At 33.4% G+C, this 51,236-nt stretch overlaps 2 protein-coding genes across 3 annotated transcripts in view; both read right to left on the bottom strand.

Annotated features, from left to right (window-relative positions):
* Positions 1–9,872: 9,872 nt before the first annotated feature.
* Positions 9,873–46,657, bottom strand: LOC127934211 (Golgi apparatus protein 1). Its single transcript, XM_052531443.1, has 26 exons — positions 46,331–46,657; positions 33,231–33,260; positions 31,436–31,522; positions 30,415–30,630; positions 28,656–28,859; positions 28,333–28,404; positions 27,897–28,083; positions 26,416–26,630; positions 25,902–26,023; positions 24,629–24,730; positions 23,416–23,569; positions 23,009–23,146; positions 22,820–22,906; positions 22,213–22,275; positions 22,013–22,126; positions 19,799–19,887; positions 19,486–19,603; positions 19,187–19,279; positions 17,522–17,659; positions 16,680–16,803; positions 16,367–16,509; positions 15,631–15,732; positions 15,297–15,404; positions 14,584–14,704; positions 14,142–14,248; positions 9,873–13,294 (listed from the first exon to the last, which is right to left on the bottom strand). Exons 1-26 carry the CDS (start codon positions 46,655–46,657, stop codon positions 13,127–13,129), a joined length of 3,429 nt encoding a protein of 1,142 aa, XP_052387403.1. The 3' UTR covers positions 9,873–13,126.
* Positions 46,658–48,551: 1,894 nt separating this feature from the next.
* Positions 48,552–51,236, bottom strand: part of LOC127934212 (GATOR complex protein WDR59-like) — a 13,804-nt gene continuing 11,119 nt past the window's right edge. For both annotated transcript variants that reach the window (XM_052531444.1, XM_052531445.1), the window contains 3 exons: positions 51,036–51,159; positions 50,818–50,960; positions 48,552–49,276 (listed from right to left, as the gene is read on the bottom strand). In XM_052531444.1, the coding sequence (XP_052387404.1) occupies positions 49,041–49,276; positions 50,818–50,960; positions 51,036–51,159 (503 nt within the window). In that variant the 3' untranslated portion in view covers positions 48,552–49,040. The remainder of the gene's footprint in view (positions 49,277–50,817; positions 50,961–51,035; positions 51,160–51,236) is intronic.

The following is a 51,236-nucleotide window of genomic DNA, read 5'->3' as shown; positions in this document are numbered from 1 at the left end:
TTATAAATATGTCATCATTGTTGTTATTGTTATTATATGAACAACACAAATTCATCAAATGAAACATTAAAAAAGGAATTTGATGTCCAGCGTTGTACAATTTTGTGTAAAACACACTTAAAGGAGAAAAGCAGCATTGCATATATTCACAACATCTCAATAATAATTGCATCAATATTTTACCAGTAGCACATGGCATGTTTCATCTGTGCACGAGCAGGAAGAAAATTGTTTCCATTAAAACTTCTACATGAAAGGAGCGAGTGTTGAAGTGTTTTTTTCACTCAACTTGTATCTTTTGTCATGATAATTCTTTTGTGTTCTTTGTGAAAGTGTGTGTGTATGTGTGTGTGTCCGTGCACGCGCGTGCTTGAATGGCTGTCGAGCTGTTATGGTCAACGTTTCCGTATTGTCATAAAAACCGACCCTGCATTACATAAAGAACTGTTCTAAGTTTGTTGCTACTTGATATGCATGAAATACATTTTGTGTTCTTTTTTTTTTCTTTTGTTTTGTTTTTTTCTTCATGATGTTAGAAGCCAAATTGCAAATTTTCCTCAAACTATACACTGGAGAATCCAAGCGAGCACTTAGTTTTACTATGCCTTAAAATTATGTAGATAAAAAAAAATCGAAGCTAATTCATTTTATTTTTTTAAAGCAGTTTTGTTCATAATGAACAAAAATGAGCCAATATTCTATTTACCATCGGTCACACACATAGTCATATTCTAAGTTTATTATATCCTAATCAATTTTTCTAAAGGATGATGCGTGAATATAATATTCGAATTTTGGGAAATCTGTAGGCCTGTATAATATAAGCATGGTGTATTTGTGCAATTTAAAATCTAATCATGGTGCAATATTTCCCCCCATGCACTTACAAATAGGAAAGTTTTATTATTTACACACGTGCATCTTGGTAATTTTCAAGCCCTTGTAATGACGTTTCCTTGAACAGCCTTTATGAACAAAAGAACAGAATTCATCAGCCACAGCTGAACACAACTTCTGATTCATGCATTCATCCATCTTCAGGAACACACCGCTCACTGCTGCTTCAGAGAGATTTGAGCTTGTTTTTGGTTTATAATACTTGTTTTACTTAATTACAACAATATGCAATCTTAGAATTAGCATACATCCAGTAAAACAAACTTACTGCATCTTATTTAAATATGCATATATATATATATATATGGTAAGCAAGAAAAAAGATGAATCTGTAAACCAAAGACTTAAGTAAGAGTAAAAAAAATCAACATTAATTTTTGCCATATGCCCGCCGATCGTCAGAGTAATGATTAAGATGTCTTATCTTAAATCTGTTTTTCATGTAGTCACAAATCAACTTTAATCTTTCTAGGACTATAATTTCAAACTATAGCTACAAATGTGCCGTGTGAGCAGTATGAGGGGATGACAGAGACAGGTGCTTCTACAGCGCCACCTAATGGCTCCAAAAAAAATTTTTTTCTCTTTTTAAAAAAAACAATGCATTTAATGGTAATTCCAAAGCCAGCACAGTATAATCGAATCGATTTATAATACAGCACAGATTACAAATGAGTAAAAATGAATAAAGCAAACGAGAGTCTTTGGGTTGCAAAAATCTAAGTAAAAACAATTGTTACCTTCTTCGACATCAAGTCTGTAAAATCAACAGTGTGAGAATAAATGACACAACATGTTACCATACCATACTAAATAATATGAGTAGTTCAGTCAACATGATCAATCAATGTGATTTTCCTATTCTAACAGTATTTTATGTAGCTTAACTGTAATTAAATGATTTGCTTAAATCTTTTATATGGAACAGGTAAGTCAGAAATTCAGCTAAATTATTCATACACATTCAATGTGTACATTTCTATTCTTAAGCCAAAGGTGCCTTACATAGATGCGGGTGGCTGCATCCAGGCCAGGTCTTGTTAAGTGTGTAATTTCACGACTCATGCTGGATGTGTGTTTATTTGTAAAACAATACACCAGAAGCAGCTCTCGTTTCTGGAAGGCATTTTTCACGAATCTGGGCCATGGTGTGAGCCACTTTGCATAAATGCTATTTCTCAGCTGGAAAAGAGAAATTGGAATAATATATGTCTGCTGGGAAATCCTATTTATGTTCCTGATGTGATACCCGTGTTCAGGATCTTCAGAGGTTTTGAGAGCCCTAAATCCAGTCAGTAAAGTTTCAATAGCTGGTAAATCCCTCTGTGGATTTGAATCTTTTGGAAGGAAATTATTAGGAAAATCCAAATGGGAGTGTTTACCCCAGATTTGCTAGATTCTGTAATACTTAATGTTGCCTTGGGAACCAGTACACAATTTCCTTAAGAAATGACATGTCACACTATACACTTTCCCACCTGAAGCTGTGAAAATAGGAAAATAGAACTGAACATTTTGAAGTGAAATCACACTATATTTACTTCTGTAATGGATGGATCTAAATGCATAAAGCCTTGGATGTCGGCCGTGAATGTGTGCGCATGCATGCGTGTTTGTTTATGCACGCGTGTGTTTCTGGCCTGCTGCCAGACCTCTATATGTCTGTGTGCCCCACGGCAGTGCTGGGGGTCACTGTTTTCATTGTGATACAAATGTCACCATCGTAGATTAATCTAATGTGGGTTAATTACCCAAACACACACACACATGCACACACAGGGTTGATGTGTTATGTGAATTCTTGCCTTTTTAGCAGCATTATTTATGTGCAGTATTCTGCAAAGTTCTTCCAATAAAGTAGTAATGAATCACAGAAACAATGTATATTAATTAACATAATATCCTTGCTACTTTCTAAAGATTATCTTGCTTTTATGTTCTAAATGCATCGTTCAGTTTACATCTGATTTCCTTATCTAGTGCATACTTAGCTTTTTTTAAATGCGTTTAAACACAAGGAAATTAAATACAAGGATATTAAGTTGACACTGAATCACTACTCTCCAAAATGTATTTCTATATTTACATATTTATAATTACAAGAAATATTGGGGTTTAACTATAAATTAATGTCTATAAGCAATATCTGTGGCATGCTCTCAATCAGAAATAACTGAATCATCCAGAAGTTTGAATACAAATGCGTTAACAATTTATACATTATAATGGTAGCCGAAGTGTAAAACTGTTAATGCTTTTGTTTTGTTTTTACCGACTGTGACATAACTGCACATATATTTTAAAATTGATTCCGACAATGAGAGATGACGATCACCTCTGAAGATACAGCCAACATTTGAGTTCACAACAGAAATACTAACCAGCAACACAGATAAGTTCATTTAACTGTTCAGCATTATTATAATTTATAGTTATTAAAAATAAATACAATTGTGGATGTGACACAAACAAGATTTGAGACCAACACAGATTTTTGTACAAGAGTGCCATCACACAGACGCCGCTTCACCCCACTGACCCTTCAGCATCACTTCACTATCGCCTCTTTCTCTGGACACAAATGCCTCTCACTGAATTAAGACCCTACACTTCAGAGCAGTGCTGCAGTGAAAGGGTTAATAATCTTATGAGGAATTAATATCCATTGCACAATTTTAAACCAGCCGTTTCTCTTAAACTAGCTCTCTTCTTTTCACTAGTAGCATTAGTAGACAGTATTATTCCTTGTTTCCTTCTTTTTTTAATCTAGATGTCCCTCCACCTTCACCCCTCCCGCTCACCCTTAGATGGGACATCTAATAAGCGGTTTCTGTCTAATACTGCTGTTGCCACAGTAACACGTCAGGTGGCCAGTTGATATGGCAACCACAGTCCTCTTTTTGAGTTTTTGGAAAGAACGACTGGGGTTCAACAGAGAGCCTTTAAAATCTAAAAAGATGGACTGACAACATATCTTAAATCACACGTATACATGTGCAATACATGTACAAATGATTCATATGCATATAGTTCAGGCTATAGATATATGGCTATTGGTGTTTCTGACACCTTTTATATTCAGAATAAGACCTTTAAATTCTGGCAAATACAACTATATCTAACCTCTGTATTATAATATTCTCTGTCATTTGGATTTAATTTTTATTGCATTATTTATACCATTTGTTGTTTTTTATTGTATTATTTATACCATTTATTACTGATTGACCATTATTATTATTTTTCTTTGGCAAGGATATAAAAAAGTAGTATTTTCTATATTTAATTATATTTATTTAAATAATTGTTTCTAAGCTTCAAAAAGCACCCGACAACAATTTCACATTAAATTCAATGTGTTCCTTGCCATTTCTTTGTAATTGTTTAAAATTTACTGGCAAATGTATTATGATTGAAAATTCTAAAGGTTGTTTTGGTGTTTATTGATATGAATTGTATATTTAAGTCAAATGTTTCTTATAAAGAATTATAGATTTGCATTTATTATGCAAATTTATATCATAATTCAGAGAAAGAAAGAAAGAAAGAAAAAGAAAGAAAGAAAGAGGAACACATTTATGCTGAAAATTAAAATGAAATAAAAATCACATTTACTCTCTTCACAGCTCTACTCAAAATGTCAAATTTTGGAGATTGAAGCCTCTTGATGCTGTTCACAGAATTGTAAATCCTTATTTAACCCACCCAGTTTCTGCCCTCCATATGACAGCCAATGTGCTGCGGTGAAAGCCCCTGACTGCTGTCTGTCTGCTGACCCCGTGACCTTAACCTCAAACAGCAGCCTGACACACTGTCTCACAGCGTCTGCTCCTCAAACCTCTCCAAAATCATCACACAGGACACAACCCAGGACAACCACAAACCCTCAGCTCTGCAATGGCTTTTTTCCCCCTTTTTTTTTCTTTTTTTAGGTAAGTCCATATTGTAAATAAATGTCTATGAATATATTTATGTGTTCCCATGGAAAGCTACATTTATTTTCATTTTGATTGCTTCTTAATGTCCTTGTACATTACACTGTTTTATGCTACATCATTTATATGTATTTAGTATTTATGTTAAGATAGGCCTCATGTCTGGCTTTTCGTGTGAAATGAATAAGAATCATATATGTGTGTGTGTGTGTGTGTGTGTGTGTGTGATGTAAAAAAAATCTCTATTTTATACACAGTAAGTTCTTTAGATTCCTTTTTATTTTTCCACTTCTATAAAAATGTATATGAGATGCACGTGCTGTGAACCTGAACTTGACTGGATATCACCGGCCTATAAAAATCACTTGGCATTGATCGGACAGGATGAGGAAAGGTCATTGAATTACTGTGACATTTTAATATAATCTTCATATGTCTATATGAAGATTATATTATATACACATATTGCTCTGCGATTTCTTTTTCTTTTTTACCTTTATTTATGTCATAGACTATCATGCCATATTTGTAAGCACGTGTAATTGTCGGATTTTGTGCGTCACTGTCGTCATAGATAAAAAGACAACACATAATTGTTTCGATATTTGATCGAATTATATAACGTGAGTATAAGACATAAGATAAGCTTAAGAAAAATCTGAATTTTAAATGAACAGAAGACGCAGAAAACTAATGTTATAATGAATCTTCTTCTACTCGCACAATTTCATTTTATTTTTAATGTGCATGCAGTTCGACCTCCGTGCCACGTGCTGATATGTAATAATACAGCCTCTTATGAATTAAAATGCAGCATATAATTACGATTCATGGCTTATTACAATTTGATTTCAGCCTTTGATTCAAAAATTAAGATTTTAACATTCAAATTTTTAGGGCAGCCTATATTTAACGCGTGTTGTTCTCTGGGTTTAAATAGTAATAATATTAATTATTATTATTATTATGATCACTACTATACTAAAACTATTTTATAGCTTATAACAGCTGGTAAATGAGAATAAAGGTAGCCTAAGATAGCTACTCATTCGTTCTTAAAACACATTCTGTTTTACAAATATAGACACATTCAAATTTAGACAATTCAAAATAAACTAATAAGAAGTATTTTTTTTTATAATTATACGCTTATATTTTGTACGAGCTTATATTTCTTGAATCGCATTTTTTAGGCAATATCTTCATCATGTTCTCCACACTTCCACTTTGTGGAATCAAAATGTTAATCATTTGCTATTTATTAAATGGTTTCTTTTTTAGACGAATCAAAAAGTTCAAGACATCTGATTCACTGAGGATGGTTTTACAAACTCATAAATGTATCGTCTCAGTTTCGCGTCCATTGCACTCTCGGAATATGAATTCGTTAGAAATAAACGCAGAATTGAATTCGTTACAACGACAGAAAAGGGAAAAGAAAAATATGAGAAGGAATCAATTCAAAATCTGAACATCTCTAAAAAAATAAGCCTTATAAAATAATTTCAGTGCGTCACATGAACGATCTGAATGCGTGCCGTCGACCTCATCTCAATAACTTTCTAATGAAGTGTACAGTCTCTGAACTTTAATCAAGTCAAAGCATCTGGTCAGTGATGTCTTATTAAATCTGGAGCAGACAGTGTCAGAAGAGCTCGTGATGCTGCAGCTGCTCCAGAGTTCAGACAAAAGGTCAAGTGCGTGACCCCAGGACAAAAACCCAGAGCAGCCCTATCTCTCTCTCTCTCTCTCTCTCTCTCTCTCTCTCTCTCTAACACACACACACACACACACACACACACACACACACACATTTGTTACCTTTACTTTTTGCCAACACTTTAGCTATGCAATATTGCCCATGTTACACATACTATAATTAAACACAATATTAATGCTACCAAGCACATTAAGTTCTAGTTGTTGATAAATAGGTTATCTGAACAATAATGCAACATCTTCAAACACAAGCATGCTCTAACTAGCCTATTCTTTTTTGGATAAAAATTTTAGTTTAGATTGAGCCAAGATGGGAATAAATATGACCAAATCAGATTTCAGCTATTTAAATCCAAGAAAGTGAAATCTGAGAAAGCAAATAAGACAAGGACTGTTACAGACAGGGAAGATTTATAGGTCGACTGGAATTAACTGAAATTAACTGGAATTAATTTGTTACCTTTACTTTTTGCCAACACTTTAGCTATGCAATATTGCCCATGTTACACATACTATAATTAAACACAATATTAATGCTACCAAGCACATTAAGTTCTAGTTGTTGATAAATAGGTTATCTGAACAATAATGCAACATCTTCAAACACAAGCATGCTCTAACTAGCCTATTATTTAAAGAAAACAAATAAGTGTTCCAGGATTAAGGATTAGAGCAACCCATACAGAGGAATAAAAACAGTGTAAAAATAATGGAAAGGCATATTCATTTTAGGCAGATAAGTCTAAATGAATTGCTTATAGGCAAATAAACCAGTGTTTTTCTTTTTTGGATAAAAATTTTAGTTTAGATTGAGCCAAGATGGGAATAAATATGACCAAATCAGATTTCAGCTATTTAAATCCAAGAAAGTGAAATCTGAGAAAGCAAATAAGACAAGGACTGTTACAGACAGGGAAGATTTATAGGTCGACTGGAATTAACTGGGAATGCATCCGTGTTATTGTAGAATTCTGGGTTTATATGCATCCAAGATAAACTATATGTGGAGCTACAAGATCACTGACAGTGAGGAATTACGCGAGCTGCTGCTGCAAATGAAAATGCGGCGAAATACAAGCGAGTGCAATCTGTTCAGAGACCGCCATCTGCTGGAGAAACGAACAACTACATGACCGTGAAACAGCCGATGCAGTCACAAGACGTTTAACCTGTGTAATTGGGAAAAAAAACAAATTTGCAACAATCAAATAAAGTCCATAAAATAAATAATTAAAACAGAGTAACTGCCAGTAGATTATACAAATATGTCAATATATTTTGAATGGCTTTCAATCATGTCTGTTAGAAATGCAAATACAGTAGATATCAAACTGCATTAAACCAGTAACAAAGACACAAGCATAAAAAACCCCACCTCAAATTACACATGAAACACAATAAGGTTAACAATCAAATAACTGATCATTTTGTTGTAAAGAGAAAACAAACTCAGTCTGACATTACCAGACAACAAAATGCTAAACAAAATCAATAACCCCACCAGCAAATGGGCCCAAAACGTAATCATGTGAACTATTCATGCCCCAGTGCATGCTGGGAATAGTATACATGAGCAAAACTGTATCAATCTAAAACTGTATTCACATAACACACCAAAATTAAATAAACTATTGCATGCATGAACTATTTTAAAGGAATAGATCATCTACTCACACTCATGTTGTTCCAAAGCCGTGAAACGTTCTTTCCTCCATTGGGCACCAAAGATGAGGACTGGCAAACTCAAAAAAAAGTGCCATCATCAGGGTAATCATTTAACAGCTGCTGAACTATAACGAGCTGGTTGGAATTCACAAAGTCTTGTTTTTATTTTGATTGATTAGTTAAATTAATGTATATTAAAACCATTCATGTGATGCTGCTCTGTGTATCCTAAACCAGATTTAAATGTTAGGAAGTAAATTTGGCATGAGAACTGCAGGAAGACCAAAGGTAATAGATGCTTTTTTGAGGCACCACACATAAAATGCCCTTTTTTACCTGACTGTGTCACCGATGTGGAATTCCTCCGGTTCTTGTGGCATTTAATTCAAATAATGTTTTTGAATCTAAAAAAAAAAAAAAAAAAAAAAAAATCCTTTAAAAATTTCATAGCCTTTATAGATGCCTTGTTTGTTGAAAACTGGCAGGTTCTTGTAATAAAAATCCTTATTTTTGGTGTCCACCCTGCATTAAGTCTCTTGTATTACACCATAAAGGGTTAAATTGTCACTAAATATAAAAGCATTGTCTTATTTTTGGTTAGTATATTGCCTGGATATATTCATAACATCATCTCAGATATTGCACTGTATAGCATATTGACATATTTTTCTTACTAGCTCCACACTTCTTCACAGATAATATAAAGTTATTTAGAAATTCCATGTTTCATCCTCCTGGGGCCCAGGTTTAGACTTTTGTCCTCTAAAAGTCCCCGCCATGCCACAGTTTGACGGGATATCAAATGTTTGGAGGTTTGATCATAAACACATCTCCTCCTGAAGAGCCTGCAGGACAGACAGTATTCTGGGTGGATAGATAGATGTGTGACGGTTGACTAGTGGGTAATAAATTAGTTGACGTTTATGGCAGTCCAGTAGTTATTTATATCTAAGCCATTCTGGATTGCTGTCATTAATCTTTGCCCGTTGGTCCATCACAAACCATGGCCACATTTATAAAAGGATTTCAATCCATACGAACACCACTAGGTGGCAGTAAAAGCAACACTTGGATGATGATCGACTTCACACGAGATCCAGATCATGAGGTTTTGTTCCTGCAGCTCCAGTGCTGCATCCATTAAGACATGAGAAACCACATACTAAGACATTCTCATATTCATGCTATGTCATTTTGAGTAGTTGGACTATCATTATAAAGGTCCTCCTGGGTTACACAAGCCTCTTAATGCAGAGGAAGACTGGCTTTGACATGAAGCTTTTCACTTCACATGATGTGTATGGATTAGAGTGGTATGGATTACTTGTGGATTATTGTGATGTTTTTATCAGCTTTTTGGACTCTCATTCTGACGGCACCCATTCACTGCAGAGGATCCTTTGGTGAGCAAGTGATAGAATGTTAAACTTCTCAAAATCTGTTCCAATGAAAAACATAATCTTGGATGACCCAAGGCTGAGTACATTTTCAGCAAAAAATTCCCTTTAATTTGCTTTATAAAACACATTTGTTTTCAAAAAAGTTCCTGACATTGCTGGCAATTAAAAATACAGGGACAGACAAATGGAATCATGTTTTTTCGGAGTCACATACTGTATGTATAAATAATACAAAACAGGAGACAAAACACCACGGTAAGAAAATCTACAGCGTTTTATTAAACTGATAACTCATCTGTACAGAATTAGGGAAACCAACAAAAAGTCTGATTTGTCACATTAATCTTCCATGGCAAAATGAAGAAACTGATAAAATATCATCCATAACGTTTCATATGTTTAGTCAATTTGCATTTAATAGGAAACATGACAAAGCCGCTCACAGTTGGATGGGTCTTCCAGAGGAGCAGAGAAAAGCCATTTTTAACAAAGATGCATCATCTTTGGCACTGCACTGCGTTTGCTGTGGCTTTAAAAGATGCTTTCCAAATGGGGCTCCTCAAAACAAAACAAAGATGAAAAAAAAAAAAAAAAATCAGAATCCTAAATTTTCTGTAAACAATAATACAAAATATATATATATAAAAAAAATCAAATTAATTAATAAAAGTAATTGTCCAAGCAAAAAGGTTTTTTTTTTCTTAAAAGAGAAAGCAAGCATAATAGTTGTATTCCATGAACCTCCTCCGAAATGCTTAAGGGTCCCTTGATTTCCACACTAGTACAGAGTCCAGATCCAACAGAACACATCACTGTCAGCTTTATGAATTTTGACATCCAATGTGATAAAAACCCATTATAAACCAGTTATACGTAAAATAGTCAAGAAACAACCAAAGAAGTCCAGTCAATCAAAACGAATCATGATCAGTCTCAAAAAACATGAATTAGGAGAAATACAGTTGGAATAATATAACTTTTAACATTTACTTATCTACAGTACATAGTCAAACATATGATCAGTTGAATTTTACAGTCCAAATTTCTCGGACACTGTCTTTGATCTGCACATTAGATCCATTATTTACAGAATAACACTGAGATCATCAATGCTAGCAAAATATTCAAATGTACAAATCTGTTCCCACATGTTGGAGTCTGAGATATTTTTGAGTCTATTAAAGGGATAAGTGCACTCAAAAATGACCATTCTTTCATTTACTCACACTCATGTTGTACCAAACATGTCTGACTCTCTGTAAAAAGTGAAAGAAGAATTAACTAATTTATTTTTTGGCAGCTAATCCGTTTTGGTACCAACTGACTTCCATTGTATTGACAAAAATGCAATAAGTCAACAGGAACTGAAACTGTCTTCAAAATACTGTGTTCAGCAGAAAAAAATGAATGCATACAGGTTTGGAACATGAGGGTGAGTAAATGGCTTTTAATTTCTGGATGAACTATCCCTTTAATAAAAGGACAGTGGACAAATTGGTTTCATAGAGCTTTGCACACACTTTGAAAAACACAATATGCAAATGTGCATGGATTTACAAAACCGAATCCAGAGAAACCTTCTCTATAGTGGTACAGCTCCTGTCAAGAAAATATTAGAAAATTAAAAGGTAAATCCCACAAAACCCATTTAATTTGGAGTGAAATTTTGATTCTTCTTCTTCTTCTTCTTCTTCTTCAAAAAAAAAACGATTTATGCAATAGTATATTCCTGAAAATTAAGCACACTTCCCTACTGGTTTAACAGTAAAAATACTGTGATTAATTCTCATGAAAATAGACTTCGTTTTCATCATGCAAAAAAAAAGAAAGTTAGTTAAAATGAATGCATCTAAATTAATGCATAAATTAATGCATGGCCTTTGAAAAACCTTATGTCTTTACTAAATGTTATGCATATAAACATCACAGTTATAGTCATAGTAACACAGTAACAAATTAAAAAGACAAGTATGTCATTCCTTTTCATACTAGAGATGTCTGTGGGTACAGCTTTGAAAGAATACAGAGCCACCATCCAAGGGGACTAATAAATGTTTCTTTCACTGGGATGACAGAGAAAGAGAAAAGGCAACATTAGAACATCGTTATGAAATAAGTTCAAAAACAGATTTATCTCTATCCACACGCACAGAGGCACGCAAATATGAAACCAAGATCAGCACATTTGTTGTAAACAATAAATAAGGCTTAAGCCAAACATAACAAAATATCAAAAAAGTGCAATCATCCTGTGAACATTCAAAGTAGCTCTGAACAGGAAAAAATACATTGAGCAGGGTATATAGTCACGTTCATCCTTATAACATTGGTCTGCAGGAAACTTGGCCCTGGACAATCCAACCTTTCTTTCTCATTAAACCTTCTGACAGAGCTGCAGGTCTATTTGAATTTCATACTCTCAGTTTATTTATGATTTAATGCCTAATCCATTATAAATGTGCAAACCAGATGTTTTTGATTCTTCAGACTGATCACTCAGACGATCAGCAGGGGAATCTCACAAAACCAGTCCAAGAACATGTTTGTCATACCAAAATAAAAATTTACTTGGATTTTTGTCAATTAAATATTTTATGATTTTACAATATTATCTTATTTGGCTGTATTTGTCTTACTTCCTTTATTGATTTAAATAAATCAAAACAACATAAAACAGTAAAAAACTGTGTTAATAATGGGAATTATAAAATAACTCAAAAGAGAAATGTACAGACGTAATGGTAATTCTGGGAGGAAATTGTCATGAAAAATTAATCTCTCTCTCTCTCTCTCTCTCTCTCTATATATATATATATATTTAGGGCCTGGACATATTTTCATGAGATTCACTCAATGTGTTTACTATTATAAAGTTTGACTTTGCCCTTTAAAATGAAACCTTCTAGCAAAGGTAATAATAATAAATAATAATAAAGGGCTATTGAAATGTCAATTGTTGCAAGTTTACCACTTGATGTCTGTCTAATGTATCATAAATGTAATGTCTTTCAGGTGTCAGGATCATCATTTATGACTAGAAAAACCATCTTCCCTCCCCAGTGCTAAAACATTTAGGAGACACTCAGAAATGAATTCCACCCAAAAAAAAAAAAAACGAAGTGAAAAACAAAATATAAAAATGGCTTGTGAATTTTCATGTAAGCTGTTGATTAAAGCCCTGTCATTCTGAAAAAACTGAAAGATGCAATGATAAAATGACTGCATTGACACATGATGACCATATCACAGTCAAGAAGTAAGGCTGTCACTCTCAAAATAAAAACATATACTCAAGGCATAATGTCCCAAAATGATCTTGATCCTGTCTGAGAAGCATTTCAAAGGTTGTATGTTTGGACTGAGCCTCAGGGTGGGCTAGAGAGGGTTCCTAACATGGCACCGACCCACAGAAGGTCCACTGCCGCTCCCAAAGTCTTGGCAGGTATAAGAACAGAGAACAGCGAGCGCAGGAAATGACATGTGAACCAGCGGATGGGCGGAATCCTCGCTCTACCTGTCTTTCAGCTCTCTGGTCACACGTTTGGTGATACGGCCACACAGCAGCCCCACGAGGAAGAGGAGGGACACGGCCAGAGCAATCATCAACAGGATGTAGTTCTTCGAAGGTGATGTCATGACTTGTAGAGCGAGGTCCGAGAAACCTTCAGCTGGTGCCACCTGGGAAATCAAATCATACACTAGGACTCATTTGTCCTGACATAACATTCATATTTAAAGTATAACATTTTTAATAATGAAAATAATTTATACAAAATTATATATATATATATATATATATATATATATATATATATATATATATATATATATATATATATATATATATATATATAAAACAAATGTTTAAATTTTTTTAGTACATCTACAATACAGGATTTTCATAAAATAACTATTTATTTTGATATAATTTCTTAACATTATTAAATTATTTATAATAGTAATAATAATTATGCTAATATGTTTATATTTAAATAAAATATGTCTAAACTCTAATAATAATAGTATTATTAATAATATTAAATAATAATAATTTATTTAATATAATTTAATCTCATTAATATTAAATCAGATTAATATTAAACAGTATTAACAATAATGTTGTTTTATATAATAATTTATCCTTGCTATTATTGCATTAATAATAATAATTATTATTATTTATTTATATAAATGTATAGACATATGTACAATACTAATGTTAATGATAATAATAAAATGAATAATAACAATGTATAAATGTTAATAATAATAATAATAACAATTTATTTTACTACAATTTATAATTTTTATTCTTACTGTATTATTATTATTAAACAACTTTAGAAGACAACATTATTTTTAATATAACAATTTCTTGTTACTACATTAATAATACAATTAATAACAATAATAATAATAATAATTTTAATGCAAAAAAGTCTAGAAGTTCGGCTTGTATGTAGCAAATACATTTAAGAAAAATATTTAGGTGAAGTTGAATGTGTTTGTGTTTGTGAGCACTGACCTTCGCTGCATAGCTCCACATGTCTACGCGGTCCTGTAATCTTCTCTTACATTCAGGCTGTAAACGCACTTGCTTGTCCTGCAGAGCTTCCATTAAACAGGACATTTCTGGGAAAGAATTTCAAACGGAGGGAGTCAGGAGCTACAAATTACAGAGTTAAAAAACCTCCATAATCACACAGTCTGTCAGTGCCATAACTTTCCATTAGCCTCTCAAATAGACCCTCATCCCAGATATCTGGGTATTTGGTATTTACAATGCATTAACATTCAGTGAGAAATAATGTAAGAAGCGAAAATCATAAGATATTTGAGGTTTAATATGCAGCTATGTGGAGCAAGATATTTAATAAAAAAGAAAATTGACAGTTTTTATCTCATAGCATCTTTAAAAGCATGAATGAATTGTGTAATATGCAAAAAAGTAAAATAAATTGACTGACGTCTGCCTCTTCCAGGGTTGATGGCTGCACACTGGTGTTTCAAATCCAGAGCACAGGCCGTGTGCAAGACAGGATCCACAAATATATCTGCTTTGCTTTCTTTGAGCATGTTCAACACCTCCTACACGTGGAGAAGAGGATGAAATCAAAGAGCGAAATGTGGACACTAAACCTGTACATGTCGAACTAATATAGCAGTGTATGTGTGGACTGTTGGGAAGGTGTTTCTTAAAGAGACAGCAGCGAAACAAGACTTAACCTTTTAAGAGAGGATGAAGGAATGTGGGAAAAACTCAATTATGATTGTTTTGTTTAACTGGACGTTTTAAAAAATACACTACAGTTCAAAAGGCAGTAATATGTTGTTGTTATTTTAATGATTTTGAAATAATCATTTTCAAATAATAATAATAATAATAAATACAGCAAAAATTAAAACATTTTTTTTTTTTTGGATTTGAATATATTTTAAAATGTAATTTATTCCTGTGATGCAAAGCTGGATTTTCAGCATCATTACATCTTCCAGAAATCATTCTAATATGAAAGAGTTAATTGCCAAGTACGTGCACATACAAGGAATTTGTTCTGCTGACAGAAGCGACCGTGCAACCACCCATGTGTCTAGTGTGGGAATCTCCTCTCATCAAACACTGATGGTGTTTCTATAGCAACAGATGCAGATGAAGCATGTCTGAGGATGTGTTCTGTACCGTCTTGCACTCCTCCTGTTTAATCTTCAGAAGGTTGTTCTTCAGACACTCCTCCACTTGACCCGTCTGTTCCTGTGCGGCAGCTTCCTCAGCACACAGCCGCGTGATCTAACACACACACAAACAGACATGTTACGAAGTGACCCGAAACACATCGCAATGAGCTGACAGATAGAATTAAAGGAAATGCCCATTATATTTAACTCAGTAATGAAAAATATGAATATTTAAATAGAATAAACTACCCACAAAGAGTGCTTTAAATCAGCCAGTGGTGTGTTTTCATTTCGATTCAGATGCTAAAGATGGCTCATGATGTGATGTGTCCACTCACCTCATTCCTGCAGTGAACCTGGAGCTGAGGATCGAGCCGGTAGTCGAGCGCTGACTCCTGAAGAATCACTCTGATCTGATCCTCACAGTCTCCAGACAAGCGCTGAGAACAACCCGTTAAAACTGTTCAACAGTCTGCATTTCCACACCACAACACTCCCACTCACAGACTAATAAAAGAACTTCCATGGCCTACAAGACCACCAAAAAATAACATTATGTTGACTTACGAATCAACATTTCATATCTATAAAAGTCAATGTTACTTTAGTATTATTTATTCATATTTAATATTCATATTTTGAATTAGCTTTTATTTTTATATTTTCAGTTTGCTTTTGTCATTTTATATCTATTTTTAAATAAATAAAAAACTCAATTATTCATAGTTTTAGCGAACCATTTAGTGAACATTTATAAATTTCAATCCAGTAAAAATTTTGTACGTTTGTATTTTTCATCTAATATTTACATTAACTATTTACATTAAAGCTGCAAATTGTATTATTATTTCTGTATAACTTTATTTTTAATTCCGTTTTAGTTTTAGTAAATTTTATACACAACATTTAAGCAACATTTCTAATTTCAGTTCAGTTTTATTTCAATTACCAACAGCAATTTTAACAGTAACAACACTGATATAGGTAAGTGGTACAATAATGTCAGTCAGGTCTTATAGCAACACAAGACTATCATTTGTATTATTCGTTGCTAATATTGAGTGAAACACATACCTGGTCTGCATACTTGAGTTTGAGGCAGGATATGACTTGACCCTCCAGCTCGTTGGCGTCACTGGCTTTGCCAAGAATGCTTTGACAAAACTTGGGAATGTCTGCTTTACAAGCCTTCCTCAACACTGGGTTCAGTCTGTAGTCTGAAAACACCAAAGAAATCAAAACTCTAGCATAACAGAAGTTGAAATATAAGAAAACTAGCCTTTAAACAGAACTTGAGGAAGAGTTTCATAGATGTAGATGACAAACTCAGCTAACTAGGTGAGTGGAAATGAAGGCTTTTAATGGTGCGGATGTGTTTGGTCTTCACCTGTGTTCTGAGTGATTTGTCTCTTGGTGATCATCTGCTTACACTTGGGATCCATAAGCTCGCTGTTCTTGTTCAGTTTTAGACACTGTAGCATGTTCTTAGCATCTGACTCTGTGCAAAACCGCTAAACCAAGGACAAATAGTTAGAGAAAGAACGAGAAAAGGAGAAACAGACTTAACTACTGACTGCACAGATCTATGGGAACAGTCTTACAGGCTCAAGGATACAAGTTTGGGCTTTCTTGCACACCAATGTTGCATTTGTTACTGATATTGAAAAATGTCATTACAACATAAAATTACTGCTTTTTTATTTTAATGTATTTAAAATTGTATTCTTGTGATGCAAAGCTGAATTTTCAGCATCATCACGCCAGTATTCAGAGTCACAAGATCCTTTAGAAGTTATTGTAAAATTCTCATTTGATTAATAATAACAACAATAATAATACAATAAGACCAATATTTATTTGAACAAGGAATCTTTTGTAACATTATAAAAGTCTTTACTGCTAATTTTGATCACCTTTTTGTATTCTAGCTGAATAAAAGTATGAATTTCTTTCATAACATTAGTGTATTTGTTAATAGCATACAGGTTATGTGCTTTCAATATTTAATACTCCTTTCCAAATCAGCTCTATCGATCTATCAGCCACTTCACTCGGGCCCCGTGTTGATCTTATTAAGTTCATTAAAACATGGGGCTTACGCTATTCCTATTGATTTTTGACAATCCAGAGTACGTTTATAACCGTCAGATCGCTCTGTTTGACAGGAGAGCCTTAGATAATGTCAGCATATGACCAAAGGGAACTGCAGAACTTGCTAAAACATCTCACCTTGATCATCTGCTTGCACACTCTCATGAGCTGATAGTCCAGCTCCGGATCCATCATTTCAGTTTCCTGAAGCTTAAAGATCTTCTGATGACAAACCTGAGAAAGCTGCTTCTTGCTCTCTTTGAGACACTCAATGATCTGAGAAGAAGAGGACAGATACAGACGAAAAAAGAACAGGTGATGAATATAGTTAGTTATTAGTTACTTCTCCAATAAGGCTACATTGCTGCAGCATTTTGTTTTTTCACTTACGCTGTCAAGTTAAGGTTAATCGAGGTTTCTTGTGTATAGGCATCATACACGTGATGTAAATTAATTTTTTTCATTAAATAATAATCAGACTAAATTAACACCATAAACTGCCAGCTCTACACATTTTCTATGCATTTCATAGGTGGTCGTTGCATGATTAAATGCATTAATATTTGATTGCATTATTATTATTATTATTTAAGCTAACCTAAGCTGTTACATGACTAAACAGGACCATGCCAGGTTGCTGGCTACTGAATAAGTGTAATTATGTAAACATGTATGGTCATATGTTAATGTGCTCATGGTTGTGTCAACATGATTTATTGGCTGAAGCAGTTTTATAGCTTGGTTTTAATGGACTGGGTGAGAAAGCGGAGAGCGTTACACAATGAACATGTACTTCCATAAAAAGTATGGAATTTTTTTTATTTTGCATATGTGGCATATCAGACTGTAATGTAGGGTTTTCCACATTTGACCAATGAATTTCCACAACTTTTCCAGTCTTTCATGATCACTCAATAAGTATTTTTTATCATTTTATAGAGGCTGATGGAAGGGTTTTCTATTTGTACTTTATTTTAGGTACCAATTCTTAATTTTAATGTAAAAATTAAAATTAAGCAAAAAAAAAAAAAAAAAAAAAATAGCCAAACATCAAAATATAAGCTGACATTCCTTAATTATAATTCTTAATTATATAATTTTTATTTATGAACCCCGTATGTGGGAATTTTTAAAAATGTGATTTCTAGACCTGGAAAAGTAATTGAAAATTAGTAGAATGTAAAAATATGGACATTTCTAAAACAAATAACTTAATCTAGCTTTGTTAAATTCTAATATAGTTTATCTATTTGTGAACAGCAATTTTATTATATTTTATGTTTATTATATTTATATTATATATATATATATATATATATATATATATATATATATATATATATATATATTGCTATAAAAGTCATGTAAATTCACTGGTAATAACAATATAACATTATATAAAAATATAAAATATAACATAACATTCTGTTCCCAATTCTGGAAATGTTATTCTTTTAATTATTATATTTAATTATTTTAATATAAACTCCTCATTTATGTAAAAAAAAAAAAACGGTAGTTGTTCAAAAATGGCCTTGCCTTTTCCAGCCTCTATGCAGAGCACAGTTATTTGCTACAGACTTTTGATGACCTGGAAATCTCAATTTGTATGATTTTCTACTATTCCAATGTGTTCCATGATCTAGGAATCTGTAGAGGGTAATGTTTTCTCTTGGTTCATTTCTCTCGGTTCATGTCAAATTAATTTTGATAAATAAGTCGCACCTGATTATAAGTCGCTGGACCAGCCAAACTATGAAAAAAAGTGTGACTTAGAGTCCGGAAAATATGGTAAACAGTTACCTGAGCATTTCCGTAGGCAACAGAGGAACAAAACTTGTTGATATCCTTCTTACAAGCATCATGCAGCTCAGGTTCCAGTCGAATGTCCTCTGACTGCAAAACAAGAGGACAGAGAGCGTGACATCTGACCGTATAGCTTCAGAAGACGTGGAATACAGAACACGAGTCATATGCAAAAGTTTTCTCAAACTTTAATGGTACTTTTAGGTCCTTGATTGAACAAATGACATTGCACTTTTGTTGTACAGGAAAAAGGATCTGGAGAAGTGTGTGATTTATCTTGAGTAAAGTGAATTCACCATCTCCAGCTCTTCCACCCTCAGCTGTTTCCGACATTTAAGAGACACACGCTGATCTTTCACATCCTGTAGCGTGTCGTTCCTCACCGTGGTGCTCAAACAGATGACCACATCCGCCCTGAGGTGAAAGAAACATGAAATGACACATGAAGAGGGTGAAAGAGACACTGAGGCAGACACACAGACAGGCTGTGATCATTAAAGCCTCTATGAAAAGATGTTACAGAGCAAATAAATCACCATCAAAACTGAATGACAAATCAAAACAGGGTTTATGAAGAACGTTTCAAAGCCTGAAGAAACAGCTGCTCACTTCTTCTTAATGTTGGGACAGAGTTTGAGGACATCCTCTTTACAGGCCATTTTGAACTTGTAGGAGAAGCGGAAGTCCTTCATCTGAACCTGAAGGGTAGACAAGTAAAAATACACTTGACAAAAATTACATCCCATATCTCAAAGCGTACATCAACTGCTAGATAGTACACATAAAATAATGCAATTTATATAATATGTAACGCAATTTAGTGTTATTTTAGTACCATTGACTTACTACTACTGCTTTCAATTATATATTTAATCTAATGCTGTCAATCGATTAAAATAGGTTTTTTCTGAAATTAATTAACACAAAAAAATTTGAATATAGTTTTATATTGCAATAATATCACATTCAATCTTCAAATTAATGTAGAAACAACATAAAGACATCTTTTTTACGACTGAATTGTTTTTTCAGTCGTAAAAAATTGTTTCTTCCCCCCTAACATTTAACCATTGACTAAACCCATTTAACATTAATTTTGAATGGGTTTATAATTAACTTTAATTATATTTCACTTCAACACTGCATTTCACACACACATACACACACACACACACACACACACACACACACACACACACACACACACACACACACACACACACACTTGCACAAATGAGGATCACAGCCTGTAGCCGGTGAATGAGTCTCCATCCACAAACAGACGTACATCGTCTGCAGATATAAGGAATTTCATTGCACTTTAACAAGAAATCTGAATGGCTTATATATGTGCAATATTTTAAAAGAGCCCTCACTTACTGAGTTTAAAGCCACAGTTGTGTTAGAATGCATCTCATTTTTGTTTCTGTGGCGGTGCGTCGAGCTCGTCATGAAGCGCGTGGTCCGGAGGGATGTATGACTGATGCATCAGTTCAATTCAACTTTACTCCAAATATATGAACTTACCTGTTTTGAATAATTTAGATTTAACATGTTTGTTTATGTCCAAAATGTCCACAATTAAAAGCCTTTAATTTTCTAAAAAACCGACAGTGCGCCTTATAATCCAGAGCACCTTATATATGGATCAAGGTGCTCTGCCATAATGTTGACATTACCTTTAGCACAGCTCCATCTAGTGGATGTATAACACAAACCCAGTCAAACGTTTGACTGCAGTTTCTCCTGTTCTATGCACCCTATACATGAAAACAGTTTTAAAATAGGCCATTCATTGAAGGTGAGCCTTATAATCCGGTGCGCCTTATAGTGCAGAAAATACAGTACTATTAATTTTCACCTTTGACTGATTTTGCAGAAGATTTAGACTGATAACTTCTGTGCGCAGATGCGGCAAATTTGTCACAGGACGCGCAATATGACAGTTGCGTCTGACTATATATGAACTAGCTGTTTTAAATACAGTATTTTCATATTCAAGTTAGTTTATCAGTATGTTTGAAAGTATATTTTTTTCGATTATTGGTGATTCCATACGCTCTCTCTCATGCACCTGCGTGGTTTAAAACACCGAATAGTTCTGCTATGACAAGAACAAAGAGTCTCTCTCTTGCTCCACCCATGCACGATAATATCGTGTATCGTTGATCTCACGTGTATGATGATACACTACTTTCTGTATTAACAACCTAGGTGTTTTCTGTGATCAGTCTCAAATCTGATAAACAATTAAATACGGTTATTATTTCCTTTTTTTCAGCTATGCCTTCTCTCCAAAATAATTTTTTTCTCTCTCTGTAAAAACTTCAGAGATTGCTATCCATGCGCTCTTTACATCTCGCTTGGACTACTACAACTCTCTTTATCTTGGCATTTCTAAATCTTTCATTGCTCGTGTCCAATTAGTAAAAGGACAATGTAAATTTGATCACGTTACTCCAATTCTGAAATCGTTGCATTGGTTACCTGTGCATCTTAGAATTGAGTTCAAAATTCTTCTCTGTTTTTAAATCTATAAATAATCTGGCAAAGAGCTATCTGATCAACTTTATACATACAATCCTACACGAAATCTGAGGTCTGGTGATCAAACACTTCTCTTTGTCTCCAGATCACGGTTAAAGCATAGAGGGGATAGATCCTTTGCGGTTGCTGACCCTAATTAATTAGCATGGTCAGCATCCATCCATCAATACCCCAAACCAACCCAAAACCATTCAGTACACTCTCTGCTGGGACAGCATGACATTTGGGAAAACTTTTACTTGCCATCATTCAAACTGAACAATGTGACTGTCTTACCAGCTGGAAATGAGTGACGCCCACAGCACATTTCTCATTCATTTCCCTCTGATGCTTGTTCTGCACCAGGCATTCCAGAAGATTCCCTGTGTCTATTTGATTATCAGCTACATCCTGGTAGGAAAGAGACCCACACGAGGAATTCAGAATTTATAAAATAATAAAGGGAATAATCAGATGTGTGTGCCGTTGGTACTAACATGGCAGTGGCTCTGGATGACCGGTTCACAGGCTCGGATCAGCAGAGCTTCAATCTGAATGTCCTGTGAACACAACAGAATGACCATGAATCAAGATCGTTTCTCTTCAAAAGTCCCTAAATGAAAAAATGTAATTTATTCCTGTGATGAAAAACTGAATTTTCAGCAGTCATTACTCCCGTCTTTTGTGTCACATGACCCTTCAGAAAATATTCTAATTCTAAACATGCACTATTATCAGATTTGAATGTTTGATACGTTGTTTGAATGTTCTTTGATGATTATTTATTTCAAAAGAACAGCATTTACTTGAAATTGAAAATTTGCAACATAAGCGTCTTTATTGTCACTGTTGATCAATGTTTTGATGCATCCTTGCTGAATAAAAGTAAAAAAAAAAACTACTTACTGACATATATAAGTTCATATATATATATATATATATATATATATGTAAACAGTAAACTGTACAACAAAACAGTAACTATAACAGATAAGAAAACAGTACAGAAGACCTTGCAAGCAATTTCTTTTCCACCCTCATTCTTTATGACTTTATTCCCTCTAAGGTTTATGTACATGCTGTGGTGTGGAATCGGAAACAAACCTCAGATTCCAGTTCTGTCAGGTTGCCCACCACATCTCTGCAGTTTGACACCAAGTCCTCAAGATGGTCCTGAAGACACTCCAGCTCCTGAGGCAGACAAACAACTCTGAATCCCTGACCTACAAACACTCATCATGAACTGATACTCCTTCAATACTGAGGAGTTTGATCCCAAAACTCATTTTTTACCTGTCCGTTGTCTGTCTTCTCACTGCACCATTTGCCCAGGTCAGTCATGCAGCGTTTCTGGAGCTCCGGGTCCAGCTTCACATCCAGAGCTCTCTGGTGAAGAACTCTCTGGACTTCCATCTTACAGTCCCTGGTGAGCTGCACATGAAGACACACTGAATATTTCGACAGAATATCAGTCCAGTCATCTATTTGGACATCAAAATTCACATGCTCTCCATTCAACATGCTTGTTGTCTCATACAAAGTGATCAAACAGTTCACTTTTCTATATGTTGGACAAACGCAGCATCTGAGTAGTTCCTAGTCAGAATAAACTTTAAAGTAGATCAGACTTCATGCTGATTCTCTCTTCAGTGTCTTAATGAGAGCTGACAAATTAAATGCGCATTATTTGTGCTTCTCACTCGTCTGCCCTGCTCTTCTGTCCGGTAAGCGTGCCGGTAAAGGCAGGAAAACACAGCGCCAGGAGGCATCAGCTCACTGCTCTCGTTCCAGCCTGGGGTGTAACACAGTCTGGATGCGTCGTTCTGACACTTACGGTATAGGATTGGATCAAGCCTAGTCAGACAAAATACACAGGAGACAAAAATGAGTCACATGTCTAACCGGATTCTAACTTTAACCTCTGGTCTTGTGATGCAAAATATCAAAATAAAAGTAGAATTATGTCTGTACTGGAAATCATTATAGCTATATAGAGTAACACATCACAAGGGAGTTAAGAAATTAATGTTTGAATTGAGTAAATAAGCATTAAATTGATCAAAAGTGACAGTAAAGAAAAATATATAATTTTACAAATAAATGCTATTCTTTTGAACAATTCATCAAAGAATCATTCAAAAAAATATGTTTTGTCTTCAATGTTTTGGTTACTTTCAACATAAATATTCGTGATAACAATGATAAATGTTTCCTGAGCAGCTAATCAGCATATTATAATGATCATGTGACACTGGAGTAATGATGCTGAAAATTCAGTTTTGCATCACAGGAATAAATAACCTTTAAAAATATATTCAAATAGAAAACTGGTCATTTAAATTGTAATAATATTTCACAACACCTCAAACCTCAAACTTTTTGAGCTGTAGTGTATGTACACAAATCTGTTACGACGCATTTAGTGTAAGCTGCATGAATCAGCCTGCAAAACAGGTTTACATATAAAAATTTACCAAAATAGAGAAGCGAATAACAGTCTCTGTAGGGCCGCAACAAAAAAAAAAGCATCACACAGCCAGTCTGTCACAATGGAGCATCAAACCGAATTGCTGCTTCGACCTGTTCTTATTAAAAGCCACTTGAATCTAATGGGCTGTGAATGAAGGGCTTTATCATAACAACACTGTGTGGGCATCCTTTTCAAACTGAACAGATGAGAGACACACAGTGAAGGTCGCATCACGTTCGCAGATCTAACTGCAGATGAGTGCTGAGCTATTAAACACGTACAACGACGACCTCCGACTGACTGAATGGATTCAAACGTCATTACTACACAACCACACTCCAAAACACCAACTTGAAAGCATAAGAGGGGGTTTCAAGGGGCTTATTTTGTCTGAGTCATCAGGTGAGGTCAGGAAAAGATAAAGGAAAGGTTAGGTTGATTACTTCCAGTCTCTTGAAATGAAGTACTGCAGCTCCAGAAGACTGTGTTCACAGTCCTGAACCATCTTCTCTGTGTAAAGATGCTCCATTAGACAAGACAGAATCCTACAAACACACACAAATACATGTTTGGGATATTTAATCAACCAAATGATCTTTTCAAAAATCAATAGCAAATTTGTGTTTTAATGACATTACATTTATGCATTTATATTTCAATAATTAATTCATCCACTTTTCTATTTTGCATTCTTTAACTGCGTCAATCAGCAAAAGGTGATATCTAATTTAATTTAAATATATATATATATAATTATAATAAAATTATAATCAATATGTTAAGCCAATTATTATTTTCAAGATTTGGGCAAAAATTCAGTACTCTGTTGTTGAAATAAACAAAACACCAAAAACTAAAATAGCTGACAAGTGAATTTGGGCATTACAACATTATAAGGAAAATTATGAAAAATAGATATTAGTTTTTTAAGATCTGCTAAAGACTACATTTAACAGTATTATTAAATTATTAGTTTTTTAAAAATGCACCGTAATTAAGAGTTAAAAAGTGAAGAAAAAAAATCAGGGGAAATTTGCATGTACAATCTGCCATTGACAGCTAATTTAAAAAAATCCCACATTTATGAAATAGATGGATTATTATTATTTATAGTATTAATTTAATTGTATATTATTATTATTTAACAAATACAATAATAATAATAAAAAGCAAACAAACAAACAAATAAATAAATAAATGCTTTTTCCAATGAAGGACATTTTTTTTTTTTACAATTATAATAAAAATGAATTAAAAAAAATAAATTAAATTAAATAATTCAGAAAAAGCATAATTTCATAAAACCAAATAAATAAAAATAAAAAAAATAAAAAAAATAAATAAATAAATAAATATAATATAAAAATAAATATATATATATATATATATATATATATATATAGTTGTATTCTTCAGCTTGAATGCCTGTTCATCATTCTTTCTCTTAGAAAAAGAGTGAACACTTAATTGGATTTGACTCTCTTCTATAAATCCACTGCAGTTTTATATGGTGCCTGTGAGAGAAAGACAGTATCGCTGCTTTAAACAAAGCATTAGGTCAAGAGGAATAATCTCTGCAGGAATGGTCTCTCAACCAACCCAGATAAATCCTGTGACAGACTACAGTTATCTGATGCTCAGTAGTTTCCCTGGAGTCTTAAACATCGATGACTGAAGCTTTCATGCAAGTGTTTACGCTATATTGACATGACTCACATAGGGTCTCCGCTGCGGATGTGTTTGCAGGCCGTCTGGATCACAGACTCACAGGCTTCATTCAAAGCGCGATCAATCCGGTAATCAGCGCCGGGGTCTGCTGACTGGATAAGAGTCTGGAGCTACACCAGAGACAAATCATTCATCATTTCATCAGGAGATAAGTCACAGCTCAAAATGTTATTATGCCACAATATAAAATGATGTCATATTTGTATTCCGCATGGACACATATTACAGTTTAGTACATTTAGAACAATTATTCAACATTTAGAATAATTATAAATTTATCTTGAGCATCAAAGCATCAGCATATTACAACAAAGTAGGAGTAATGATGCATTACAAGAATAAATTACATTTTAAAACATATTGAAAGTTGAAATCAGTTATTTTAAATTGCAATAATATTTCACAATATTACTGTTTTTACTGTATTTTGAACTGTTAAAACTTATTTTTTTAAAGTACAAACTATAATTAAATATGCAACAAACTTCCCAAGGGTTCTTACTGCTGTCTGACAGAGGTTGTCCACCGTGCCCTTGTCCCCGCGGGTGACTCTCATGAGGCAGTGCAGGGTGCGTCCCTTGCGGTGCAGTCCTGAGCAGTGTGCCTCGATCTCTCCTCGACAATGCAACACGATCTCAGGACTCAGAGAGAAATCCTCCATTAGCATGCGTCTGTAGTCCAGCATCTCCCCCTGACAATCTCCGGTCACCGTGCGGCCTGAAGACAGCAGAGAAACCCACGGGAAGGAACGTAACAATGAACAAACTTATTAGGTTGCAACAAATCAACAAACAGCCCTGAACAGGGGAACATGCATGAATGAGAGCATGTTATTTACTGCACAGAATATACACTATACTGCATTTATGTGCTTCAAAAAAAACTATTTGTATAATATTCACAAAATATTGAATTACTTTACATTTAGAATTTATAATAATTGATTAAGGTTTCATATTCTGGCTTATGTGCATTTTTATTTATACATTTTTGTTATTAAAATTTCATACCATTTTGTCTAATAAAAAAACAAAAAGTAGAATAACAATTAAAATATATTTTTTATTACTACAGCAGAATTGAGTACTTCTACTAATATGGTACTAGTATAAATGTAAATATGAATAATAATATGGTAATATGGTAATATGGTAATAATAATAATGAATAATAATGAGTAATAAGAAAAAATATAAAATACACAATTAAAACACCAATATCAAACAATACATAATAATAATAATAATAATAATAATAATAATAATAATAATAATAATAATAATTGTATTTGTCTATAACCAATATGGTAATAGTTTAAATATAAAAATATGAACAGTAATAATATGACAATAATAATAATAATAATAATATGAATAATGAGTAATAATTAAAGTAAAAAAATGCACAATTAAATACCCAATACTAAACAACACTGAGAAAATAAAAAAATAAATTCTATTCATATTGTCCAATAACTGATACTGTACTATTCTAAATATAAATATGAATTATAATAATATGACAATAAAGTACATTTTATTAAATAATAATCAAAGTAAAAATATAATAATCATTAAATGCACAATTAAATATCAAATATGAAACAATACTGAAAAACTAAAATTAACATCTTAAATATTAGCGGATAACTGATTTGGAACTATTCTAATGTAAAAAATTATAATAATAATAATAATATGACAATAAAATGTACAATAATAGTAATAATAAGTAAAAATCTTAAGTAGAATAAAAAAATGCATATATACATATAATACTAATCTAAATGTCAAAATGTATAAAAATTGTATGATAATATATGTATCCAATGTAATGATAATTGTATCCAATTATTAATCAGTTTAGAATTCAAAATGAACATGCACAGTGAAATATCTAATATTAAAGAATACTGAATAAAGAGCTAATATTGGCCAGTGTCAGAGTAGAACAGTAGCATGATACTGAATGATATGAACAGACCTCTGTGAACAGCAGACTCCAGGCAGAGGAGGAGGAAGGAGAGTCTGGCCTCTCGGGCGCGAGGCATGCTGGCGTCCGGGTTACAACGGTACTTGCGTAGGTCGGCCTTACAGGCCTTCGCCAGGGAGTAACTGACTTTATAATCTTGGGCAATGAGCTTTTGCCGAGTGGTCAGGGCGTTTCTGCACTGTGGACAGAGATGCTTGTTAAGCACACAGACAAACACATACACTAAACTGACCACCAACATTCCTGCGGCTTCTTCTAGAGAATGACCTTGGATCAGACACTTTCCTCCCACACTGACTTTTTTTAATGCACATACTGTTGCACGGATTTGGTTGAGACACAAGAAACATTTACAATGCATTTCAGTTTGTTTCCCAGAATCTGTGGTATTCAATTCAATGTATCGGTGAGCATAGATGTAACGCACCTTTTCCGACATTGCTTCCTCAAATTTATGGTTGAACAAGCATTTGTACACTCTGCCCTCTCCCACCTGGGTCTGCAACCAAAAAGAAATAGATTAAAAAAATGTCAAAAGCCAATTCAGGTCAATCGGAGATATTCAGCACTTCATGTTGGCACATCAACACTTCGGCCCTGTCAATCTGACTCACAGCACATGACAGGCAGCTGTCAATCATGACAGCCTTCCAGCAAAGTACACACTTGTAGAGAGTAGTGACAGTGTGCAGATTAGGCTGCAGTTATCGTGATGGATGAGAGGACACTATTAGAGAAGCTGACACATACATGCTCACAAAAGCGCTCCCGGTCGTCTCGGCAGGAGAAGTAGAGGTAGCGGTCGAGGTGGAAGTCGTCCGCTGATAGTTCTGCCACTCTCATGATGGCCTTTTTGCACTCGTCCTTGATTTGACGAGCCTTATCCTTCTGCTCTGCCTCTCGGACCAGCGCCCTCTCCAGACACGCAATCACCTCGCCCTGGGAATGCAGGTCCTAACCAGAAGGAAAAACAAATGACATTATATTTGCCCTTTGGACTCAGAAACAGCTTGGCATAGGGTTTATTTTGGGACAACAGATATAGACCATTAAACTGAAGGGATGAAAGGAAGGAAGGAAAACGAATCACAAAGTAAAAAAGTTAACTAGTAAGATGTTTGACATAAAATTTGAAAATCAAATAGATTAACAATGATGCTTTTGAATACAAGACAAAAGAAGAATTTGAAGTAAAAGTGTTTTTTTTTTTTTTTTACTTTTTTTTTATGAGCATTTTGGCTATTTATATAGGAAAGACTGAAAAGAGCAGGGACAAAGGAGTTTTATTTTAGTATTATTTATATACTGTTTTAGTATTATAGTAATTTATTATTATTATTTAGAATTGTATTTGATATATTTTGATACAATTATTTCATTAATAATATGTTTTATATTTTTATTTTTACGGTTTCAGTTTTAATTATTATAAGTTTAGTAATGTGTTATATGCTTTTGTTATTTTTATTCAATATAGATTTGATTTATATTTATTTAAGTTTTAGTAATTTTAGTACTTCAACATAACATTATTCTATCTAGTTCCCAAGGCAACATTTCAAATATTTATTTTTATGTTTTTAATCAGATTTTTTGTTTATTTTTTTATTTCAGCTTTATTTCAAAATAATAGTTTCAGTTAATAAAAATATAACAACACTTAGGAGAGTGAGAAAAACGAATAAATAAATAAATAAAGATAAATTATAAAATATATCAAAGCAAAATGAAATAAATAAATAAAAGTAAAAAAAAGAAAAACTTTAAAATAAATGTTTTAAAATATATATTTTGAACAAAAGTCTGCTAAAGAATGTTTTTATAACATTTTTTTTTGTTGTTGTTAATTAAAAAAGAAAATTATAACCAATTTTAGATAATCGGCCCATGAATTAAAGTGAAGGCCCTGCCTTTAACCACTAACACGTCCTGAGGTCCAGGAACACCATCCAAGGCGACTGTAAACAAATAACACATAAAATAGTGTTGATGATGATATTCAAGAGCCCACTCGCAGTAATGTAGTGTCAGAATTTAAAGCATGCAACTTAATGACAAAACACCTAGTGATATTTAAAGGCACTACAGAACAGGAGCTGTCAGTTAATCATATAATAGAAGACAATTAAAGCATAACCCATGGTCTAAAAACATCTTAAAGTTTGTAAACCCACTAAGCAGCTAAATATAATCTTCACATCCTATATGTTTGGCAGTCTGAGCTTATTTAGGCTATTTTAAGTCAACAATCAGACAAGTCTAAAGTTAAAAATTTTTTATTTCAGCAGTGTGCACCCGGGGGAACGAGGCAAGTGTGGTGAACGGGTGCCCATGTTCCAGCACGCCCGGAGGAATGTGGACATTTCGGGAACGGCAGAGTCACTACATCACAGCCGTGTGGTACCAAGCCGACATCCTGTGGCTTCCCAAAGGGATATTCTAGAGCTTTGCGGTTTTAAGTGGGCAAGGATTCAAAGCATTCACAGCTATTATTGGAACACAAGCATACTTTTTCTCCGACAGCGATGCTTCCACACTCCAAGGTGTTGATGTCTTCTCTGCATTTGTCCATAAAGCCGCATATGAGCCGATAGTCGCTGAAGATGATGCTGGTCATCTTGGTGATGTACTGATGGCACTGGCGTTCTGTGATGTTGACGTGGTGGTCCACCAGGCAGGACATCAGATAGCCTTTCCCCCGCTCCTCATCTGCACACTCCTTCAGCTGAGAAACAGATTAAGACTCTTTCATTAACCGTGAGATGGAGCAGTCAAGGATCAATGCTACAGACATGAAGCTGAAGAATTTACATTCCTTATTTAATATCAAGTCAATTTCACTAATGGTAATTAAATTGTGTATTCAACCACAAATATGCATCAAATCAAACACACACACACTCGTGAAGAGGTTAGTGGGAAACTTTTGTCTATTGAGATTTATTTGAATTACATTATGGCAGCTCAGAGTGCAGTCAAACATAAGATCACACTGCATTACAGATGTAGACATCGGCTCATCTGCATTGAAATTAGGGCTGCAGGATACTGGAGGGAAAAGGCAGGAAACAATAAAGGAATTTCCACCGATATATATGTGACCCTGGAACACTAAACCAGTCTTAAGACCCTGGGGTATATTTTAAGCAATAGCCCCAAAAATCATTGTATGGGTCAAAATTATTGATTTTTCTTTTATGCCAAAAATCATAATGTTCCATGAACAGTTCCTACGGTAAATATATCAAAACTTAATTTTTGATCAGTAATATGCATTGCTAAGAATTCATTTGGACAACTTCAAAGGTGATTTTCTCAGATTTATATATATAAAATATATATAAAATAATGAACTGAAATCACTCTGAATTCTGTAGCACGTATATTTAATCAATTACAGCACTAAGTCATACCTCAATTTCAACTGTATTTTAAAATATTGTGCCGGCCTAAATGAAATCACAACACACTCACACACACATGATTAAACTGTTGGGGAATTGAAGAGCAAAGGACCAGCAGAAACTGACCTCTAACATGGTGCTCGTACACACTTCCAGCGCCACAGACTCAAATTTCGGATCTGTGGTCAAATTCAACTTGTAGTTCCACAGCAGCTGGAAAAAAGAAATGCAACGTTATTAGAAATATGATTGTGACTTTGATGTTTTTTAATTCATTCAAGTGTGATCTTTTGATTCATGAATGGTTCATGTATGAATCAGACTTGTTTCAATTTGCAGTAAGGAATGATTATCAGCACATAAAGACGTACATTTCAATCTATTTTTCACACAAAGCTACTGTATGACTTCAGAAGACTTGAAACAGAGCACACTTGTCATATGCATGACTTTTTGAAGCTTGAAGGCTGTATCAGCGAGACACAGGAGAGAGTAGATCCAATTGCAGATGTTTATAGTACCAGGGTAATCCAAATCGTGGTCGAACAAGCCAAGGTCAAAGCCAAACAGACAGTCCAAAATAAACAAACAAATAAACAAAGGAGGGAACAGGAAAGGGAACTCGGAAGACGAGAGGTTAGGGTGAACCTCGGAAAACGAGAAGACTGATAACACGAAGGGTAAGGACTCCATACAAACAATTTCTCCATTTCGTGAAAAAAGTTGTACAGGTTTGGAATGACATAAGTGTGAGAGTAAATAATGACAATCTTAATTTTCAAGTGAACTATTCTTTCAAGTCAGAGAGAAAAATGTAACTTTCTCTTCAAAACAAAAAGATGTCAGCTGAAATAAATGGCCTTGTAGTTACTGTATGGCTCCACAGCTCAAAACCTCTGTAATATAATTGCACATTAACAATGACACTGACTAAAAGTGCTGATAAATTTAAGTAATGCAAGAATCATTGCTTTACCATAATTATTGTTCAGCTGTGAGCCTTGCGTAATGAGATGGGCGACTCAGTCCTAGTGTTGTCAAAAGACCCGGTACTTCGGTACCAAGTCGGTACTAAAAAAACCCGGTTCTTGACGCACACAGCGCTATGATTTCCACGAAGCAGAAAACGCAGACGGAATCTCAAAATCCAGTCATGATAACGAAACTTACATGTTAATATGGACAGTCACGGAATGTGTCAAAGTTAGCATAAATTAATCAAATCAAATTTCCGTATGGACCATTATCTTTAAATGTTAAGCCGCAAAAGTTGGTTGAAATATGAATCCTGCATGTTCTGCGCGTCTCTGTCTGAATGCATGAATGGTTTGTTTACTACATAGACTGAAGCGCGCTAAAACTTTAAACATAATTGCAAATAAGTATAAAGAATGGTATTGTTTTTATTTTTAGTGATAAAAACACTTTACACTTTTTTTTAAAAATATTTTTGTGTTTTGCTTTGGTACCGAAATTGGTACCAAGAACCGTGGATTTTCACTGGTATCGGTACCGAATACTGAAATTTTGGTACCGTGACAACACTACTCAGGCCTGAATCATACACCTATATTTTCTTTGTTTCTGATTGGTGGACCTGGTCTCACGCTGCTGTCTTAATGAGAACACCAAATCCACAAGTGTTAGAGAAGGAGATCAGAAACAGAGACCTCTCTTGGGACCCCACCAAATTAATTACGGGCTGCAACCATCATTAGATGGCGATCGGACCATAATTCTTTCCTAATTAGTTGCAGAAGTTAAATCCTACTGATGCATTCTCTCCCAAACCTACAAAGAATCATGCACAGATTTTCTTGTAAACAGAGAACATCAACTTAAAAAGATGTGTGGTGCTGTGAAGATGAAGATTCACATTGATGATGATTGTTATTAAAGACAGGCCTTTTTGAGTACTTACATGGTTGCAGTCTGGAGCAATCTCTGTGTCCTGTGAAAGAAAGAGAGAGGGAATTTATAGTCTTTCAATTTTCTCTTCATTTCCTTCTTATTAATTCTGCATGACTACCAATCCTACCAAGTTTACGCTCAGTGAATTGTAATTGTTAATCATGCCAATTAAGCTTTATTACTGGCAGTAAATCGAGGTAAAAACAACAATAAAAAATATCAATATAATAATAAAATGAATAATAAAATATTATTATAAAATAAAATAATTAAATTGTCCAATATCAACCAATGCAGGCATGTTTTAAAAAATACCAAATCAATCAAATAGAATAAAATAATAATAATCATAATAGAATAAAACAAAATAAAAACATAAAATAGGGGAAATTGCACAATCAATTGCTCTTTCCAATATCAACCAATATTGATACGTTCAGTAAAATCCCAAAATATATGAAATAACTTGTTTTTTTTTTAAAACAATTTTCTTTACAAATACCATAAAAATAAACGTTAAAAACTAGGAGAATTACAATTCAATAGACTGTCCAATATCAACTGATAGGCCTACTGATACATTTTTTTTAATCCCAAATTTATGAAATAGAGTTAAAAAAATAAAATAAAAGCCAAACATAAAAACAGATTAAACAAACAAACAAACACAACTTTGGTTTTATATATATATACACCAAAGTAAACACACACACACACACACAACATTGCAGTATTTTACAATACAATACATTTCTTAAATGATTTCCCTCTTTGTTTTCGTGGTTTTTCATGACATTCATGCCTTAAAATAAAGAGGCGTGTGTGGTAAATTTTCAGCTGATAAAACTATACCCCACATAAAACCACTAAACAGATTGATGGTCAGGATCAGAAGATGATATCACAGCAGAAGCATGTTAACACAGCACAGGCCCTAAATAGGAACAGGCCGATATTTGAGCTCAGGAACCACACCCAGATCAATCATCCGGTTCCTCGTCGTCAGCCAGAACAGGATATTTCTATCCGTACGTCAGAGCTCTGTGATTCCCGGCCGGCCGGGGCGTACACGGATCATCTATTGATTCTGTGAGATTACACATTGCTTGCTTTCCCGTATTATTGTGATAAAGGTTGAACTCAGACGGTTTGGTTCAATAAAAAAGTAATATCGCATCAGACTTTGTATCATAGCTCCTAAGAGTTCACAGCAGTCCGCTGGGATTTGCTTCTTGAACCAATAGTAAAAACAATGCAGTTTTTATTAGTGATATCAATCTTCGGTGACTTTTTCTTTTTCAGTTCATTTGTTTCATATATACTGTGATTAATTAAAGAAATAAAAGTAGCAAGGCCTGTGTTTTGGATCACACAGTTGAGATGTCAATGGTCTACGCGAGGAACATCAGTTATCTTCTAAACCTTGTGAGTCAGTCTTTGGAAGGAAATATTATAGATCACTGGACCATTTTTTCCCATAATGCACATATGGATTGAACAATTTAAAAAAAATCATAGGTTGACAGCACAATCTCTTCGGCTATGAATGCAAATATACTTTTTAAGAGCTTTGCATGGCTATCCATCTTACTTTTTATCAATGAAAAGACACATCTACTTTTACTTACAAAAGTACTTACTTTCAAAAGAAAAATAATAACCAAAGTCCAACACTCCAGTTCTTTATTAACTCGTCTGGATCAAACGTAGGTTTTTCTGTGCAATTGGAGTTTTTATCACAATCCCAGTCCCTGGTGAGACTCTGCTCTGATGAAAGAGGCTTCAGAAAGCCAAACAGAGCTTAAGTATGAACTACGTTTTCTGCAGAACTACGAAATAAAGACACTCTGACAAGTCATTAAAAAGGAAGAGGTTTTTTTTTTTTTTTTTACAACAAAAACAAAGTTTTTCCCAAACTTCCTTCTTATAAAACAGTGTTTAATTTAATCTACACTTAAAAGTTTGCAGTTGGTTAGATTTTGTAATGTTTTTAAAATAACTCTCTTATTGTTTTTAAAATAACTACATTTATTTGATCAAAAATACAGTACAAAATAAATAAAATAAAATCATATTGTGAAATATTATTAAAACAGTTTTCTATTATAATGTAATTTATTCCCATGATGTGCAGCTGTATTTTCAGCATCATTACTCCAGTCTTCAGTGTCACATGATCCTTCAGAAATCAGTATAATATGCTAATTTGCTGCTCAATAGACATGTATTATTATCATCAGTGTTGCTCTATTTAATATTTTTGTAATTTTTTTAAATGTTTTTTTTTTAATTCAAAGGTAATGCATTTATTTTAAATAAAAATATTCAGAAACATTATACATCTTTACTGTCTCTGATCAATTGAATGCATCAATGCTGAATAAAATTAATTAAAATGTGTTTCTTTAAAACTTTAACACTTATATTTGGAAATGTCTTCAAATGTACCAGTGCATTTCTTCTTTTCTTAAAAACTAACACCACAACAGATCATTTCAAGTCTATTCTTGCCTTAAATCACAAACAAAAACTAAGCTGAAAACTATTTTATAGGCTTTTATGAAGCAACATGAAATAATGAAGCAAACTTCTGAGCCATGGTTTGAGAAAAGATGTCTGAGAGGCTTGATGCTAATTATACATTCAGTTACAAGTACAAAAAAAGCTCTTTAGAAACATTTATGTCTACTGTTTGGGTTCTGTTCCATATGGATTAATGACCGTTTTGATATATAATGATCAATTTTGTAAATATCAGGAGCAAAGCATTGAAGTACACAATTAATACCATACACAAGATAAACAAACATGTTCTTGCTCAGACTGAAACTGATCACCTCAACTAAAATATTCATATCTTTATTTTCTTACAAAGTTTCTAAGACTGTGTATTAACTTCTGTTTGCATGTTCTGGTCAAATAAAGCAGTTGTGCGGGACAGAAACCTCTCCTCTGTGTGACACCGACAGCACCGGGTCTGTTGATAACCAAAAATTAATTTTCCCTCACAACAGAATTCAAAAGAAGTAATCTTATAATTTTGTAAAAGCATTTAAAAATGTTGAGCTGTAATACCATTCTCATTATTTAAACATACATTTAATTGTTTTGTTTATGCCATCCTTTTGTCAAGTTGTAAAATTTGATATAATTTAGGTTATAAAGTGATTTCAGAGAAAAAAAAATTCATATTGTTTTGATTTTGTGGCTGTACTACTAATACAGTATTTTAACAGTAACTTCCATCTCTCTGTAAATCAAAAGTTCAACATCATTAACCAAAACTAAAACTGCTAAAAACATTTGTAAATTTAAATAAAGCTGAAATAATCCAAATTTGAAATATCAGATGAAAAACTAAACTTAACAAAAAATGACAAATCTTGCTTTGGCAACTAAAACTAAAACTCATTTAAATTCAAGCACTAAAATTATTGAACTGGAAAAAAAAAAATATTTAATGTCAAATTTAATGTCATTTTTTTAAAAATTAATTTAAACATCATTTAAAATTTTAACATTTAAAATCTAAATATAAAACAATTATATAATAAAACAACATAAAAAACCTGTGAACATAAAAATAAAAAGCTAATTCAAAATATTAATTAAAAAACAATAGTAAAAATAATATATAATTATGTAATAATACTAAGATAACACTTCTGTCTAGCTTTTTGAAATATATGTGGTTTGTGGTTAAAAACATTATGCTATCAATTTAGCTAGGTACTGAACCTGGTGTATTCCTGTGACATGATTTGAAACGACTGTATTTGTGCAGATCTAAAGAGACTGTGTGCAGACTCACAGGAGAAGCATGGTGGTAATGCGTTTATTTAACAGTATCTGCTGAAGCACAACCACTTAACGATCTGCCAAGTGCAATAATCACAGCACGACTCTGAAAGATGTGAAAAGCAGAGAGAGGACGACCCAGTGCCTGTTCGCCTCTGGTTTCTGTTCAATGAGATGCAGTTTCAGGGAATAAAACATGCGTCCTTGTGTGTGAGAGTGAATGTGGAGATAACGCAGGGAAACAGAGCGAGTGATTCTACAGGGAGCTTATCAGTATTCTGAGTGAGAAACAGCAGGTCCCCCATTCTCAACAAGAAAAAAATAAATAAAAAAATATAAAGAAGGCTTATAATTCTTATGTAAAAACACTCTTTTGTCTGTTTTTGTCAAAACCGAGATTGTTTTAGAGACTCAAAAAAAAAAAAAACATATATATATATATATATATATATATATATATATATATATATATATATATATATATATATATATATATATATATATATATATATATAGTTTTTACTTAATAAAGTCACATACATATATTCACACATGAATATGCAAACACACAAATATAACATTTATCATTTATTTTATGGTATTTATGTGTATATGAAATCTTTATGCTTATTTGCAACATTTTAAATAAGGCAAAAATAAAACCAGACCCCTGTTTATGCAAACAACTGAATATGTGATTATGGTCATTTATTGTGTAATGAATTTATTCAATAATAATAATAATAAAACTGGCATCATTGCTATGATTAAATTGTTTTTTATACCTATGGGTATAGAAAAGAATCAGTCCCCTTTAAAATAATCACATTTTGTTGCTTTGCAGCCTGAAATGAAGACGGACAGATGATTTTTGTTTTATCCAGGTGATTCTTTTCTATACAAGGAGTTATGTTTGTGTGTGTGTGTGTGTGCGTGCAAAATGACTAAATATCCAATTATGGTAATGTCTTGTGTTTTGAACGAATAATTATTTATTCATAGTGTATATATTATACATTTAAACATGTTATAATATGTGTTATTAGTGTATGTGTGTGTGTCTGTTTTATGTCAATTTAGCATTTTTTTGCATAATTATTCAATGTTAATTAGTTAACACAAATGTGTACATTTTATTGATAAATTGCATTATTTTAATTTGTGTATTACATTAATATTGTGTGTGCATATGTATGTTTATACTGTATATATATTCACACACATTGTCTGTCATTCTGATATTGCACATACACTTAATCATATCACTACACTCAGACAAGAAGATGAGTGTTACATGCTTTCCACCTGTTCTTACACTACAGAGGTAAACAAGAACAGATGTTCCTCATTGCCACGTGTGCTAAATCTTTTATGTGACAAAGCTAACAAGACAGAAACAGCCTGAAGGATGTTTATTTGTAGGTGACATCTTAGTTCAAACAACTGGAAGTCACACTTTATGATCATAATCAGTACAATTCTAACCCTTAAAAGAAAACGCCCCATGATCTCTATTTTAATAATGTTTTGAGTCCGTTAAATTAATGGATTAAAGCTGCTGTAGAGAATAGCAGCCACCTCAGTTTTGTCCTTAACAGGAAAGACAAAGATTGGCAGGCAATTCTGAAAGTTTTTTCACTGACATCAAAAAGCAACAAAAGTTGGCCAAACATCAGTTGAGAGGTCAAAAACATGTCATGCCTTTGATTGATGCTGACAACCGAAAAAAGACTGGCTGAAGAACAGCCAGATGATTGCAGTCCTGCAAGCTCATTTTTGTGATTGCAACACATTTAATACTGACAGTCAAAATCGAACCAATGATATCTGATAGCGTTTCCTCTGACAACAGCTGTCAGTGACTGGCCTTTGTTCAAGCCATTAAAGGATTTCTGCACCATTAGTCAAAATGAAAGCAATTATTCAACGCTGACCCTCACCAATTACAAACTGAATCTGTTAGAACAGGTCTGAGTCATAATGAGTTATATTTCATCCCCAAATTTCACAGAAAGAAAAAAGAAATCGGATTTTGAATTACTGATATTATTGTGCAATACAATTAAATGAAATAAGAAAAATATTTTTGCTATTCTGCAAAAAAAAAAAAAAAAAAAAAAAAAAAAAAAAACCCTCTCAATGAGATTTAATCACTAAATGCCAAAGAAAGAAAAAGGATATTGGACTTTGCTTATAGAAAAAAGGCCTATTTTTCGCCATTATTTAACATTATAATAAATCAACGTTTCCTACTCAAATATTCTTGCAATAATGCAAAAAAAAAAAAAAAAAAAAAAATATCCATATGAAATTTCTCTATGAAATCTTTACGAAATAGAAAAAAAGAAAAATCTTATTGCAATAATAACAAATATTCATACAATTTCTTCAATTTTTAGTCAATTTTAGAAACTGAAATTGCATTGAATTTTGCATTTTAATTCATCAAACTTTCCAAAATCTTTATTGCAATAATGCCCAAAAACCTCTATGAATTATAATAACAACTAAAAAATAAATTAAATAAAAAAATATTTGTAAAATAAAATTGTATTTGTTGAATTAAGGCTGATTGTATTACAGTAATGAGAATCTATTATGAATCACCATTGAGAATAATGTGAAATACAACAAACTTTTATATACATAAGCATTAATGAGAAATCAGAGACAAAACATTTTTAACTCACATGAAAATAATCACAGTTTGGTCACAAAACAGCCTCATTCTCTTCTACAAAACAGAATTCAGATTTTTGGAGTCATACATTTGCAACCTCTTTTCTTTTCCGTTAAATAAAATCACTAACAATCTACCAACATCAACAGACATTGTGTGTGTTAACATCACGCTATGGTGTCTTAAAGAGCTGTCAAAGCCATAAAGCGTGCTCTCCTTCTCAGCGGGACACTCATTCCACTTCATTTCAGATTCATTAGTCTCACAATGATATTTCCAGCTTTACAGCCAACAAAAACATACACAAACAAAAAATAAGGTTGTTGAAGTTTAGTCTGAAAAAAAAGCAAAGATACAATATCTGCCTCATTCATTTGATTCCGTTCTATCAAACAAATGTTTGATTAAGAGCTAAGCTCTTTGGTTTAATTATCAGGATCTCAGCCCCGGTTCCCCACGGGACGGTCTCATATCAGTCACGCAAGCTGCTTTGTTTACAACAAACCCACCACAGCGTCCCACCAGTAGAGGAACCTGCTAAAAATGCAAATTAAAGTAAGAAAGACGTGCTGCAGCTGTGCCACGACCACCTTACCTCCCGCCTTCAAGCGTTTGCAAGGGCTTGTCCGCAAAAAAAAAGACAGACCCGGAGAGGACCTCCGGGAGATTGAGTAAGAGATTTATGGACATCATTTACCTCTTCAGAAGGCCACAGCTGTTACCAAGCCTCCGCAAAGCAATTATCCCAGTAATTAGAGCCATGGTCAGGTCTGCTGAAGCAACCGTTCACGGGCAAATTAACTTGGCATGCGGTGCTGGATGAGAGATGAGTTTACAGCTTGTCTTGATGTTTCATTCATGCTAGCATAATTATCATCTTCTATCTGCTGCCAATGCCAGAACCAAAGGGTCGCTGTTGGCATGGATGCTTCTAGTGGATATCTTGCATATATATCATTGCATTGTTTGATTACTATGCATATAATACATATTACAAGTTACTTGTCCAAAAAAGTTTTCCAAATAAATAAATTAAAATGTAATTAAATTTATGCATTTAGCAGACGCTTTAATCCAAAGCGATTTACAGTGCATTCAGTCTAACATTTTTTACCTAAATAAATAAATAAATACTCTATATACTACCATTATACTTAAAAATCTATTGCGGATTTGTGGATAACAAATTATAAAACAAATAAATAAATACGATGCTTTCCATATATACTACTATGATACAGAATGTATTGCATTTCCAAAAAATAAATAGTCTAAATAAAAAATAAAATGTTGTGTGTGTATAAAATAATATTTAGAAGTGGATTAAAACCTTTCATCAAAGTTGTCCTAAATTCGAAAAAAGTTCTTGTCTTAGGACAACTTTGATTAACTTTTCTGATCCACTTCAAATGTTGACAACTGGATGTATATATATATATAAATATGCATTCATATTTTTTTACCTAACATGTGTTCCCTGGGAATCAAACCCACAACCTTTTGCACTGCTAACACAATGCTCTACCACAGGAACGAACACAAACGCACACGCACACACACACACACACACACACACACACACACACACACAGGTTCATCATTGTCATCTATGGCTTTATGAAAGCTATTCATTTGAAATGATTTCAAACACATTCTGAGATTCTCTGCAAGCTACACACCATGTGCACACTGCTCATTTTAGACCAATTAATATCAGCATATTACCACCGAATACATCTGAATAAGACATTTAGCCACCCTCATTTTAATTTTCAGAGGCAAGAATGGCGAAACATAATTGACTCCCTAAATGGGACACACATAATAGTGATGTTTCAGACAGACCTCCATCTGAAATGTCCCTCAGGTGTTGAAATGAGTTATCATGGACCAGAGAGCAAGACCTCACTTCAACTGTAATAATAGAACGGAGTCTGTGAATTACTGAAGAGAGAGAGAATTACCGAAGAGAGAGAGAGAATTACCGAAGATAGAGAGACCGAAGAAAGAGAATTACCGAAGAGAGAGAGAATTACCGAAGATAGAGAGACCGAAGAAGGAGAGAATTACCGAAGAGAGAGAGACAGAAGAAAGAGAGAATTACTGAAGAGAGAGAATTACCGAAGAAAGAGAGAATTACCGAAGAGAGAGAGAATTACTGAAGAGAGAAGGAATTACAGAAGAAAGAGAGAATTACCGAAGAGAGAGAGAATTACCGAAGAAAGAGAGAATTACCGAAGAGAGAGAGAATTACTGAAGAGAGAAGGAATTACAGAAGAAAGAGAGAATTACCGAAGAGAGAGAGACAGAAGAAAGAGAGAATTACTGAAGAGAGAGAATTACCGAAGAAAGAGAGAATTACCGAAGAGAGAGAGACAGAAGAAAGAGAGAATTACCGAAGAGAGAGAGACAGAAGAAAGAGAGAATTACTGAAGAGAGAGAATTACCGAAGAAAGAGAGAATTACCGAAGAGAGAGAGAATTACTGAAGAGAGAAGGAATTACAGAAGAAAGAGAGAATTACCGAAGAGAGAGAGAATTACCGAAGAAAGAGAGAATTACCGAAGAGAGAGAGAATTACTGAAGAAAGAGAGAATTACCGAAGAGAGAGAGAATTATCGAAGAAAGGGAGAATTACCGAAGAGAGAGAGAATTACCGAAGAGAGAGAGAATTACTGAAGAGAGAAAGAATTACCGAAGATAGAGAGACCAAAGAGAGAGAATTACCGAAGAGAGAATTACCGAAGAGAGAGAGAATTACCGAAGAGAGAGAGACCGAAGAAAGAGAGGATTACCGAAGAGAGAGAATTACCGAAGAGAGAGAGAATTACCGAAGATAGAGAGACCGAAGAAGGAGAGAATTACCGAAGAGAGAGAGACAGAAGAAAGAGAGAATTACTGAAGAGAGAGAATTACCGAAGAAAGAGAGAATTACCGAAGAGAGAGAGAATTACTGAAGAGAGAAGGAATTACAGAAGAAAGAGAGAATTACCGAAGAGAGAGAGAATTACCGAAGAAAGAGAGAATTACCGAAGAGAGAGAGAATTACTGAAGAGAGAAGGAATTACAGAAGAAAGAGAGAATTACCGAAGAGAGAGAGACAGAAGAAAGAGAGAATTACTGAAGAGAGAGAATTACCAAAGAAAGAGAGAATTACCGAAGAGAGAGAGAATTACTGAAGAGAGAAGGAATTACAGAAGAAAGAGAGAATTACCGAAGAGAGAGAGAATTATCGAAGAAAGGGAGAATTACCGAAGAGAGAGAGAATTACCGAAGAGAGAGAGAATTACTGAAGAGAGAAAGAATTACCGAAGATAGAGAGACCAAAGAGAGAGAATTACCGAAGAGAGAGAGAATTACCGAAGAGAGAGAGACCGAAGAAAGAGAGGATTACCGAAGAGAGAGAATTACCGAAGAAAGAGAGAATTACCGAAGAGAGAGAGACCGAAGAAAGAGAGGATTACCGAAGAGAGAGAGAATTACCGAAGAGAGAGAGAATTACCGAAGAAAGAGAGGATTACCGAAGAGAGAGAGAATTACCGAAGAGAGAGAGAGAATTACCGAAGAAAGAGAGAATTACCGAAGAGAGAGAGGCCGAAGAAAGAGAGGATTACCGAAGAGAGAGAGACCGAAGAAAGAGAGGATTAGAATTACCGAAGAGAGAGAGAATTACAGAAGAGAGAGAATTACCGAAGAGAGAGATAATTACAGAAGAAAGGGAGAATTACCGAAGAGAGAGAATTAACGAAGAGAGAGAGAATTACCGAAGAAAGGCAGAATTACCGAACAGAGAGAGAATTACAGAAGAGAGGCATAGTGCCATAAATATTGGTTTTTAAAGCAGTGACTAATGAGAGCTGGAATTTGCCATTCTGTGGGTGAGACTCCGATATGAGAGACATTTAAGCAGAAGCTTAAGAGGTTGTGAAAGTCCAGTAGAGAAAACTGCTGCTCTAAGTTATTCTTCAGTCTAAAAGAATTTGTGTCTAGCTGCAAATGAACCTTGGCCCTTGTGATTGCCAGATGAAAAGTGGAGCATCATCAGAGCCAAGCAGTGGGGGAGGAGCAGCTTTAAACAGCACAAAACAAACACTTAAGAAATATGGATCATGTTTAATGTGCATACACATCTAAGATCTACTGCAGAGATAAAGACAGACTTTCAAATGAGGAAGAAGCTTATGCTGCATTTTAATAACCAGGGACTGACTAAAAAAAAGTTTTCTTTTCTTTGTGCACAAAAAGTATTCTTATAGCTTCATAAAATGACGGTTGAAACTCTGATGTCACATTGCTCTCTATGCAGGGTCAGAAAGCTCTCAGATTTCATCAAAATCATCTTAATTTGTGTTTTCCGAAGATGTATAAAGGTCTTACTGGTTTGTAACGACATGAGGGTGAGTAATTAACGACAGAATTTTCATTTTTCTGTGAACTAACCCTTTGAAAGTAGTTAGTTTGACTTGTACACTAAATTACAGATGAGCAGCCAGATGATAGCTCGTGTAAAGTCTGTGTAAGTAGTAAACAAATTACTCTCTGATAAAGTAGCTCTCGAATTCAAATTAATTTGCATACATTCAAATATGTTGCATCAAGACACGTCAGTGACAAGTGTCATAAAACATTGTTTATCTAGGGACAGTTTTTCAGTTGAAAATGTGTTTACTGCACAAAACTATTTCATGGCTATAGAAACCTTGGAATACACACACACAAAGCTTTATTGAGACTTTATGAGATAATATATGAGATTATATGATAATGAGACTTTAGTATTTATATTACCAAAAAAACAAAAAATTAAAAAATAAATAAAAGAAAAGAAAGGAAAGGAGAAGAATAAAAAGTGAAAAATTACTGATTTTTTTTTATTTATTTATAAAAGAAATGAATTTAATGAAAAGACCTAATAAAGCATTAAATAATAATAATAATAATGTCATTGTTGGTGCTTGACTGTCCTGAGCACTTGGAAAGTTTTTCTCCTTTTGTTAGATTATTAGTTCGATTCTTGAACATATTAGATGGATTTTGGAAGTTTTATTGGATTATTTGTAAGAGTTTGATCATGAAGATTAAACTTTGTTCCAACAATAGACTTATCACAGGACAGGACATCGCTGTGTCTGAACTAAAGTTCCTCCTACAATCATTTCCTCATCCACACAACTAGGTCACTGTGTCAAACAGCACGGCATGGAAAACTACAAAAGACAAATCTACAGTAGAGTTAGTAGATTTAACACTTGTTCTTAAATGAGTCTAATCCACATTAAAGGTCTGTGCTTGTGCAGCTGTATAAAAGCCGAAGAAAAATGTAAATGTATGCACCTGCAATTAAAGAGTCACTGTAGTCACCAGTGATGGGCTTGAAAGAGCAATCATCATTGTCAGCATGTCATTTTCCTGCAGCTCCACAGTAATTAGTCACGTGATATATATATATATATATATATATCTCAAATGATTGAATGAAAACAACCTGGCAGCAGAACTGAGAACCTGCTATAGAGAAAAAACAGGAACGCTAACATTTAGCTTTCATTGGGTATAATTGACCTTCTTGGTCTTCACAGGGCAGACAGACAAGGCTATAAACAAATAGATAAATGGATACATAGATAATAAAAGAAATGTTTCAATAGGAGTTTCGATATGGAAAGCTCATATCTTCTCTACTTCATATATCAATGTGAAATTCAAAAACCCAAATAGTAAGAGATAAAAGTATTCACCCCGTGTTCACATTTAAAATAATAAAAATAATCATAATTTAAAAAATCATATTATGGTAAATAATACAGTTATTAAGTAATAATAAGTAATACCATTAATATAAAAAATAAATTATTTAAAATTATAAATTATAATTATATATAATATAAAATATTGTCTATATTATAAATTACTTCACATTATAAATATTAATTATAGAAATATAAATATCATAACAAAACTAAAATAATAATAATAATGAATGCATTATATAAAATTATAAATAAAATAAAGTTTATAATAATAATAATCATCATAATAAAACCACATACTATTATCAAGAATACAATTATATAGTAATCATAATCATAACAATAAATTATATTAATATTTAAAAGATTGTTTAAAATGATAAATTATGACAATATATAAAATAAAATATATATTTATGTAAATAAAATAATATGAATTATATAAATATAATTCTTATAATAATTAGAAAATAATACATTTATGTCAGATGCATTATATAAAATTATAAATAAATACTAATATAAATAAAATAATAATCATCATCATCATAATAAAATTAAAATGATATTATCAAGAATACAATTATATAGTAATAATAATGATAAATTATATTAATATTTTAAATATATATATTTAAAATTGTAATTATATATAGATTTAAATATGTTATGAATAACTACAAATGATAAATATTCATTATATAAATATAATTATAATAAAATCAATTAATAGATTTATTTATATAAAATATATACAATTATAAATAAAATACCTAAATTATACATAAAATTATATTATAATTTTTATGTATTTGTTAATAATTATTATACATATAATATGCACAATCGTCAGCATCAGTATCATCATTAAGGTGCTACTCACCTCCTTCTTGTCCTGCAGGCACTCCAGTACGGACAGGTTATTTGTCCAGGTGTTTTTCGGACACAGCCGGTTCACGTCGTCCCGGCAGGCCTGCTCTTCTGCTAGCTTCCAGCCGGTGGATCTTCTAGAACCGGAGGACGCGGCGGCGGCGCCGTTATTCCCGGGAATCGGTTGCGCCGCTCTGAACTGCTGGTGCATAGCGGCAGCCGGAAGATGGACATTCCCGAAACCTGGAAGAGGTTTAAGAGCCTGCACGGTGAGAAGGCAGAGAGACGAGAGCAGCAGCAGTAGCAGCAGCAGCAGCTGAACACGTCCACACGCCGCCATCTTCAACCTCAAACAGCTGAATCAAGCTCCTCTCACTCCTCCTGCTGCTGAGGACTCCGCAAGAACCGGCCAAACCTACTGCGACGAAGGATGTGCTCATGAATATTAATGACGCCTCGTGACGTGAGCCCAGTAAGCTTTATTGATTGGCTGAATTACTGACGTTTGTAAATAAGCCTCGAACACCTGTCCAATCAACGAATCTTACTACAGAGAAGGCATGGATTATGAATATTAATTAAGTTTAGTAAGCGGACACTCCGGGAAAGTTACCACGCAACGCCTGCAAGACTAAATTAATATTCATCAGTTAGGCCTTCGTCATAGTGGGATCAGTCATTTTTGGAGACCTCTTCAGAAAACTTGATGAGAAAGATCAGATCATATCTAATCTCCATAAAAAAGATTGCTCACATTTCACCACTGAAATCATGTGTATCATAACATTCTGTGAGCTGTTTGTGCTGTTAGATATAATAATTTGGTCTGTATTATAACCAATAAATTCTTCACGTTTTATTTGTCTAAAATGTGTTTATTTGTTCTATAATAATATAACATAATATAATGTGAAAATTAATAATAAAAAGTAACGTTAAATATTAAGGTTGAGTCAGTGAATTTAGAAACGTTTTACTGGAATAAACTTGTCAATTCAATTATATTCTATTTTTCGAAAGTCTGATTTCAGATGACCAACATGAATATTTGAAATTGCATGAACAAGAAAAAAATTATAATAAATTCTAATAGCTTTTCAAAACACTTCCTCTGGTTTATGGGAGATAATAAAAGTTTAAATGTCTCTCCTTGGCATAATTTCAGCCCATGCAGTTTCTTATTCTTATCAATAATTTTAACAGAAACACCTCTGTATCTTTATCAAAGTTTATAACACAAGATTATTTATGGCTAATCTTGTCAAGCTGATATGCTATTTATGCGATTAATTTTTTATTGTGCATATTGTTTTTTTGTAGTTTGTGATTTAGGCCTGCTCATTACGGTTTTGCATTTATATTGTTATAAATGCATCTTGTACGTATGTTCAATATTTACACTGTTTGAGAAAATCCATTTTAGTGTCTTTCCCTTTCTCTGCACAGAAATGTCGACATTCCAGCTTTGCTTTTATATATGATTACACTTGCAAATGTTCTGGGTTTATTCATTTGAAAATAAACATTATAAGTGGATGATATTATAAATCCAGTCTGAAACTCTAACATACATAATGGAAAATACTGTGAAAATATTGAACAGAGTTTCCGAATTATGGCAAAAGTTTATATAGTCTATTCCCATATGATATGCAAATGTATAAATAACTGTATTATCCTTATACTTTACCTGATGTTTAATATTGCTGTTCCTCAATACACACAATAAACAAGCTGACATCAATAAGAGCTAGCATGAAGAAGAAACACAAGACCGCATTATAAAAAAAGTCTCCTCTGTGCTGAAGGAAAGAAATAATGATGAGAGCGTTCTTGCATTAGCAAAAAACATTCAGAAGTGTCTTTCAAGAATACAAACAAACCTTTTAAGACATGCTTGACAACTAAAGAAAGAAGAAAATACTCAAACTCAGAGGAAAACTCCTTTTGGATGAATACTTTCTCTCATTAGTGTCATTTGACTATTGGGTTTTACAGAAATGTGGATTAATATAATGAAAAACACGTTAAGAAGCTATTCTAACAATGCTGTTGACAATAATCAATACATAAATTCATATTAAACAAGTTTGTTATAATCTTACTAGCTTTATTCATTGTTAAAAAATGTGATGTGTAATTTATTTACGAGGTAGTGATGACCGTTAATACACGTTTATGAGCAAAATTTAAGTTCAAGAAATGTTTCCAATAATAGAACAAATCAAGTGGTGTATGAAGCAATAATCACAGTATTGTCCAATTTATTCATATTTTTATGGCACGCATATAGTACATGTTAATCCTTCAAAGCATACAACAATTGTCTTCTGAAGGGAAACAAAACTTTGTAAAGCTTCTTTTCAACTGAAAAGAGCGATCAATGCGTACATATGCAAAAATATTTGTAGTTTCATAACCATAAAAGTCAGCAACTTTTCCCTTTCACATATCAATTTCCATGGCACCTTATAGAGCAAATACATGCTCTAATCAAATCAACAGGTATAAAAGTGCAAAAAACAGCACTGTAAAAAAATGTCACGTACTAACAAGGCTGGTTTGACCTATTATAAGGTTGATATAATGACAGCTCCTCATTAGAATATAACTCTACACTTGAACAGCGGTTCGTCCATCCTCAATGACGTCTCTCCAGCGAGGAGCTGCTACAGTACTGAGAGTTTCGAGGCATATCTTGAAGTTTCTGTTGTTTGTAATGTTCAGAAAGTGCTTTGCAGGAGGCAGTGGCACCCGCAGCCGGTGGGACAGACCTCTTGCGAGCGAAACCAGTCCATCATGTGACTGGTGTGTCCTCCGTGGCCACAGCTCAGGCAGAAGTTAGAAGAGCCGCGTACGGCCACGTGACAGATGGCGCACTGGAAGGTGAAGCGCTTGCAGACGGCGCACTGGGTGCCGCGGGCCTGACTGCGACAGTGGCAGCAGTAAACGCCAAACTCTGAGTATAAGAGCAAAGACACGATACAGACTCATACATGTGAGTGTTAAACATTCTGTTCACGAGTTAAATATTGACTGACATTCCAGAAACGTGAGGCGATGCTTTACTCCTCAAAGGAATTCTTATTCATTACCACAGAAATTAGTTTGAACTCATTCCTTAATCAAAAAGAACCAAAAGAGAAAAACAAAACAAAAAAAACATTGGAAGTCTACACCAGAATAAATGTTAAATGTACAGTTTAGAAAGTATTTTATGTGTTACATGATTTGCTGCTCAAGAAACATTACTTTTTATTATCGGTTGAAAACAGTTAAATATGTTTGTTCAAGCCATCTTAAAAATGTATATAAATGTAATATAAATACAATATAATATAATATAAATAATATAAATACAAATAATAAAGAACAATTATTACCTACATTTAAATATGATTATTATATTATTAATTATAATTAATAAAATAACAATTAAATAATTTCTTAAATTCACACCAATTATAATCAATGTTGAAAATAGTTGTGCTTCATATTTTTGTGCATACCGGCATAATAATTAAATTAACTATTAGAAATGAACCACCAATTATTACACACCATTATAGTTATTAAACTATAATATCATTATTATTATTATTAATAATAATAATAATAATAATAATAATAATAATAATAAATTAGTAAAATAATAACAACAATTATTATTATTATTTTTATTTATCAATAACAATAATAGTCTAATAATTTGCTTATGAACTGTATTATTACACACCAAATAATAATAATAATAATAAAACAATATTTTCTTGTTACTGTTCAGATATATATATATATATATATATATATATATATATATATATATATATATATATATATATATATATATATATATATATATATATATATATATATATATATATATATATATATACCCACACACACACAGTATTTTTCGGACTATAAATTGCACTGGACTATAAGTCGCATTCATTTAGAACCAAGAGGAAAAATTACCGTCTACATCCACGAGAGGGCGCTATATGTCTTCAGTGTAGACTACAGGAGAACTGAGCAGCATAGAGCGACCTCTGGCGACTGGAGACGGTAATGTTTTCTCTTGATTCATTTTTAGTTCATTTCTCTTGGTTCATGTCAAATTAATTTTGATAAATAAGTCGCACCTGACTAAGTCGCAGGACCAGCCAAACTATGAAAAAAAGTGCGACTTATAGTCCGGAAAATACGGTATATATATATATATATATATATATATATATATATATATATATATATACACATTTTCAGGAATTGTCACAAAAAAAATACGATCTAGAACCCTAGTTCCACCAACAGCTTTACATCTCATATACAAGTGCTTTAACAACAATCCAGGATGCACATGTCTACTTCTACACTCTCTTATAAGTGCAAGACACTAAACACACCTTTAGCTTGATTTAACAAACGGAGTAATGAGATGAAAACATTTCCTGCGGCGGTCTGACAGGTGTCTGGAACTCTGTTTCTTTAACTTACCGATGCCTTTGTGTGGCTCTGGAGGGCAGGAGACAAATTTGAGCACCTCTGCTCTCTTGTCCTTCATGCCCCATCGGTGCAGGATCTCACCGTAACACTTCTTGAAGTCGTCGAACTGCCAGGAGTTGGAGGGGTCCAGTAATCTGTGGATCAGAAGGAACTCATTAGAGTTTAGGAGTGCAGTGTTAATGTGATCACTGGTTGAACGGGACACTCACCGTTTGTTCATGTCGTGTTGTTCTTTTTCTCGTTCTCGGGGGTCGCTGTATATCTGGTTTGGGTAGCGATAGTCATCCGGAGAGGATTCTCCCCAGGGAGGAGCGTGTTCTGACTCACGTCCACCTGAAAGATGACAAGCTTGGAGATGTTTGCTCTAACAGTTCTATTACGAGTCATAAATCCAACCTTTTGTCATTATG

Source organism: Carassius gibelio, chromosome A18, assembly GCF_023724105.1.
Source record: "Carassius gibelio isolate Cgi1373 ecotype wild population from Czech Republic chromosome A18, carGib1.2-hapl.c, whole genome shotgun sequence".
In the NCBI taxonomy this organism is placed as follows: domain Eukaryota; kingdom Metazoa; phylum Chordata; class Actinopteri; order Cypriniformes; family Cyprinidae; genus Carassius; species Carassius gibelio.
Note: the sequence above shows the minus strand (reverse complement) of the source record. Positions and strands in the feature narration are given on the sequence as shown.

Coding starts and splice junctions, on each gene's coding strand:
- LOC127934211 (XM_052531443.1), bottom strand. CDS start 46,657: ATGGCGGCGTGTGGACGTGTTCAGCTGCTGCTGCTGCTACTGCTGCTG. Junction 22,127..22,212: donor TCATCCAGAGCCACTGCCAT/GTTAGTACCAAC, acceptor CTTTCCTACCAG/GATGTAGCTGATAATCAAAT. Junction 15,733..16,366: donor AACTCAAGTATGCAGACCAG/GTATGTGTTTCA, acceptor GGTTGTTCTCAG/CGCTTGTCTGGAGACTGTGA.